A 60,948-nucleotide genomic window follows, 5' to 3' on the forward strand; every position below is an offset into this window, starting at 1 on the left:
TCAAGTTCTTTAGACCTGGGAATCCGAGGCCTTACCCCCAAAACTCCTTGCATTGCCTCTATCAGAGGGGAATCCATATAGTAAATCAAATCCGTTAGCCCATCTGTAATGATCCAACCATAGCCCTCACTCAACATTCCTTTATTTTTACTTGCTCGTGACTTTGGCATTGATCTTACCCATTGTTACTGCTAGTGTTGAAAGAGTATTTTCGTCAATGACTATACTGAATCAATGATTGCAAAAACAAATGAATGATCAGTTGGTGAACAATAGTTTGGTGGTGTACATATATAGAAAGATGTTTTTCATCGGATTGACAACAATACAATCATACAAAACTTTCAAAAGATGAAAATCGGTTGGGATCAATGGTAAGAACTCATAGGAAGATTCTATAATTTTTGTGCTTAGAATATCTAACAATTTATGTCTTTGTTATATTGGACTGTGAGAAGTTTTTTCAAAGTTATGCTTGAGCGGTGACCCCTCTACATGAAATTTCTCAATCCGCCACTGCTTGTATAGCTCTATAAGTACAAAATCATCAGTTGCAGAGAGAGGATTAGACTTCTATAGGCAATTCGAACATCGATATCTTGAAAAGCAATGTACAAATATGGCACGAGTCCATAGAATGTGCCACCATGGATGTCGCTTGTAGAGCATGATGGAATGTTACAATCCTAATATTCCACGTTAACTAAATATGGGCTTGGTCCGGTATATATTAAGTTATAAATTCTTGGACACCTTCTTCTTGTAAGCCGGTTTTTAAGGGTGAGTTATACCCGTATCAAGTGGCATCAGAGTTGTCAATCCTTCGCTTCAACAAAGCTTGAGTATGGACAAATGGCGTCGCTTGTTGGTGTTAGTGTCCGTATCCGTGCTACACAGATGCTTAGCTTACAGTTTCACAAGCAATACCAATATCATGCTTTAAAAAAATCAAAAATGCTACAGGGACCGATTGTGGGGGGACCGAATTCGGACCGACGGCCGCCGGCGGGCCGTCTCCGGCCACCGGACGGCCGATCCGAGCCGTCCAAAAATTTTAAAAAAAAAAACCGAGGGGCCCTACGCGGGAATCAACGTCATCCGAGGTGTGTAGGGTGCTTGATCGGAGCACCCCTTTTCGTGTGTATATGTATATATATACATATACACACGAAAAGGGGTGCTCCGATCAAGCACCCTACACACCTCGGATGACGTTGATTCCCGCGTAGGGCCCCTCGGTTTGTTTTTTTAAAATTTTTGGACGGCTCGGATCGGCCGTCCGGTGGCCGGAGACGGCCCGCCGGCGGCCGTCGGTCCGAATTCGGTCCCCCCAATCGGTCCCTGTAGCAACACTCAAACTAAAAAAATTAAAGCCCATAAATTAAAAGGATAACGGCAGCAATTGCGGAAAGATTTGTAAGACCCAGGCTTATATGATTTCCGTCGACGAGTGGTGCACATGGCTGACCGTGGATTTCCTATTCCCCAACCCTCTCTCTCTCTCTCTCTCTCTCTCATTTCGTCCCACATGGCTGGCGTCATCCTCCCTACCAAAATCTCCCCCGCTAAGAATCAGAATCCTATGCTTCTAATTTTTGGCGATTTCCCAAAGATTCTTTGTCAGGAAATCACCTAGTGGTTCTCTCTCTCTCTCTCTCATTTTTTGAAGATTTTCCAACATGATTTTACCAAATTAACTCCGCACAAAGGACAAAAAAGCATGAAACTAAGAAGGAAAAAAAAGGACATAGAGAGAAATGGTGAAAAGCCGGAAAACCCATTAAAGTAAATTTTAAAAAGCGTGCTGTAGTGCATGAATTGTACCCGTGGGCCACCACCCAAACGTTGTGTAACGACCAAAATGCCCCTTCCTCCTTTGGGGAGGCAAGCATGGAGAAGGGGGCATTTTCGGGAGAACCCCGCCCAAAAAAATGGTCATTGCTTACATGTCAAAACAAAGACCAATCCTCATTTAGGCAGACAAGCATGGATTATTGGATCACCACTGTTTGACTAAGCACTTTAAAAGTTCTATAGAAAAACGTGAAATCACAATGTGGGCCCAACTGAATGCCATTTCAGTTATTGGTGATTTTAAACTAGAAGTTGAGTCAATATGTCAACTCATTTTGCTTGTTTCACTCTGCTTGAAGAATCAAAGGCAGAGATCACATATAACTGAATGCCCTTCCTGTTATATGTGATTTAAACTACAAGTCGAGTCAATTATTCATTAAGTCAACTCATTTTGCTTTGTTTATCTTAGTCTGTTAGCATAATAGTATCTTTCTTTAGCGCGTCTAAAGATTAAAATGAAGCAGATTTTTCTGGTAAGTGCGGCAATGTTCTCCCCAAGATGAATCAAACTGATAGCAAAACAAATCACAGCAATCAGGCCACATTTGCATCAGTTAAGGGAAAAAAAGGATACAAAAATCAGGCAACATTTGCTCCACAAACAGCAGCATAGCACAACAATATCATGAAGCCTTTCTAGTTTTCACAAAACAATCAACTATTAACTACCCATATCATTTTGACGTAATTTTTCTACCGCGTGTACATTGCCATACTGGTGGTGTTTTCGCCGACTACTTCTTCGAATAAAGTGGTAAAAAAATAGTATAATGTTAAGCAAACCAACTCCCACTAAACCCAAAGCCCCATTTTAGATTGGGCATGCAACCACCTCCAGAACCCAATACATGCACTAACAAGAGAGGTCAAATGCTGAAGACAATTCAAGCTAATAGCACAGCAATCAGGCTACATTTTCACCACAAACACCCCGGAGCTCACAAGAATCACTTGAAATTGCTTGAAAAATGAAAACCCATCAAATGTACACTAATAGATGAGGCTAGCTAGGCTCTCAACACCTCACATTTCAAACTCAAGATGTTACGATCAGCAATAGGAAATCCAGCGACAAGAATGACTAAAAAGAATTGAATTAAAAAACTTCCAACCATTTGGCTATCAATGGCGATTCATTCTATTTATGAATAATTTCTTCACACGTACGTACTTGAAGCTTTATGAATAATATTTATATATCTAGCATAATAGCATGAAAAACAAATCACCAACTTTCTAAGTAAATCTATCCCAAGCATATCAAAGGAAATCCAAAATCAACCTGCCTTAGTTAGGCAATGAATTGGAAGTAACATTTTTAATTACTCGCGTGATTTCCATGCTATTTCCTTGTAGCTGCTCTTGTTTGTCCAATGTCAACTCCCAATAGCATAGTATATGTTAGCCACAAAATGAACGGTTAGGGGAAGGGCGGGAAAAACAGAGTGAAAAGTGTAAGGCATTAGCAACAACAATATTATAGAATCCTCCCGAAAAAAACCCAACAATATTGAGGAACTTGTTACTATTTAATTCGTCAATGGGGAGGATTTACTTAGCAATTTCTCTTCTTTCTAAGAAGGAAAGAAGTAACAAGTTGTATAAGTAGAGTATACGTATATAAGTTGTACAAGTTGTCAATGACGACCCTGATGGCGACTTCTATGGTTTTGGAAAATTAAGAGGATTTAAGATTTTTATAAGTAATGGAGTATATGTATATGGATGAAGGGCGGGCCTGTCGCAACGGTAAAGTTGCTCCATTGTGACCTGGAAGTCAGGTGTTCGATTTGTGAAAAAAATGTCTCTGCTTGCCCTGCGTATATCAACCCTTGCCCAAACCCCGTAATGGCAGGAGTCTTGTGCACTAGTTTTTCCCCTAACTATAAGTATATGGATATTCTGTGGCTGTGCATAATTGGCAATCAAATTTGACCAATTAATGTGTTTGTCTAGAGAGACTTTTCTTGTGGGTACGTAGCAGTCACTAATTGTAGATGAGAATATATAGTGATTCATTCAGTGAACATTAATTAATATGACGCGGCATGCATTTTTACGCATGGGACCGGTTTACCACGGTTTTAGGGTCAGCTTTTCTATATATAAGTTTAACCAAGCCATGACTTCTGTTGCGTCTTTCAATACCCATCTCTAAATAGAATTATTGCCCTCGTCAATCTTGTAGTGTGATTGAAAAAATGGAAGATTGAATCGAGCACCTACACATATCGGATTGAGCTGATTTTTCGTAGAACCCGGATTAGGTTCGTGTTCCCGTCGGTTTACTCCCATTCCCGAAACGCTTCTGATCACAATAGAAAAGTATGCAGCGCTTGTCTCTATAATATGGAGTAGTAATGATTGTTGTTGCTTGTCATTTTGTGGATGACATGTATGCTATTTGGAGTTGACATTGGACAAAGTAGTACAAGAGAAGCTACAAGGAAATAGCATGAGTTGATTTAATACTATAAATTGACTCAACTTGCATGTAGTTGAAAACACCAATAACTGAAATGGCATTCAGTTGGGCCCAAAAATCTAGAACTTTTTAAGTGCATAGTTAAACTGTGGTGATCCAATAATCCATACACTAAAAGAACCGTTGAGCCCCTTTTAGTAGGTAAGCCATCGTCCATATTTTGGCATGCCAAAGACGAGTTTGCCCCTTTTCATGGATATCCTGTTTGTCATTACATGCTTGGTAGATGGGTTGTTGAGTAGTTATGCCGTGTTTTTTGATTACCATTTTGACCATATCAGACTTTTGATGTTTTCCGTTTGTGTTCTATGAATGTGTTTGAGTTTTGTCCGGATGTGTATGGGCTTTTTAGGTAGAAAACAATTGTGTAGCATGAGCACAATTAATAGAAAGGAATTAGAATCACAATCACAATCACAATCACAATCATCCGATAATAAATTGAACATGTGAGATAATAAATTGAACATGTGAGAACCCAATTGTGCAGTGTGAACACAAATAATTCTGACCACATGCACGGGAAGAGAGAAAGAGAGAGAGCGCACACAAAGTACGGAAGGAATTAAGGAAAATTAGAATCAGAATAAATCCTTATCAGTATCTGGATTTTGTGAGGCAGGTGAGACAGAGAGAGAGAGAGAGAGAAGAGTAGGTGGGGAGAAGAGGGAATGCACGTGAGTTGTCAGCTGGTATTTTAATTGTGTTCAAACTACACAAATGTATTCTCAATTAGCACAAAACGACGTGTGAGCATGTCGCACCTTTACGTATCTAGTCAAAGCTCGAATGATTACAGTATACTAGAACAGTTCAGCTTGTCCCGCAGCCTCATCTATTAGTGTACTTTGGGTGGGTTTTCATTTTTCAAGCAAGTTCAGCTGATTCTTGTGAGCTCTGGTGGTGTTTGTGGTGAAAATGATGCCGGATTGCTGCGCTATTAGCTTGAAATATCTTCAGAATTTGATCTCTCTCGTTAATGCATGTATTGGGTTCTGGAGGTTGTAGCACGATCTGAAATATTGGGGCTTTGGGTGTAGTGGGAGTTGGTTTGCTTCACATTACGCAAGTTTTGACTTTCTCGTTGCTGAATTTTATGTGACAATGATCTGCTTAGTTCATAGCTGATTGTTTTAAAAAGACTAGAAGGGCTTCATGATATTGTTGGGCTTTCAGTTTTCATGCAATTTCAGCTGATTCTTGTGTGCTATGTTGTTGTTTGTGGTGCAAATGTTGCCTGAATATTGCTGTTATTGTTTTGCTATCAGTTTGTCAAACACGATAGGAGGAAATTAACTCTTAAAAAGTATAAGTATTCAACTTGGGGAGAACATTGCCACCCTTATCAAAAGAATTGCTTTATTTTAATCAGAATTCGGGTTGGTGTTGTACAGTGAGGTGCATAGTACCTTGCTGCGCATTTCCGAGCCATCGGATCGTGCATTCGACGGCTTGGATCTCATCTCGGCAACCAACGATCGAGAGCCATTCATTGCCGAGATGAGATCCGAGCCGTTGGATGCACGATTCGATGGCTCAGAGGTGCGCAACACCGTGCTGTGCACACCACCATCTCCCAATTGACTAAGACAAACAAGCAAAATGAGTTGACTTAATATATATTGACTCAACTTGTTATGCACAAATAAAAAGGAGGTGAGACAACAAATCATTCCTCACACGAGCAAAAGCTAAATATTGTAAAATCTCTCTCTCTCTCTCTCTCTCTCTCTCTCTCTCTCTCCTAGCCATGCGAGAGCGTCGAAGATATTGTTCTCAGCTTCTTGTGTTACTAGTAGTTCTACTCTTCATTATAAGCTTTTATGTTGTGCCAATATCTGGTAAAAAGGGCAGTGGTTTAATAGAAGTTGATGTCGGGGTGATTCTTGATGCTGATAATATTGTTGGAAAGGTTAGCCAGACTTGCATATATATGGCCCTTGAAGATTTCTATGCATTAAATCAAAATCACGGAACAAGAAGGATTGTACTTCACAAAAGGGATTCTAAGGGTGATGTTGTGGAGGCAGCATCTGCTGGTACGTTAATTAATTATTTACTTTGTTCCGATACTTCTGCACTTAAACATATTTTTGGTTATAATTCCGCACTTCCCATTGATTTCACATTTTGGGAAAGTCTACAATACACACCTCTTAAAAGAGTGTACCATATGCACCTATTTTATGATTTATTCATAACATTTTAGCGTATTTCATAACTTTTCAGCAATACGATTCATAACATTTCATTATGATTCATAACATTTTGGTGTATCTCGTAACCTTTATACGATTCGTAACTTTTTAGCAATACGATTTGTAACATTTTCTCTATAATTGATAACATTTTGTCAAAAGTCGTTTCCCAATTATTTGATAAGGGCACAAAATGGCATCATATATCAAGGATAAATGACATTTATTTACTACGTACTAGTTTGAGTTGTAGAATATATATGATGGAGCAGTCAGGCATCCTGTGTATTCTGATGCACCAAAGTTTATGGAGGTTGAAAGTTCGTAAGAGATATTAAACCCCTTGAAGAAAGAGTTTAATTAGGCCGCACTTGGTATGAGAGAATAACATGAGTTGAAATATATGGATTGAAATGAAATGTCAAAACCCACAAGGGCCTTAAAAGTGTTCATACTTTATTACTTTTAGTTTTACCGAGGATCACTAGAACATGCTGCCAAAATAAAATGATTTAACCGAGCTATTCAATGTCGACTTGTTGGCTGGAAATCAAGTTTGAACACACGTAATGTGAGCTCAGCGCGATAAGCTACAGGAGTTCACTTCAATTACTTCAACTCGAGTGAAACTGAAGGGAAGTATTTCGAGACCAACTCAAATACCCAAATTTAAGTAGATAAGCTCCTTAAGTTTTTAAATCAAATATATTTCAGATTTAAAAAGGCTTGAAAGGGAAAAAAACAAAAAAACCTAAGAAGTTATATTTTGGTATGGATGTGAATTTCAGAAGATTTCACAATCGAGGTATATGATCCAGGCTAAATTTCATTCTAATCCCCTCAACGACTCAAATTTTCTTTAAATTGTTCTCAGTCTATCAATTAACCTATTGAGTCCTTAAACTTCCAAATTGATGATTTGATATATTATATCCACTCGTCTACTAGACAAAAGCCACTGTTCTTTTTAAAATATACTATAAAAGAAATTGTTGTTCCCAATAATAAACAACTATTCTTTGGGTTGTTTTTTCTTTAAGTTTTGAGAAGTTTTTCAGTGCCGGGTGGGTATATTCCACCCGGTGCCCGCTGATGCATCCAAGTCGTCCAAAAGTTTTTCAGTGCTAGGTGAGTATATTCCACCCGGCGTCCGCTCATGCATCCAAATCGATCAAAAGTGTTTTGGACAGTTTGAATTTTTAAAAAAAAATTCCAAGGAAGAGTTTAATTTTTCCCGGGTAAATTTTTTTTTAAAATTTAGACCATCCAAAATACTTTTGGACGGCCTGAATGTGTCAAGCAGGCACCACATGGTACTCACCCGGCACTGAAAAGTTTCTGGTTTTGAGGAAGAATATTCTTGCCTGACACTTAAAACTCTCACAAACAGGCGGCCCCTTGGGAGGGTTCCCGTACCTCTCTCTCACTCTGTCTCTCTGCCCACACCTATTACGAACACATACAGTATAATTCCCAACTACACCATTAATTGGATTAATGCATATATCAGATCAGGCTTTCATTTGTATTAATGCATTGAGTGACTGCACATGCATATATATAGCTTCCTTCTTCTCATTGTTAAATGTTAAGCTTTTGTATACATGCAATTGCTGGCCAACGTCCATCATGCAAACAAAAATCCAATTTGCATTGGAGCTTGGGTTATAAAACTAAAACCTTGCCTTGAGGATTCAAGAATAAATATTAAACCTGCAGATCATGAGTGAGGTGATAAGGAAGAATTACTCTCCCGTACTGATCATATGAAAGTTGTGAATACTGTGGTTGGCTATATATCTTCTTGTTCTTTTTTTATGCTTCCTTGCATGTGACTATTTATCGATCATCTATATAATATGCAGCGGTTTTTAAATTTTCTATATTTTGGACCCTCGGATTTATACATATTTTTTCTGTGACTGAGATTTACGGATAGGACAAGAAATATATTTGGAAAGAATGAATATTTGGAAGAAGGATGAAAGAAAAACTAAAATTGATGTGTCATAATCTTATTCTGATTCCTTATTTTTGAATTTTCCTTACATCAGTCAAAAACAAATTACCGTGATAAGGTTGTCTCTCTCTTCCTCACACGTTAATTCCAAAACGGATTCCAATTTTGAATCCAAAACTGCTTTCTCTCTCACACACATTTAGCGCTCTCTCTCTCTCTCTCTCTCTCTCTCTCTCTCTCTCTCTCTCTCTCTCTCTCTCTCTCTATATATATATATATATATATATATATGGGGGCCATGTCATTTTTTTAAATGTGTTCAAATTGCTAATTGTTTAGTTGGTTGAGTGATTGAGGGGACAAAATAGATTAATTATATATTTGGTTATTTGATTCATTACAATATGTTGGTTGCAGGAAGTGTATTGATTTTGTTGCATCATGATTCTAAGTCATAGTTTCATCTTCGCCTTCATCAGGTTGAAAATTGAAATGTGTCTGTGTTTTCGCATTGGAGTTAATTTTAATTTTCTATAGTACATAACACAAGGCTGTAAGGCCCATCCATACTTAACAAAAGACAAGTTGTTGGAATGATTGATTACTTTGATCCAATGGTTTAGGCTCATTCTCATTCTTTCAGTAAAATGCTCACATTTTTTGCACATATTACACAATTGCCGTGTAGGTTTATTTACTCCTAACGATAGTACATTAATGTCTCTGTGATTTTTGAGAGAGAGAAAGAGAGAGAGGAATACTAAAACTTTCCAGATTATGTGCTAATTTGAAGAATATAGACTATTTTATGAACTTGATTAGATGGACCATGTTTGAAGCTTATTCTTAGAATGAAAATTTTCGAGAAATAGATTTTGTTGGGAGAAGGGAAAAAAAAAATTTAATTCACGGTTTTTAATTTGTAACGCTCCTCTAGCATGGGGTGGGACCATACGCATATCCGGGACTCACCTCCTGTGAGATGGCGTTAAAAACAACAGTTGTATCAAAAAAAACTTTAGAAAAGTGGGATTTAATACTTCATTTAGACTATGTTTAGAAAGCATTGCGCCGTGCTTTAGCCACGGACAATTACTAGTAGATAGATGTCCTACATCCTTATTTTTGTTTAATAGTCGCCCCCCTTCACTTTTCTCTTCATTTACACTGGTGATGACAACATGCAAATATACTTATATGCAAAAATCTCAGTCTTATATGCAAAAAAAAATCGTAAATCTCATCTTGAGATTAGCCATCTGACAGTCAATTTGGTTTAATCTATTTTCGTACTTTTCCTCTTATCATGGAAATCACAAGTTCAATGACGATTGACCATTTTCTTTCTGCTAGTCGTCGATCACTAACTATGCTGTGAAATGCTGCCTGCGAGGTTAAGTTTATAGGAGTTTAATCAACTATAGGGATTTCACCTCTATTGAACTTCTATTTGCAGCCATAGACTTGCTCAAAAATGTCCAAGTACAGGCAATACTAGGTCCACAAACATCCTCAGAAGCAGAATTTGTGATTGACATTGGGAACAAAATGCAAGTTCCTATCATTTCTCAAGCGATGAGTCCTTCTCTCTCACCCGCGGAAAACCCGTACTTCATTCGAGGGGCACAGAGTAGCTCTTCTCAGGTTGAATCCCTTACTGCTATAGTTCAGTCCTTCGGTTGGAGGGAGGTAGTGTTGATTTATGAAGACACCAACTATGGGAGGGGCTTAGAGCCCTTTTTAAGTGATTCTTTCCAAGGGATCAGTACTCAAGTCAGGCATCGTAGTGTTTTGTCTCTTTCAGCTATAGATGATCATATCCTTCAAGAACTCTACAAGCTCATGACAATGCAAACCAGGGTTTTCGTGGTGCATATGTTACCATTTCTCGCTTCTCATTTTTTCACAAAAGTGAAACAAGCTAAAATGATGAACACGGGATATGTCTGGATCATTACGGATGGGCTTACATCTCTCTTGGATTCTATGGATCCTGTAGTTATAAATTCTATGCAAGGGGTGATAGGTGTGAAACCTTATGTTCCAAAGTCTAGTCAGCTTGAAAACTTCAAAGTAAGATGGAGGAAGATATTTCGTCAAGAGAATCCAGACGTGGATAGATTTGAAATGAATGTGTTTGGGCTATGGGCATATGATAGCGTCACAGCGTTAGCAATGGCAATAGAGAGATCTGGTATTGGTGTATCAGAGTTCAAGAAACCAGTTGCTAAAGAGAACTTAACAGATTTAGCAGCAATTGGAATCTCAGAAATGGGACCAAGGCTCCTTCAATCACTCCAGAACATTGAATTCAATGGCTTGAGTGGTAAATTCCACCTACTTAATGGACAATTACAACCCTCATCCTTTCAAATAGTCAATGTAATTGGAAAAGGGGACAGGAAAATTGGATTTTGGACTCGAAAATATGGCATATCAAAAAATCTGAGCTTGCCAGTAGTAAGAGTTACTCAACCAACAAAGATGATCTTGGAGCTATCATATGGCCTGGTGAATCAAATGTTGTGCCTAAAGGTTGGGAGATGCCAATAGGTGAAGCAAAGTTGAGGGTTGGGGTTCCTGTCAAAAGTGGCTTTAGTGAATTTGTCTCAGTGGAAAGGGATTCTCAAACTAATGCTGTGATTGGCACTGGTTTCTGCATAGATGTGTTCATAGAAGTCATGGACCATTATTTGCCATATGCTGTCCCCTATGAGTTTCTTCCTTTCGAAACTCTTGATGGTGAGAGCGCTGGAAGTTACGATGATCTTGTGTATCAGGTCTTTCTTGGGGTAATCAAATTTGCATCTTTAATTTGAGATGTTTTAATTTTTGTTTTCTCTTTGTTAAGTAGCTAAAGTTTTGTCATTTGTGTCCATCTCCAGAATTACGATGTTGTTGTGGGTGATATAACCATTCTATCAAACAGATCTAGGTTTGTTGATTTTACATTGCCATACATGGCATCCAGTTTGGCAATGGTCGTTCCATTCGAAGATGACAGGACTAATGCATGGATTTTCATGAAACCCCTAAAAATGGATTTGTGGGTAACAACGGTGTTTTTCTTCATCTTGACTGGATTCGTAGTTTGGGTTGTTGAGCATGGTGTAAACAAAGAATTCCAAGGCCCACCTGGCAAGCAAGTTGGAATGATATTTTGGTTCTCCTTCTCCACACTTGTTTTCGCCCAGAGTAAGTCCATGATCACTATCTCCCGCCATATTAAAAGTACATAAATAGCTAGAATGTCAAATTTGTTAGTCCCAAGAGGCCGATGTGGCCCTACATATAAAACCCCTTTCAACTGGCCCGATTCATTCTTTGTATCAATTTATGGTTGATACATAACCCAGTTCGCAGTTGATAAGGCTAAATTCGGCTGCCTTTTTTTGTAGTTGTTGATTGAAAATTTCCATCCAATTCCTGATACATGTAGTGCTATACTTCCCTTACCTTTTTAATTCAATTGATAATGATTTGTGTCTTGATACCCCTATTTAAATATGCTCCATTGCAAACAGATAATCAGGAGGATGTTTAGTTTCATATGTCTTCTCTCTTTTGAGTTTTCTCTCTAAAGTCTGAATCTTCTCAAAGTTTGATGAAAACAACATGCATATTCTCATTTAAGATGCTTAATGCATTATTGAGTGGCACTGTAAACATCAATCATAGTATTTGTTGACAAAATTTTCTCACACAAAAAGGAACTTGATTTTTTGTTTGATTTGCAGAGGAGAATTTGATCACCAACTTATCTAGATTTGTTGTAATTGTGTGGGTTTTCGTGGTGCTGGTACTCACATCGAGTTATACTGCGAGCTTAACATCAATGTTGACAGTGCAAAAGCTAAAGCCTTCTGTCTCAGATATAAGAGACCTCATACAGAGTAAGGAGTATGTTGGCTACCAGCAGGGTTCTTTTGTTCCGGATCTACTGAAGAATCAGAAATTTGATTCCTCCAAGTTAAAGGAATACAGCACGTTTGAACAGTATGACAAAGCCCTTTCCTCTGGAAGTACGAATGGAGGAGTTGCTGCGATCATCGATGAGCTCCCTTACATAAACCTCTTCCTTGCCAATCCAACATATTGTGCTAAGTACACCATGGTAGCATTGGTAGGACCTATCTACAATACTGCAGGCTTCGGATTTGTGACTCTCTCTCTCTCTCTCTCTCTCTCTCTCTCTCTCTCTCTCTCTGTGTGTGTTTGTCTGTCTGTGTGTGTATTGACTAGGGAAGCATCAAAAAAAAGTTCACATCATTTGGATTTTGAAAAGGATTCAAAAAAAAGATTAAAAGCAGTTCGGATTTTTGTATGAATGAAAGCAGCACAAAAGTCCACACCATTTGGATTTCGGTATAAAAGTTCTATTTAAATAGCATTATCCATGCAATATTTTAAAATAGCCGGGCAGCCAGCTCTATATATCCTCTAAAACATGTTAGGTGTGGATCTATTTGCAAGCATTCCCAAAGGAATCTCCCCTAGTACCTGACGTATCAAGAGCAATCTTAAATGTATCTGAGCAAGATGTAATGACGAGAATCGATGAAGAATGGTTGGGGGGAGGAGCTACTTGTGCGGAGCAAGATGGTGCCACGGTCACCTCCAACAGCCTAACGCTCGACAGTTTTAAGGGTCTTTTCATAGTTGCCACGGTAGCTCCCCTTTCTGCTCTCATGTTATTCCTGTCGATCTTTCTATACGAAAACTGGGACACCTTTGCCTCTAAGGACTTGACAATCAGGGAAAAACGTATAGCAATGGCTAAATCTTTCCATGGAGAAAAAGCAAATTCATCTGATGCATCCAAGAGAAAACACCCCACAGGCAAAGGTATGGCAGTGCCTGCAACAGCAACGGCTGACTGTCCACAAAGTCCAGCAACAAGTGATTCTCAGATTGCAGAATGTATTTTCTCGCACGATGAAGGGCTTTCTACAACAGAAACCAGTACCCCACTTCACGAAATTATACAAATTGTAGAAAGTAATGAAGAAAGATGATTTGATTGCAAGAAACGTGACCATCCTAATTTGTTTTTCTTGTACAAGTAGAGCAAGATGTATGGACTGTAGATATCCAGTTAGTTGGGAGGTATTTACACATCTAATTTCATGATATCATGCACCACCAAATACTTTCTTTTATATATGTCCTCACGTTTGAACAATTTCTTTTAATTCTTTTGAACGAGCTGACAAACCATCCATTTTAAACTTGAAATGGACGGGTAGATGCGTGGGAAAAGACATTCAATATAACGAAATGCTAGACTTTTCCATACGCAATGCTTTTTAGATGCATTTCCTGCGTATTGACTTCAATGCAACATGTGATGCTGGATGAAGAGAACGAACTTGGATTCGGGAGCAAAGGATTAAATGGATGTATTCAACACTGCACACGCTCAAACGCTATTGCAACCGGAGTCGTTGAAGAATATAACCAATTTGGAGTATCGAAAAGAATTCCTAATCTTATGACAATACAAACACCAAGAGATAGAGAATGGTAGAATCACGTATTCAATGAAATAAGGAAGAAAAATAGAAGCTACTATGAATACAAGGACTGCTTGTGTATCCATTGAGGGACGGTATGTGTGTATTTTACACAAGGGGAAACAGTCGTGCATTACAATCTCCCATGAGAATTACTCATGGATGCAAAGAATTACTCCTGGTCGCACATAATTACTCTTGGCTGCAAATAATTACTCTTGGCCTCAAATAATTGTTGCGGCCAAGAGTAATTTTGTGCGACCACGTGTAATTTTTTGATGCCAAAGAGTAATTCTGAGCGGCCAAGAGTAATTCATTATGGCTAAGAGTAATTCTGTATGGCTAGGAGTAATTCTTTGTGACTATGAGTAATTCTTCGCTGCCAAGAGTATTTTTTCCAGCCATGAGTAATTAATTATTCGAGGCCAGGAGTAATTCTTTGTAGGGTTTTTTTTGGAGTTTTTTGGGTATACAGAGTTTCAAACTCTACTCCTTACTTGGTTATATCTAATCTTGGAACTATTTTGCTTTTCTATTTTTCTAGGTTAGTTAAAGAAATGAGTACGATAGGGGTGTTGCTAGCTTTTGAGTGAGTGAACACTCATAAAATTGAATTCGAGTTGGAATCCTGTATGATTATACATTCTTAATATCTTTGATACTATCCCTGAATGCAACTAACGGAATTACACAAATTTGATAACATTTGTTGTGTTAGACTATTTTATGAACTTAGTTAGATAACAATTGATAACATGTTTGAAGCTTATTCTTAAAATAAAAATTTCCAAGAAGTAGATTTTGTTGGAAGAAAGAAAATTTTTCTAATTCACAGTTATTAATTTGTAACACTCCTCTCGCATGAGATGAGACCATACGCATATCCGGGACTCACCTCATGTGAGATGTCGTTAAAAAACAACCGCTGTATTAAAAAAAAAAAATCGGAAAAGTGGGGTTTTATACTACATTTAAACTATGTTATATATTATTTCCATACCTTAATATTACTCACGGACGTTTCAATTACCCAAATTTTCATAATAAAATCGTGTATATATACAGAAAATCCAGCAACAAGAATGACTAAAAAGAATTGAATACAGAAACTTGCAACCATTTGGCTATCATTAATGGTGATTCATTTTATTTATGAATAATTTCTTCACACGTACGTACTTGAAGTTTTATGAATAACTAGTGCATGCCCGTGCCAGAAAAACGAAAGCGTGGGGTCACGGCTACATGGACTTCCTTTGGTCAAGATTTGTGGAAATTCTTGCTAATCCGAAAGCGTGTTTGACTGACTGACTAAAGCGTGTTTGACTGACTGACTACTGGAATTTTTATCTCTAGATAGAAACTCTTCATAATTAATACTCCATCCGACCCTTTCAAACTTGACTCTGTGGTTTCATAATTAACACTTCCAAATTAATTCCGACCGTTTATTGGGTAGACGCCTATGAAATGAACTTCTGTGTGAAATTATTTTAATCAAACATTGATCGATAGAACAGTGAACTTTTCATATATTTTTGGATAACAAATTTGATTTTACAATTGAATCATACATTCAACGAAATAGAACAGTATTCATCTGCATGTCTATCCAAGTCCAATAAAAGCTAATTCTTTTTTTTTTTTAAATTACTACAACAAATATAAAATAAACTACTCGAAAGAATGCTTTAGAACTCACAAAATTGAGTTTGGAGGAACTTTGAGAGATAGGGTAAGGAAGTAAATGCTAAAATCAATGTCTTCATCTTCGACCCCACAGAATTTATGAGTAAGTTTCCCAAAACGAGCTAAAGGGGCTTAGCCCTCCAAAAATAAAGATTTCGACACAAATTATTCTCTTCACATACATCAATTTTTGGGGCTAAAGGTGTTAAGGAAATGAATCTCACATTGCATAGAAGTGGAAAGGGTGATCACTTAATAATATCTGGAACCTCTCCACTCATTGCCAATTGATTTTGAGATGGATATAAAGTTTTCACATGGTATAAGAACGGGGCCCCATTCCACCCCACATTTTAAAATTTTACAATCCACACCCCACGCAAGAACGGAACTAGGATTTTACCCTAGCAGTGGCGAAATGTATACTAAAAAAATTTAAAAAAATGTATTTCAATATTAATAGTCATCAGCTCCAGAAAAAATTAAAAGAACATAACAAAAACTAAACTAAATTATGTTTGTCATTTACACATGGAGTACAAAAGAAGACTAATTTTAATTTTGGGCAACGATAATGGCATAATAATTAAATTTCTTTAATTTTTTTAGGTTAAGTTGTTTTAGTGTTAGAGTGTGGAATATTTTTTTCTTAATTACACATCATCATTTATATTATTTCACTTTGGCCCATTGAATTTATTTTTGGAATACTTTTTTGGATCTCCTTTCATGAAAAAAAAATATAAGATTTATGACTAGTATATAATAAAAAATAAGGAAAAAAACCTAGCAGTGACGAGACTACATAAGTTGGGGATAAAAAAAAAATTGTCACATATAATAATTGCATTTTTTAAAATTCTTGTCATGGCGGTCGCCGCCATTAGACCTCCGTTGTTCCATCCTTGGTTAGCATGTCAGCTGGCGCAAGTCATTATAGGTCATACATTATAATGATGCAATATTATAGTGTATGGCCATTTATTATAAATTCTCTCACCAAAAGTGCAATCAAAAACTCTTAACCAAAACTCTCTCTTAAATCAAGTCTCGCAAAATACTAATTTCCACAAAAAAAAAAAAACATTTACTGGCTTCTCCAATCCAAATGGACGAATCTTCAATCAATCAAACAAACAAATTAATGAAGTGTGGAGTCTTCCAATATTGGATTTGAGCAAAAAAATTCCACACACAATCCTTCTCAAATACGAGAATGACTATGTGTGGGGATAAGCTCATTCAATGTGTATTTGAGACATTTCGTTTGTTTATTTTAGCAAACTTTCAGTGAAGATTCCTGCAGTCAGCTTCAATAACAACGTATGAGGCCCTTGTTTGCCACCAGCTGATAAAGTGGGGACCTATTAATTCAGTGGGAAATGAATTTCATTCAGTCCTTTTTGATTCCCTCGTTCAACAATAAGTTGATAATATTCTCTCATTAGACACCAAACCATCATTCTCAATTAAATGAAACCAAAATGAGAGACCAAGACTATTTGAATAGTACACATACGTATTTGTCAGCAAGATAATTCCCAGGTCAAGAAATCCTCCCATAGTAACTTCTGATCTGGTTCTTAATTCTCGATCTTATGAATGTTATAGTTGGAATGGTCTCGAAAGACAATTTACGGAATCTATCTCCAACTAATTAATTAAAAGTGGCACGAGACACTGAGATATACGTGATTATAAAAAGTAAGGAATACAGCTATCTCCAAATAATGTTTTCTAATGAACCTGGCTATATTTGAATCAGATTGATCACTCTTAATCTTGGTTAGCTCATTAGTTTTGGGTGCATAGTCATAGTCGTAGATTTGATTGGGTTCAAGCAAAAGTAAACTAAATTAAGAATACAAGAATATCCACGTGGTTGTGTTCCCGAAGCACTGGAAAATCTCTATGTGAATATATATATATATATATATATATATATATATATATATCCTCGTACTCATTAATTTCCTTATGCAGGCTTGAAGACTCATCTTTCTGCATGACTCGATATCCAACCTAATAGAACGACTAATTTGGAGATAGATCTCATCCACTGTTTATTAGCGGGGATTCAATTAAAGTCGAGATAAAGTTCGTAAAGACTGATCATCAATACAAAAATACATTGCACTATTAATAGTTATTGGCTCCAAAAAAAATAAAATAACATAACAAAAACTAAACTAAATGATGTTTGTCATTTACACATGGAGTATGAAAAATGACTAATTTTAATTTTGGGCATTGATAATGGCATAATAATTAAATTTCCTTAATTTTTTAGGTTCAGTTGTTTTAGGGTTAGAGTGTGGAATTTTTTTTCTTAATTACACATCATCATTTATATTTTTTCACTTTGGCCCATTGAATTTAGTTTTGGAATACTTTTTTGAATCTCATTTCTTGAAAAAAAAAAATAGAAGATTTATGACCAGAATGTAATAAAAAAATAAGGAAACAAACCTAGCAGTGGCAAGACTATATAAGTTGGGGATAAAAAAAATTGTCACATATAATAATTGCATTTTCTAAAATTCTTGACGTGGCGGCCGCCGCCACTAGACCCCCCCTGGTTCCATCCTTGACCCCACGATAACAGACCAGCAAAAAGGCTGTGTTGGGGTTCCGAGCGCGCAAACTCACAAACTACACACACACAATCGAAGAACAAACCAAGGAAGAGAAAACAATCACAAACAGAGAGAAGAGAGACACAGAGATTTTTACGTGGTTCCGACTTGAGCGATGAACTCAATCGTATATCCACGAGGTGGTGGGGTGTTTCACTATGAATGTTTGAATGTTACAGTTGCAATAAAATGGGGGCTGCCCTTTTTGCTTTTATATCATAAGCATACAATGGACCGAAACCCTAAAAAGATTGACCCGCGCACATCTCGGTTCGCACTCAGTTTAAACAGATTTCATCCCAACAATTCTTCCACTTGAAAACTGTTTGCAGCAGCACCCCCAAATATCAACGGTCTTCTTTAGACACCACCAATCATAAACACACCAGCACCCAGTCTCCCACTCAAGCTTGGAGACCCACAGAAGCTGAACAAGCCTTCAGCTTCCCCACAATAACCACCTTCGTGAACATGTCTGCCGGATTTTCACTTGTGTGAATCTCCTCCAAAGTGAACTGTTCTTCCTCCAACAGAGAGCGAATAAAGTGATACTTTATGTCGATATGTTTAGTCCTCGAATGAAAGGCTTCATTCTTTGCCAGATGTATAGCACTCTGACTGTTGCTGAACAATCTGCATCTGTCTTACTCTTTACTCAACTCTTTCATGAAGCTCCTCAACCATACCTTCTCTTTGCACACCTCCGTGGCTGCAACATACTCTGCCTCTGTCGTGGAAATAGTCACTATTCTCTATAGCCGTGAGACCCAACTGACTGCTGCACTCCTCAAAGTAAACACATACCCAGTAGTGCTCTTCCTGCTATCAATGTCTCATGCTAAATCTGAATCCACAAAACCTTACAAACAAATATCAGAACCCCCATCACACAAAGCCAAATCCGTAGTACCTTTCAGATAACGCAAAATCCACTTGACTACTTCCCAATGCTCCTTGTTCAGATTTGCCATGAACTTGCTGACAACTCCCACTGCATGAGCAATGTCTAGCCTTGTATTAACCATGGCATACATCAAGCTGCCTACTGCCGTGGCATATGGAACACTTGCCATGTAGCTTTGTTCTTCATCAGTTACTGCATTCCTTTCACTCGAAAGCTTGAAGTGATTTGCCAAAGGTGTGCTAACTGGCTTAGCATTCTCCATGTTAAAACGTTTCAACACCTTTTTAACATACTCTTCCTGTGACAACTTCAACTTTCCCCTTGCTCTATCCTTACTAATTCGCATCCCAAGGATTTTCTTCGCAGAACCCAAATCCTTTATTGCAAATTCTTTTGACAATTGTGCCTTGAGATTCACAATCTCATCCATGCTTGAACTTGCAACAAGCATATCATCTACATACAACAAAAGTATGAGATACGGCATACCAAGTTTTTTAAAATAACAACAGTGATCCCCATGACACCTACTGAAACCCGTATTAGTCATAAAAGTATCAAACGTTTTATACCACTATCTCGGAGCCTGTTTCAACCCATACAGGCTCTTTTTAAGCTTGCACACTTGATTCTTCTTTCCTTCCACAACATATCCTTCTAGCTGATGCATATAGATGTCCTCCTCCAAGTCCTCATGAAGGAAAGCAGTTTTGACATCTAACTACTCTAAGTGCAAATTCTCAACAACCACAATATTAAGAACACATCTGATAGTACAAATCTTCACAATAGGTGAAAATTTTCAATGAAGTCGATACTTGGTTTCTGCTCAAAACCCTTTACTGCCAACCTTGCCTTGAACCGTTTGCTACCATCAGATTCTTCCTTAATCTTGTAAACCCACTTGTTGTGCAAAGCTCTCTTCTCCTTGGGTAACTGAACCAATTCCAAAGTCTGATTTGATGAGAGAGAATCCATCTCATCATCCATGGCGTGCTCCCACTCCTCTCTGGTCTCAACCTGCAATGCTTCTTTAAAACATTCTGGTTCACCATTATCTGTTAACAACAAATAATGTAAATATGGAGAATAATGTATTGGAGGTTTAGCAACACATGTCGAACTCCTGGGAGGGGGAGTCTGTGGATTTTCCTATGGAATTGATTCGGTATTAATATCCTGAGGCTGCAGGACTTTACCGTTTGGATCCCTTCAAACTCTACCAAGTCTGAATTTTTCTCAGCCTCATCGGGTTGACTGTTCCTGTTTCTATGCAAAGCAGATTCATTAAATACCACATCCACACTCCTGCGTGTTTTTTGATTTTCAAAATCATGCAGCCTATAACCATAGTTATCATTACCATAGCCTGTGAACACGCACTTACGAGACTTAGCATCAAGTTTACCCCTTTCTGCCAGTTCTATATGCATATAAGCAATGCAACCAAAAACTCGTAAATGGGATAAATTGACCTCTTTACCTGTCCAAGCCTCTTCTGGTAATCCACAATTCAAAGGAATTGAAGGTCCCCTATTGATGAAGTACACGGCCGTATCTACTACATAAGCCCAGAACTGCTTAGGCAACCCAGCATGTAACCTCATGCTTCTCGCACGCTCTAGGATCGTCCTATTCATACGTTCAGCAACTTCATTCTGCCTTGGCTTTCTTGAGACCGTTTTTATCCTACAAATCCCTTTTGCAGCGCAATGAGCCTCAAACTCATCACTACAATACTCACTACTGTTATCTGATTTCAGGCACTTCAATTTCTTTCCTGTTTCATTCTCAACTAGTGCTCTCCAATTCTTAAAGATACTAAACCCATCAGACTTATGTTTAAGAAAATAAACCCACAATTTTCTAGTAGGATCATCAATGAAAGTAACAAAATAATTAGCAGCACCATGAGAGGTTACCTTAGAAGGGCCCCACACATTCGGTGTGCACAAGCTCCAGCTTCTCTGTTTTCAGGGTCCTAGCTACCTTCGTAAAGCTGACTTTCCTCTATTTCTCGAGAACACAGTCCTCATAAAACTCCAAATCCAGTGATTTACAACCCGGTAATTTCCCTTTCGACAACATTACTTTCATCCCCTTTTCGCTCATGTGACCCAGCCTACGATGCCATGTAGTGCAATCAATCCCTTTTGTTGCCACCATGATATATGTACTTGTAGATACATAGAGGGTTCCATCTTTCTCACCACAAGCAAGAGTCAAGGCCCCCTTGCTCATCTTCCATGCATCTGAAAAAAATGATGTAACAACTCCACTCTCTGACAACTGACCCACTGAAATAAGATTCCAAGTTAGACTAGGCACATGTCTAACATTCTTCAATTTCAGAACTGTCCCATCTATCTGAGTAATCTGTACACCTCCTTTCCCAACTATGCTATAAGCTTCATCATCCCCCAAATACACTTTGCCAAAATTTTCTTGCACATAATTTTGTAACACATCCATGCGTGGAGTAGTATGGAATGAGGCTCCAGAGTCTACAATCCAAGACTCACTGCGAGAATCCAACGAACAAATCAAGCAATCATTATCAGACTCATCAGATACATAGGCAGTGTTTTTACCCCCTTGACTTTTCCCATTCTGCTGTTTTGCCGGTGCCTTACAATCTCACCTCTAGTGCCCCTTCTGACCACAATTGAAGCACTCCTCAGTCTTCGTATCTCCTCCTCGAGATTTATTACGGCCTCTGTTCTTTGAAGCCGCTCTGCCCTTGTTTTTGTTCTTATTATTTCCCCTATTCGCAGACCTGCCCCTGTCCTCTGTACTCAACGCTGAACCCGAAGCAGTATCCTCACCCGATACCCTCCTCCGAGCCTCTTCACCTAATATCAAACCAGCAACATCCTCTAGTTTTATCTTTTCAAACTCGGAAGAATTGCTTACTGCCATGACAAGTCCGTTCCAACTTTCTGGCAAACTTGATAGTAAAACAAGAGCTCTAATTTCATCATCGAAATTAATACCCACATATTGTAGCTGATTTGTGACTGTATTAAATTCGTTGAGATGTTCAGCAACATCAGAATTTTCAAGCATCTTTAGGTTAAACAACTTTTTCATAAGATATACCTTATTCACCGCTGAAGGCTTTTCGCACATCTTTTCTAGGGCTTTAAACAAATCTGCTGTAGTCTTTTCTTTGGCAATATTTGACGCGACCGACGGCGCGAGGGTTTATCGCACAGTTCCCAAAGCTTTGCTATCCAAAATATCACAATCTGCTTGTTTTATGCTTTATGGCTTAACGCCGCTGATTGGATGATATAGATCATTCTGATATATATAGAATATCCTCCATCTGCATCTTCTAGAAAGCATAGTTCGTACCATTGAACTTCTCGATCTTGACTTAATTTGTCTTCTGCCATTGTGTGAAACCCTAGATCTCCTAACCCAAAGCTCTGATACCAGTTGTTGGAGTTCCAAGCGCGCAAACCCACAAACTACACACACAATCGAAGAACAAACCAACGAAGAGAAAACAATCACAAACAAAGAGAAAAGAGACATAGAGATTTTTACGTGGTTCCGACTTGAGCGATGAACTCAATCGTACATCCACGGGGTGCTGGAGTCTTTCACTATGAATGTTTGAATGTTACAGTTACAATAAAATGGGGGGCTGCCCTTTTTGCTTTTATCTCATAAGCATACAATGAACCGAAACCCTAAAAAGGCTGACCCACGCACATCTCGGTTCGCGCTCAGTTTATACATATTTCATCCCAACAGGCTGCATGATGATAGGACCCAAAAGTGGCCACACGTGACGGACTTCAAATGCGGCTGCACGTGAGGGGAAATGTTAAGGAAATGAATCCCACATTGCTTGGGAGTGAAATGGATGATCACTTAATAATATCTGGGACCTCTCCACTCATTGCTAATTGATTTTGAGATGGATATAAAGTGGATCATTCTACTCACCCATGTAAACGACCAAATTATAAATAATAACCAGCTTATAACGTTAAATACAGGATAACATGGGTAATTGGTAAACAAAGAGAAGCATTGTTTTGAGAGAGAGAGAGAGAGAGAGAGAGAGCAAAGGCAACATGGAGCAAAAGCAGGCACAGAAGGCCGCAAGCAAAAATCTTCTCCATCGTGTCTCGAATAAATATACAAATAGCCTGTCCAGGATTTATAAGCCTATGCAAAATGAAAAATGGCTAATTGGCTATTGACTACCGTACTCTCTTTGTGATAGAAGATAAAGCAAATATATCACCGATTATATCGTAATCTCTTTCGGGCCTTGACCATCTATCATAACAATTTGAATTTTAGTGAATCTCGTAGAATAATAATTACTATATGAAAGGAATTTATCACAAAAAAGAGAAAAGAAATTATATGTACGGAAAGAACATTGTCATAATATCATGACTGAATGTGATTGTGATATGATTTGATTGCAATTAGGATGGATTTCATTCCATTTTACTGTGATGATTTCCTTCCATAGTTCAGCTCCCTTATATGTAAATAAATCTAATACAATATTATTTCTTCTCTCGTAATTCTCCCGACTGTGTAGTTTATCTCTTGTAATTCTCCCGATTCCAATTGATTGGGACATAAAGGCTCGGTTTGGGTTGGTTATTTTTGAAGGTAACATGTAATAATTTTATTTTAGATTTTGTTTCAACACTTAATCCTAGGACCTATGCTATGAACACCCATTAATCTAGGTAATTCACAATTGAATACCTTATACATTTGTTCAAAACAAGGTACACATTCTTAACGCCAAAAATTAGAAAAATAAAGAAAGATAAAGTATCTATTGGTATCGGTATCGTGCTTTGACTTCTCTCTAAACGACAATCAACTCTATATCTCCAAAAAGAAGAGCATATGTCCAAAATGATCCAAGCGGACCTATTCACCACATAATTTCCTACAAAAAATATTAGTGTATTTATTCGCGGTTAATCTTGCTTGACTCTAGATATCCAAAAAATTGTAATATGTTATGTATTTTTGGTCACATTATTCACACTAATATATGAATTTCTATATATATATATATATATATATATATATAGTCATTTTCAAACAAAAACTATCGAGAAAGGCTTCAGAACGTGATTTTAAGAGTACCCGCGAGGAATCAGCAAAAAAAATGACCGGGAAGGGCTTAATCGGAGCAGTTTTTATTTAAACCGTTCGATAAAAAACAAACAAAAAATGCTCGGATGAAGCCTTTTCGGTCATTATTTTTTACTGATTTCTCTCGGGTACCCTTAAAATCACGTCCTGAACACATTGAGCGGCTTGGATCATTGAAATTCTATCGGGAAAGGGAGGTTCTTATTTTATTAAGTTAAGGTGATCCTTAGGAGAAGGGGACTCTATACATATAGTTTTATATATATAAAAAAAAAATTGGTTAGTAGAATTAATGTAATTCTTGAGCACCCTGTTAAAATTTTCTGGAGTCACCACTGAGTCTATGGGTCTCACAGGTATTTGTTTGTGCAAGTATTTGTGGTGCTAGAATGATTGTTTTTTTTTTTTTTGTCTAACTTTATGGTGTCTTTTGGATTTTTTTCACTTAATTTTTATGACAGTCTTTCTGTATTTTTTATCGGTTTTTATGGAAAAAAATTTCACCTTTGATCTATATTTTTATACATTTTCTATTTTTCTCGTCGAGATGAAGCCGTGGCATAAAATTATATTCAAATCAAGTAAAAAAAATTTAAAAAAAAAAAAAACAACCTAACATTCTCATCTACAATTAGTACTACTAGCTAGCTATTCACTGCTACCCGGTAACGAGAAAAGTCTCGGGGGGAATCCTTCATCCTTGGGAATCAATTAAGCTAGAATTCATTAAGATTGTCGTTATATACAGAGATATTTGTAGTCGACGTACAAACTGATATTATCGGGACTTAGAAATTTGCTCTTTTTTAGGTACTAGATGGTATGAAACTTCTTAGTTGCTATACACTATCAATTTTGTGAGGTTAATCTACGTGGGTCTTTGCCTTAATCACTTTATGGTCTCTATTGAAGGATGTGAATTATCCTTCAAAATTAATAGGGATCCATGTGTATAAGTTTGTTCTACCACGTTGAGTTGTTTAAAAAAAAAAAAAAAGTGTCGACTATAATGTGAAATGAATATTATGTCTCAATAATCAAAATTTCATTTTATGCACACATTAAAAGGGCATGAAACAACGTTAACAATCATTCCTCTCTCCAAAAAGTTCTGACAAGAGCAAAAACTTAATAGTATTGTAATCTCTCTCTCTCTCTCTCTCTCTCTCTCTCTCTCTCTCTCTCTTGCAGACATGCAGGAGCATCGAAGATACTGTTCCCAGTTGTTTGTGTTACTAGTACTCTTCGTTATAAGCCTTTATGTTGTGCCAATATCGGGTAAAAATGGCAGTGGCTTAATAGAAGTTGATGTTGGGGTGATTCTTGATGCGGATGATCATATGGTTGGAAAGGTTAGCCAGACTTGCATATCTATGGCCCTTGAAGATTTCTATGCATTAAATCAAAATCACAGTACAACGAGGATTGTACTTCACAAAAGGGATTCCAAAGGTGACGTTGTGGAGGCAGCATCTGCTGGTACGTTAATTAATTAGGAGTATTTACTTTGTCCCGATACTTATGCCCTCAAACATTTTGTTTAGTAAACTGGAAATCAAAAATTAGACTAAGTGGATACCAGTTTGAAAAGGTTAAGGACACGATAGGTTTTAATCAATGGATTGATGACAAAATAGAAATAAATTGAATAATAAGTTGGATTGCATCAGGCTTTCAATTGTAACTGGTTTCAGCGACTACACATATACATAGCTTCCTTCTTCTCATGGTTAAATGTTAAGCTTTTATTCAATTGTTGGCCGTCGTCTATCATGCAAAGAAAATCCAATTTGCATTGGAGCTTGGGATTGTAAAACTAAAACCTTGCCTTGAGGATTCAAGAATAAATATTAAACCTGCAGATCAGGAGTGAGGTGATAAGGAAGAATTACTCTCCATACACTGATCTGAAAGTTGTGAATACTGTGGTTGGCTATGACTATTTATGCTCCCTTGCGTGTGACTATTTATCATAGATAGATGTTCTACATCCAAATATACTTATATTCAAAAATCTTAGTCTTTTTTTGAGAATTTCGTAAATCTCATGTTGAGATTAGCCATCTGACAATCACTTTGGTTTAATATTTTTTCGTACTTTTCCCCTGGTTGTGGTTGTGGTCATAATTTAGCGTATTCATCATAGGCCACTTCTACTATCTTACTCTTACCTAATCTGCCAAACAATAAAACATGGGGCATATATAGTATTAATTCACATCCATCTACTTTAATAATTTTAAGCAAATGAGAAAAAAAAATCTAGACAAAAGTAATCAATGGTTGAGTCAGGTTTCTCTTTCTCATCCAGGTGCCCACATGGTTCCTTTCCTCTTATCAGGGAAATCGCAAGTTCATAAACGATTTACCATTTTCTTTCTGCTAGTCGTCCGCTACCTACCTGATATGGTTTATATAGGAGTTTAATCAACTAAAGATATCTCACCTCTATTGAACTTTCATTTGCAGCCATAGACTTGTTGAAAAATGTCCAAGTACAGGCAATACTAGGTCCACAAATATCCTCACAAGCAGAATTTGTGATTGACATTGGGAACAAAACGCAAGTTCCTATCATTTCTCAAGCGATGAGTCCTTCTCTCTCACCCGCGGACAACACGTACTTCATTCGAGGGGCACAGAATGGCTCTTCTCAGGTTGAATCCCTTACCGCTATAGTTCAGGCCTTCGGTTGGAGGGAGGTAGTGTTGATTTATGAAGACACCAACTATGGGAGGGGCGTAGTGCCTTTTTTAACTAATTCTTTCCTAGGGATTAGTACTCGAGTCAGGTATCAGAGTGTTTTGTCTCTTTCAGCCTCAGATGATCATATCCTTCAAGAACTCTACAAGCTCATGACAATGCAAACCAGGGTTTTCGTGGTGAATATGTCACCATTTCTCGCTTCTCGCTTTTTCACAAAAGTAAAACAAGCTGAAATGCTGAACAAGGGATATGCCTGGATTATTACTGTTGCGCTTACATCTCTCTTGGATTATATGGATCCTACAGTTATAAATTCTATGCAAGGGGTGATAGGTGTGAAACCTTACGTTCCAAAAACCAGTCAGCTTGAAAACTTCAAAGTGAGATGGAGAAAAAGATTTCATCAAGAGAATCCAAACATGGATATATTTGAAATGAATGTGTTTGGGCTATGGGCATATGATAGCGCCACAGCGTTAGCAATGGCAGTAGGGAGATCTGGTATTGGTGTATCAAATTTCAAGAAACCAGTTGCTAAAGAGAACTTGACAAATTTTGCAGCAATTGGAATCTCAGAAATGGGATCAAGGCTCCTTCAATCTCTCAAGAACATTAAATTCAATGGCTTGAGTGGTAAATTCCATCTACTTAATGGACAGTTACAACAATCATCCTTTCAAATAGTCAATGTAATTGGAAAAGGGGATAGGGAAATTGGATTTTGGACACGAAAATATGGCATATCAAAAAATCTAAGCTTTTCCAGTAGTAAGAATTACTCGACCAACAAAGATGATCTTGGACCTATCATATGGCATGGTGAATCGAATGTTGTGCCTAAAGGTTGGGAGATGCCGACAGGTGAAGCAAAGTTGAGGGTTGGGCTTCCTGCCATAGGTGACACTGTGGAATTTGTCTCGGTGACAAGGGATCCTCAAACTAATGCTGTGATTGCCACTGGTTTCAGCATAGATGTATTCAAAGAAGTCATCGACCATTATTTGCCATATGCTGTCCCCTATGAGTTTCTTCCCTTCGAAACTCCTGATGGCAAGAGCGCTGGAAGTTATGATGATCTTGTGTATCAGATCTTTCTTGGGGTAATCAAATTTGCAAATTGAATTTGAAATGTTTTAATTTTTGTTCTCTCTTTTTTAAGTAGCTAAAGTTTTGTCATTTGTGTCCATCTCCAGAATTATGATGCTGTTGTGGGTGATGTAACCATTCTATCAAACAGATCTAGGTTTGTTGATTTTACATTGCCATACACGGAGTCCGGTGTGGCAATGATCGTTCCATTCAAAGATGATGACAGGAAGAATGCATGGATTTTCATGAAACCCCTAAAAATGGATTTGTGGTTCACAACGGGGTTTTTCTTCTTCTTCACTGGATTCGTGATTTGGGTTGTTGAGCATCGTGTAAACGAAGAATTCCGTGGCCCACTGGGCAAGCAAGTTGGAATGATATTTTGGTTCTCCTTCTCCACACTTGTTTTTGCCCACAGTAAGTCCATCATCAAAATCTCAAAAGTACATAAATAGCCATATTAAAAGTACATAAACAGCCAGAATATCAAATTTATGAGTCCCAAGATACCTATATGGCCCTGCATATAAAACCCCCTTCGACCGGCCCGATTCACAATTCGTATCGATAAAGATTTGTGTCCTAATACCACTATTTAAAACATGCGACATTGCGAACAGATAATCAGGAGGACGTTTAGTTTCATATGTCTTCTCTCTTTTTCAGTTCTCTTTCTAAAGTCTGAATCTTCTCAAAGTTTTATGAAAACAACATGCTTATTCTCGTTTAAAATGCTTAATGCATTATTGAGTAGCACTGCAAACATCATCATAGCATTTGTTAACAAAATTATCTCAATCACAGTTTTTTGTTTGATTCCCAGAGGAGAAGTTGATGAGCAACTTATCTAGATTTGTTGTAATCGTGTGGGTTTTCGTGGTTCTGGTACTCACATCGAGTTATACTGCGAGCTTAACATCAATGTTGACAGTGCAAAAACTAAAGCCTTCTATCACAGATGTAAGAGACCTCATACAGAGTAAGGAGTTTATTGGCTACCCGCATGGTTCTTTTGTCGAGGGGCTACTGAAGAATAAGGCATTTGATACCTCTAGGTTGAAGAAATATTTCACGTCGGAACAGTATGATGAAGCCCTTTCCAAAGGAAGGAAGAATGGAGGAGTTGCTGCGATTTTCGATGAGCTCCCTTACATAAAGCTCTTCCTTTCCAATCCCAAATACTGTGCTAAGTACACCATGGTAGGACCTATCTACAATACTGCAGGCATGGGATTTGTGAGTCTCTCTCTCTCTCTCTCTCTCTCTCTCTCTCTCTCTCTCTCTCTCTCTCTCCATGCAGGTTGACTAGGATACCCTGCGGAGTTTTGAAAACAATTCAAAACACAGAATGAAAGCCTTTTCTGTATTTTAACAATGGTGATGTTATAGTTTGGAATGAAAGCAGCATGGAAGTCCACCCCATTCGGATTTGTACATCAAAGTTCTATTTAAATAGCAATATGCATGCAATATCATATTATCAGGCTACCAGCTCTATATTATCCTCTCAAACATGTAATGTGTGGATCTACTTGCAGGCATTCCCAAAGGGATCTCCCCTAGTACTTGACGTATCAAGAGCAATCTTAAATGTAACAGGGCAAGATGTAATGACAAGAATGAGAGAAAAATGGTTGGGGGAAGGAGCCACTTGTGCGGAGCAAGATGGTGCCAAGGTCATCTCCGACAGTCTCACGCTCGATAGTTTCAAGGGTCTTTTCATAGTGGCCGGCGTAGCTTCATTTTCTGCTCTCATCTTATTCTTGTCAATCTTCCTATACGAGAATTGGGACACCTTAGCCTCTAATGACTTGTCAATCAGGGAAAAGCTTATAGCAATGGCTAAAACTTTCGATGAAGAAAAAGACAATTCATCTGATGCATCCAAGAGAAAACCCCCCACAGGCGAAGGTATGGCAGTGCCTGCAATAGCAACAACTGATTGTCCACAAAGTCCAGCAACAAATAATTCACAGCTTGCTGAAAGGATTTTCTCACACGATGAAGGGCTTTCTACAACAGAAACCAGTACCCCAATTCATGAAACTATAAAAATTGTAGAAAGTAGTGAAGAAAGATGATCATATGAATTGCTAGAAACGAGACCATCCTAGTTTGTTTTCTTGTACAACTTGAGCAAGATGTATAGACTATAGGTATCCAGTTAGTTGGGAGGTATTTACACGTCTAATCTCATGATATGGTGCACCACCAAATCCTTTCTTTTATATATACACCTTCATGTCGAACAATTCCTTATAATTCTTTCGAGTGAGCTGACAAAACCATCCATTGACATTCAATGTAACGAAATGCAAGACTTTCCCATATGCAATACATCCATTTTAAGCGTAGGAAAAGACTTTCCCATATGCGATGCTTTTTACATGCGTTTCCTGCGTGGTGACTTAAATGCAATTCGAGAGAGCTGACAAAACCATCCATTGACATTCAATGTAATGAAATGCAAGCCTTTCCCATACACAATACATCCATTTTAAGCGTAGGAAAAGACTTTCCCATATGCGATGCTTTTTACATGCGTTTCCTGCGTGGTGACTTAAATGCAATATGTGTGATGCTGGATGAAGAGAACAAACGTGGAATCGGGAGCAAAGGATTAAATGAATGTATCCAACACTGCACACGCTCAAACGCTCTTGCAATAGGAGTCGTCAAAGAATATAACCAATTTGGATTCAAGGCCTAGAGATGCTCAATCGACATTACACAAAGTAGAATGCTCTCACAACAGGAATATCAAAAAGAATTTCTAATCTTATGACAATACATTACTTTTAAGAGTTAATTTCCTCCTACAGTGTTTGACAAAAGCAGCAGGGACTTCCCTGAGATTTCTGAAACGAATCAAACTAATAGCAAAACAATAACAGCAATATTCAGGCAATATTTGCACCACAAACATCAACATAGAACACAAGAATCAGCTGAAATTGCATGAAAACTGCAAGCCCAACAATATCATGAAGCCCTTGTAGTTTTTTCACAAAAAAATCAACTACCCAGTTCATTCACATAAAATTCAGCAACTAGAAAATTAATCAAAACTTGAGTAATGTGAAGCAAAACAACTCGTACTAAACCCAAAGCCCCAATATTTCAGATCGTGCTACAACCTCCAAAACCCAATACATGAACTAACGAGAGAGATCAAATTCTGAAGATATTTCAAGCAAATAATTAACGCAGCAATCAGGCAACATTTTCACCACAAACACCACCAGAGCTCACAAGAATCAGTTGAGATTGCTTGAAAAATAAAAACCCACACACTAATAGATGAGGCTAGACTGTCAACACCTCACATTTCAAACTCAAGATGTTACAATCGACAACAGGAATTAATCCAGCGACAAGAATGACTGAAAAGAATTGAATAGAGAAACTTCCGACCATTTGGCTCTCAATGGTGATTCATTTTATTTATGAATAATTTCCTCACACGTACTTGAAGTTTTATGAATAATATATCAAGCATAATAGCATGAAAAACGAATAACTAACTTTCTAAGTAAATCCATCCCAAGCATATCAAAGGAAATCCAAAATCAACCTGCCTTAGGCAATGAATTCGAAGCAACGTTTTTATGATTTCCATGCTATTTCCTTGTGGCTTCTCTGGTTTGTCCAATGTCAACTCCCAATACCATACATGTCAGCCACAAAAAGCAGAGTGAAAAGTGTAAGGTATAAGCAACATGCAACAATATTATAGAATTCTCCCGGGGAAAAAACCCAACATTATTGAGGAACTTGTTACTATTTAATTCGTCAACGGCGAGCATTTACCTAGCAATTTCTATTATAGATGAGAAGTACTCACTCGTATATTTCTGTATTGAATTTCCTCGTTATGCATGGGGCCGGGTACTTCTTTGTAGCTTCCGACGTTCCTCTCCAATTTTCCAAGCTAAGTTAGAAAAAATTCACAATTAGTAATCCTTTTACAAATTGAGATTTCTGACATCTTCTCTGATATTCCTTTTCCCATGTTTTTATATGTTGACCGCTGTTGAAACTTGACAATAATATCTTACCAACCAAAAAAATAGGCAGATTAGTTGTTGACTAAAATGCACTAGGTAAAGCCTGACTTATAAGTTTCCACCAAAATGTGAGATGAATATTATGTCTCAATAATCAGAATTTCATTTTATGCACACATTAAAAGGACATGAAACAATGTTAACAATCATTCCTCTCTCCAAAAAGTTTTGACACGAGCAAAAACTTAATAGTATTGTAATATCTCTCTCTCTCTCTCTCTCTCTCTCTCTCTCTCTCTCTCTCTCTCTCTCTCTCTCTCTCTCTCTCTCTCTCTCTCTCTCTCTCCCCCCCCCCCCCCCCCCCCGGCATGCAGGAGTGTCAAAGATTCTGTTCCCAGCTGCTTGTGTTACTATTACTCTTCATTATAAGCTTTTATGCGGTGCCAATATCCGGTAAAAATGACAGTGGCTTACTAGAAGTTGATGTCGGGGTGATTCTTGATGCCCATAATATGGTTGGAAAGGTTAGCCAGACTTGTATATCTATGGCCCTTGAAGATTTCTATGCATTAAATCAAAATCATGGAACAAGAAGAATGATTGTACTTCACAAAAGGGATTCCAAGGGTGATGTTGTGGAGACAGCATCTGCCGGTACGTTAATTAATTATTTATTTTGTCCCAATACTTTTGCACTTAAACATATTTTTGGTCATAATTTTGCACTTACCATTGATTTCACATTTTTGTCGAAATTTGTTTCCCAATTATTTGATAATGGCACAAAATGGCATCATATATCAAGGATTAATGACATTTATTTACTATTGGCTCAAGTTGTAGAATATATATGATGGAGAACCAAATATATTTCAGATTAAAAAAGGCTTGAAAGGGGGGAAAATTAAACTAACAAGTTATATTTGGTATGGATGTGAATTTCTGAAGATTTCACAATCGAGGTAAATGATCCGTGCTAAATTTCATTCTAATCCCCTCAACTTTTATCTAATTTGTTCTCAGTCTATCAATTAAACTATTGAGTCCACTTTCTAAATTGATAATTTGGTATACCCTCTCAGTCTAATTTCGCATTGCCACTCTATCTACTACTAGTAGATAAAAGCCACTATTCTTTTTAAAATATATTATAAAAGAAATTGTTGCTCCCAATAATAATATGTACACAAATTGTTTATATGTATTTGCAGCATGAAATAAGATAGGATTGTCATACCCGGCCAGTTCGAGACGTCCCCTCCTTGCAAAAGTTTCATTATGTATTCCAGGGGTACAACTTCTCTCGTCACATCATTGGTCCAGACAGTGCAACTGTTATCACATACGTGTACAAAAAATATATCAGCAATAACTGTAGCCAAAATAGGGACTACAATTACAGCACCAGATCCTTATTCACAATGTACAAAGCAGCAGAGATCATGTCGAAAACAGCAGCAGAGATCATGTAATGCAATCTTTCCATATGAGGTTATATGAGTGTAGTATATTTACTTATTGGAGATCTGCGTCAGAACAGTCAACAATTTGCTGCAGTAGGTTCGCATTGGTAGTCAAGAGCAAGTGAATCAATGGTGCTTCACTAGGATTCCACTTTTGTTTCGATTTATTCTTTGCCCCCTTTTTCAAATCACCGTAGACATAATTGTCTAACCGCTTCTCCACTCTAGTGAAAGTTTTTTTCACTCTTTTAGTCAGCGACGATGATTCCACTTTTACTTTGGTTTTCCCCCTCTTCCCTTCCGGTGTGTCGCATTCTAGTATACTCGTGTATGCTTCAACAGTCGTATTGTCCACTTCTGCATCTGGCACCATTATGTGCTCTGGCCCACCCTCATCCTGGACAATTTCAAACCCTTCCCCCCCTCTTCTTCTTCTTCTTCTTTGTCCACATTTTCTATTTCTTGTTTCTCTCCCCCGGCATCCTCTTCTTTAGCCTTTGATTCCTTCTTGCCCACATCTTCACCTGTCTGCTTTCAAAAAAAAACACCACACTTTTAATTGTTAACTTATTACCTACATAGGATTATAAAATATCATGCATATAGAACCTAATATATTTGACTTATTAATGTCTTTAACCTACTATCATCATCTTCTTCTATCTCACAATTCATCAGCAGCTGGAATCTGCAGCCTACGCAGGCATGGGCAAGGCCAGTGTAAACCAAGACAACTTCTTGTCCAACCAATTCATCAGCAGCTCATGTTCCACATTTCGTTAGTCTTGGCCATTATCCAGATGGAAAACCCAAAAGGGTTTGTGCACAATGCCATGATCAGAGGTTTTGTGCATTGCTCTTCGTACCCATTTCGAGGTCTATTGCTGTACTGATTAGATAGCAAATATGTCCCACGAGTTATACATTTGCGTTGATAGTCAAAGGTTGTACTTTGATTTATGATTTAAAACTTGGCGAGGCTGTTCATGGGCATGTTTGGAAATTTGGGTTTCCGTCGAATTTATATGTTTAGACTGCTTTGTGACTGACTCAGAGAGAGAGAGATCGACGAACATAGTAGACTAGATTGTGAGATAAAATAAGAAGATGATACATACGTATACGTAAATGGCAAGTTGAAAGACATTAATAGCCTAAGACTAACTCAGTTAGAGAGAGATGTTAACTTTTTCGTCCATGATTTGGATGGGAGGGACGGATTGTCCTTAGTATGTAACGGTATGGTAGTTGAAGGGGCAAGAGCATTCAATTGGTAGTTGAAGGGGAATGTAAAAAATTTTGGGATAGTTTAAGGAACAAGTACATATTTTACCCAAAACTCAACACAAAATTTCAAGGGGAGTGATTTTGTTATTCTCCAAATTGTTAACTGGAGAGTGCCAAAATTAATATGGATTGATTTTGCCACTCTTCAAATTGTTAACTTTTGGGGAGTGGCAAAATCACTCTCCAGTTTCAAATACTACTTATGTCTCAGCCTCACACACATAAATTCTCACACACATAAACTGTGGTTGGCTATATATCTTGTTTTTTCTTTTTTTATGCTCCCTTGCGTGTGACTATTTATCATAGATAGATGTCATACATCGTTATTCGTACTGATGATGATCACATACATTCATGTGTACTTATATAGGGTTTCTTTTTTGAGAATTTCGTAAATCTCATGTTGAGATTAGCCATCTGGCAGACACTTAGGTTTAACCTATTTTCCTACTTATTCCCCTGGTTGTGGTTGTGGTTGTGATCATAATTTAGCGTATTCATAGCCCACTTCTACTGTCTTAGATACTCTTACCTGATGATCTGCCAAACAATAAAACATGCGGCATAGTATGAATATTGAAAGGAGGGCAAAGTCCACTTTGACCCTTGTGATTATCGTTATGTGCGGATACCCCCTTCATCGTTCAAAATTGACCACATAACCTACCTGTGGTTTTGAAAATGTGCGGATAGACCCCCTGCTGTCATGTTTTCCATCCATATTAACGGACACAACATTAAAAGACCGATATACCTTCATCATGTCCATTGAGTCTTCTTCTTTTTTAAATCTAACCCCATCATCCCTATACCAAAAATTGAATCCAAACCATCGATATTGTAAATTTTAAAGAGTACCACGTTTATGCCAAAATTCAAGTCAATCAAAAAAAGAAAAGCTCATGGTCAAATCGATTTTGTTGTGAAATTAAAATTTCAAATTTGAATTTACTAAAAAGTACTCCCTCCGTCCCACTTTGTTTCACCTATTTTCTTTTTGGGACGTCCCAAAAAATTATTTATATCTCACAATCTATAATATTTTGTATATTCAATATGTATCTTATTTTATAGATCTCAATTTATTTTTTTAAACAAAGGTTTCGAAATTATAAAAAATATTATAGATTGTGAGATATAAACAATTTTTGGGACATCCCAAAAAAGAAACATGCACAACAAAGTGGGACGGATGGAGTAGATCACGGGGTTATTGATGCCTAATAGAGATGATTTTTTACAGATATACTTTATTCTTTATTTAATACATTATGAACGACTCATATTACATTCTAGAAGCGTGTGAGATACACCTCTATTAGTATGGATGGAAAACATGACGGTAGGGGGTCTATCTGCACATTTTCAAAACCACAGGTAGGTTATGTGGTCAGTTTTGAACCATGAGATGGGTATCCGCACGTGGCGATAACCACAGGGGGTGAAAGTGGACTTTGCCCAATATTGAATTCACATTCATCTACTTTAATATTATTTAAGCAGTTGAGAAAAATGATTTAGACAAGAATACGGAATGGTTGAGTCAGGTTTCTCTTTCTCATCCAGGTGCCCATGGTTCCTTTCCTCTTATCATGGAAATCACAAGTTCAATGATGATTTACCATTTTCTTTCTGCTAGTCGTCGATCACTAATTATGCTGTGAAATGCTGCCTGCCTAATAAGGTTTATAGGAGTTTAATCAACTATAGGGATCTCACCTCTATTGAACTTCTATTTGCAGCCATAGACTTGCTGAAAAATGTCCAAGTACAGGCAATACTAGGTCCACAAACATCCTCAGAAGCAGAATTTGTGATTAACATTGGGAACAAAATGCAAGTTCCCATCATTAATTTCTCAAGCGATGAGTCCTTCTCTCTAACCCGCGGAAAACCCGTACTTCATTCGAGGGGCACAGAGTAGCTCTTCTCAGGTCGAATCCATTACTTCTATAGTTCAGGCCTTCGGTTGGAGGGAGGTAGTGTTGATTTATGAAGACACCAACTATGGGAGGGGCTTAGAGCCCTTTTTAACTGATTCTTTCCAGGGATCAGTACTCAAGTCAGGCATCAGAGTGTTTTTGTCTCTTTCAGCTATAGATGATCATATCCTTCAAGAACTCTACAAGCTCATGACAATGCAAACCAGGGTTTTCGTGGTGCATATGTTACCATTTCTTGCTTCTCGTTTTTTCACAAAAGTGAAACAAGCTGAAATGACGAACACGGGATATGCCTGGATCATTACAGATGGGCTTACATTTCTCTTGGATTATATGGATCTTATAGTTATAAATTCTACGCAAGGGGTGATAGGTGTGAAACCTTATGTTCCAAAGTTTAGTCAGCTTGAAAACTTCAAAGTGAGATGGAGAAAGAGATTTCGTCAAGAAAATCTAGACGTGGATAGATTTGAAATGAATGCGTTTAGGCTATGGGCATATGATAGCGTCACAGCGTTAGCAATGGCCATAGGGAGATCTGGTATTGGTGTATCAAAGTTCAAGAAACTTGTTGCTAAAGAGAACTAAACAGATTTAGCAGCAATTGGAATCTTAGAAATGGGACCAAGGCTCCTTCAATCACTCCAGAACATTGAATTCAATAGGTTGAGTGGTAAATTTCATCTATTTATTGGACAGTTACAACCCTCATCCTTTCAAATAGTCAATGTAATTGAGAAAGGGGACAGGAAAATTGGATTTTGGACTCGAAAATATGGCATATCAAAACATCTGAGCTTGCCAAGTAGTAAGAGTTACTCGACCAACAAAGATGATCTTGCAGCTATCATATGGCTTGGTGAATCAAATGTTGTGCCTAAAGGTTGGGAGATGCCGATCGATGAAGCAAAGTTGAGGGTTGGGGTTCCTGTCAAAAATGGCTTTAGTGAATTTGTCCCAATGGAAAGGAATTCTCAAACGAATGCTATGATTGCCACTGGTTTCTGCATAGATGTGTTCAAAGAAGTCATGGACCATTATTTGCCATATGCTGTCCCCTACAAGTTTCTTCCCTTTGAAACTCCTGATGGTGAATGCGTTGGAAGTTACAATGATTTTGTGTATCGGGTCTTTCTTGGGGTAATCAAATTTGCAACTTCAATTTGAGATGTTTTAATTTTTGTTTTCTCTTTGTTAAGTAGTAAAAGTTTTGTCATTTGTGTCCATCTCCAGAATTATGATGTTATTGTAGGTGATAGAACCTTTCTATCAAACAGATCTTGGTTTGTTGATTTTACATTGCCATACATGGGGTCCAGTGTGGCAATGGTCGTTCCATTCGAAGATGACAGGAAGAATTCATGGATTTTCATGAAACCCCTAAAAATGGATTTGCGAGTAACAACAGTGCTTTTCTTCATCTTGACTGTATTCGTGGTTTGGGTTGTCCAGCATAGTTTAAACAAAGAATTCCAAGGCCCACCTCACAAGCAAGTTGGAATGATATTTTGGTTCTCCTTCTCCACACTTGTTTTTGCCCAGAGTAAGTCCATGATCACCATCTCGTGCCATATTAAAAGTACAGAAACAGCTAGAATGTCAAATTTTTTAGTCCCATGATATCAATATGACCCTACATATGAAACCCCTTTCGACAGGCCCGGTTCATTCTTTGTATCGATTTTGGATCATACATAACCCAGTTCGCAGTTGATAAGGCTAAATTCGGCTGCCTTTTTTGCAGTGGTTAATTGAAAATTTCCATCCGATTCTTGATACACGTAGTGCAATACGTCCCTTACCCTTTTAATTCAATTGATAATGATTTGTGTCCTGATACCGCTATTTAAACATGCTCTATTGCAAACAGATAATCAGGAGGATGTTTAGTTTCATATGTCTTCTCTCTTTTGAGTTTTCTCTCTAAAGTCTGAATCTTCTCAAAGTTTGATGAAAACAACATGCTTATTCTCATTTAACATGCTTAATGCATTATTGAGTAGCACTGCAAACATCAATCATAGTATTTGTTGACAAAATTTTCTCACACAAAAAGGAACTTGATTTTTTGTTTGATTTGCAGAGGAGAATTTGATCACCAACTTATCTAGATTTGTTGTAATCGTGTGGGTTTTTGTGGTTTTGGTACTCACATCGAGTTATACTGCGAGCTTAACATCAATGTTGATAGTGCAAAAGCTAAAGCCTTCTGTCGCATATATAAGAGACCTCATATAGAGTAAGGAGTATGTTGGCTACCAGCAGGGTTCTTTTGTCCAGGATCTACTGAAGAATCAGAAATTTGATTCCTCCAAGTTAAAGGATTATAGCACGTTTGAACAGTATGACGAAGCCCTTTCCACTGGAAGTAAGAATGGAAGAGTTGCTGCGATCATCGATGAGCTCCCTTACATAAACCTCTTCCTTGCCAATCCAACATATTGTCCTAAGTACACCATGGTAGCATTGGTAGGACCTATCTACAATACTGCAGGCTTTGGATTCGTGAGTCTCTCTCTCTCTCTCTCTCTCTCTCTCTCTCTCTCTCTCTCTCTCTCTCTCTCTCTCTCTCTCTCTCTCTCTCTCTCTCTGTATTGACTAGGGCAGCATCAAATATACCCTGCGAAGTTTTGAAAAGGATTCAAAAAAATAAATAAAAGCGGTTTGGATTTATGTATGAATGAAAGCAGCATAAAAGTCCACACCATTTGGACTTCGGTATAAAAGTTCTATTTAAATAGCGTTATCCATGCAATATTTTAAAATAGCTAGGCTGCCAGCTCTACATCCTCTAAAACATGTTAGGTGTGGATCTACTTGCAGGCATTCCCAAAGGAATCTCCCCTAGTACCTGACGTATCAAGAGCAATCTTAAATGTATCTGAGCAAGATGTAATGACGAGAATCGATGAAGAATGGTTGGGGGGAGGAGTTACTTGTGCGGAGCAAAATGGTGCCACAGTCACCTCCAACAGCCTCACGCTCGACAGTTTTAAGGGTCTTTTCATAGTTGCCGCCTAGCTCCCCTTTCTGCTCTCATGTTATTCCTGTCAATCTTTCTATATGAGAACTGGGACACCTTAGCCTCTAAGGACTTGACAATCAGGGAAAAACGTATAGCAATAGCTAAATCTTTCCATGGAGAAAAAGCAAATTCATCTGATGCATCCAAGAGAAAACACCCCACAGGCGAAGGTATGGCAGTGCCTGCAGCAGCAACGGCTGATTGTCCACAAAGTCCAGCAACAAGTGATTCTCAGATTGCTGAATAGATTTTCTCGCACGATGAAGGGCTTTCTACAACAGAAACCAGTACCCCACTTCACGAAATTATAGAAATTGTAGAAAGTAATGAAGAAAGATGATCATATGAATTGCTGGAAACGTGACCATCCTAATTTGTTTTTCTTGTACAAGTTGAGCAAGATGTATGGACTGTAGATATCCAGTTAGTTGGGAGTATTTACACGTCTAATCTCATGATATGATGCACCACCAAATACTTTCTTTTATATATGTCCTCACGTTTGAACAATTTCTTTTAATTCTTTTGAACTAGCTGACAAACCATTCATTTTAAACTTGAAATGGACGGGTAGATGCGTGGGAAAAGACATTCAATATAACGAAATGCAAGATTTTCCCATACACAATGCTTTTTAGATGCATTTCCTGCGTATAGACTTCAATGCAACATGTAATGCTGGATGAAGAGAACGAACTTGGATTCGAGAGCAAAGGATCAAATGGATGTATTCAACACTGCACACGCACAAACGCTATTGCAACCTGAGTCGTCAAAGAATATAACCAATTTGGATCCAAAACCAAGAGATGCTCAATCTACATTACACACAGTAAAATGCTCTCACAACAGGAGTATCGAAAAGAATTCCTAATCTTATGACAATACAAACACCAAGAGATAGAGAATGGTAGAATCACGTATTCAATAAGGAAGAAAAATAGAAGCTACTATGAATACAAGGACTGCTTGTGTATCCATTGAGGGACGGTTGATGTGTCTATTTTACACAGGGGGAAACAGTCATGCGTTACAATCTCCTATGAGAATTACTTATAGCCGCAAAGAATTACTCCTAGCCGTACAGAATCACTCTTGGCCACAAATAATTACTCTTGGCCGCAATTATTTATTTACTCTCGGCCGCAAATAATTGCGGCCAAGAGTAATTCTAAGCGGCCAAGAATAATTCTGTGCGGCTAGAAGTAATTCTTTGCGGCCATGAGTAATTCTTCATGACCATGAGTATTTTTTTCAACCAAGAGTAATTATTCGCGGCCAGGAGTACTTCTTTATAGGTTTTTTATTGGAGCCTTTTGGGTATACAGGGTTTCAAACTGAAACTCTACTACTTGGTTATATCTAATCTTGGAACTATTTTGCTTTTCTAATTTTCTAGGTCAATTAAAGAAACAAGTGCGATAGGGGTGTCGCTAGCCTTTGAGTGAGTGGACGTTTAGAAAATTGGATTCGAGTTGGAATCCCGTATGATTATACATTCTTAATATCTCTGATGCTATCCCTAAATGTAATTAATGAAATTACACAAATTTGATAATATTTGTTGTGTTCGACTATTTTATGAACTTGGTAAGATAACATTTGATAACATGTTTGAAGTTTATTCTTAAAATGAACATTTTCAAGAAGTAGATTTTGTTGGGAGAAAGAAAAAAAATTTTAATTCACGGTTATTAATTTGTGACGCTCCTTTCGTATGAGGTGGGATCATATGCATATCCTGGACTCACCTCATGTGAGATGGCATTAAAAACAACCGTTGTATCCAAAAAAAATTCTGAAAAGTGGGGTTTCATACTTCATTTAGACTATGTTGTATATATTATTTCCATACCGTAATATCACCCACAGACGTTTCAATTACCCAAATTTTCAGAATAAAATCGTGTATGTATACAGAAAATCCAGCAACAAGAATGACTAAAAAGAATTGAATAGAGAAACTTCCAACCATTTGGCTATCATTAATGGTTATTCATTTTATTTATGAATAATTTCTTTTCACACGTACGTACTTGAAGTTTTATGAATAATATATATATCACGCAGCATAATAGCATGAAAAACGAATAACTCATTAACTTTCTAAGTATATATAAATCCATCCCAAGCAAATGGTACTTTTATATATAGCTTATTCATCCAAAGCAAGTTATATTTTTTAGGAAATCCGAACACAACCTGCCTTAATTAGTTAATTAGGCAATGAATTCAAAGCAACATTTTTAATTACTCGCATGATTTCCACCCTGGCATCTAGTGGTTAATTACATGCACAACAATGCTTTTGCAGAGAAAGTGAGGGAGGAAATTCAATTGGAGAATTTTAACTTATCATTCTTTTTCTGTTGCAATCCATAATTTATTTCCTTCATATCCAAACAGTGTTGTCATTGACTAGAGCCAGAACTTAATCCATAACTTCTCCTCCGGTGGACGGAGCAGGAGCAGGGGCAGGGGCAGGGGCAGGGCCAGGAGATTCCGCATCACAAAGAGTTTTTGAGATCATTTGGCATCGGCACATGTTAGTGCTAGGTATATACGTAGCAAACAAGAGTCTGGCGTTGCGATCACTATCTTCAACTACAGTCCAGCAATCATCAAAACAAGTCATCGTATCTTCACTACACGCCTGCCCCCACACGCATTCGAACTCCGTGTCACATTCTTGTTCACCACCTGCACATATACATTACCCGTGTAAACGACCAATTATAAACAATAACCAGCTTAAAACGTTAATACAGGATAACATGGGTAATTGGTAATTAAACAGAGAGAAGCATTATTGAGAGAGAGAGAGAGAGAGAGAGAGAGAGAGAGAGAGAGAGAGAGAGAGAGAGAGAGAGAGAGACCAAAGGCAACATGGAGCAAAAGCAGGCACCGAAGGCCGCAAGCAAAAATCTTCTTCATCGTATCTCCAATGTTTCAATTGTAGTAGACAGAGGGAATAAATATACAAATAGCCTGTCCAGGATTTATAAGCCAATGCAAAATGGCTAATTAATTGGCGATTGACTACACTCTCTTTGTTTGTTAGATAAAGCAAATATATCACCGATTATATCGGAACCTCTTACGGGCCTTGACCATCTATCATAACAATTTGAAGTTAGTGAATCTCGTAGAATAATTATTTATTAGTATATGAAAGGAATTTATCACCAAAAAAAAGAAACGAAATTATATGTAAGGAAAGAACATTGTCATAATATATCATGATTGATTGTGATTGTGATTTGATTTGATTGCAATTAGGAGGGATTTCATTCCATTTCACTATGATGATTTCCTTCCATAGTTCAGCTCCCTCATGTGTAAATAAATCTAATCTCTATTATAAAACAAAAAGGTGTGGAGACAAGTTGTTGTAACGGCTCAGATTTGTTTAATCCAATGGCTGAGATGCATGTTTTCACATTTTATGAAAGTATCTACATTTGCCCATCATATTACATAAATGTCATCTTTTCTCTAAGAGGAAAAAAGAATCGGAATTCAAATTTCATACCTCTCTCTCTCTCTCTCTCTCTCTCTCTCTCTCTCTCTCTCTCTCTCTCTCTCTCTCTCTCTCTCTCTCTCTCTCTCTCTCTCTCTCTCTCTCTATATATATATATATATATATATATATATATATATATATATATGTGTGTGTGTGTGTGTGTGTGTGTGTGTGTGTGTGTGAAAACAAAGAAGGGAGGAAAGCAATTCTCCTTGCTTCCTTTCTACGAGACATTTCCTCCCTTACGGGTTGACTATCTTCGGGGAAGGGGTTCTCCCCCTTGGACTGCCAAGCATTGGAACCGTCCACCGTCCACTCCTCCTCAACAATCAAACCCCTCGGGAGAAATCAAATCGAAAGAGGTATTTTTTGTTGCCCATCATGTGTTTGTTAAAATGCTCTCTTCTATTTTGTATACACTTCCTCCAAAATCTAGAGAGGTATTTTCTGTTCTCTTCTGTTTTGTAGAGCTGTAGAGACTTAGTGGGGTTTTTTTTTCCCGTTTTGAACAGCATTCTGCATAATTTCGTGAGTTGCTAATTTCTCACTACACTGTTTGCGTATTCACTTACTTCATATCAATAAAAAAAATCTTCGCCGTTCAAAAGAAAAGAGGTTAATTTTCAGCAATTTGTAGCTACCTAAAAATTGAAATAATGTTTTGAGCCACTATCAAGATTCAAAAGGTATTTCATTTCCAATCTGGGTGAGTAGTGTCATAGGCACAGGCAAGCACTAGTACAATAATATTTCTTCTCTCGTAATTCTCCTGACTGTGTAGTTTATCTCTCATAATTCTCCCGACCCCAATTGATTGGGACTAAAGGCTCAGTTTGGGTTGGTTATTTTTGAATATAACATGTAGTAATTTTATTTTAGATTTTGTTTCAACACTTAATCCTACGACCTATGCTATGAACACCCATTAATCTAGGTAATTCACAATTGAACACCTTATACATTAGTTCAAAATGAGGTACACACTCTTAACGCCAAAAATAAGAAAAATAAAGAAAGATAAAGTATCTATTAATTGGTATTGGTATCGTGCTTTGACTTCTCTCTGAACGACAATCAACTCTATATCTGTAAAAAGAAGAGCATATGTCCAAAATGATCCAAGCGAACCTATTCACCACATAATTTCCTACAAAAAATATTAGTGTATTTATTCGCGGTTAATCTCACTTGACTCAAGATATCCAAAAAAATTATAACATGTTATGTATTTTTGGTCGCATTAATTATTCACACTAATATATGAATTTCTGTATATATATATACACACACACACACAATTGGTTAGTAGAGTTAATGTAATTCTTGAACACCCCTGGAGCCACCACTGAGTCTATGGGTCTCATAGGTATTTGTTTGTGCAAGTATTAGTGGTGCTAGAATGATTGTTAATTTTTTTGTCTAACTTTATGGCGTCTTTTTGATTTTTTTTCACTTAATTTTTAAGACAATCTTTTTGTATTTTTTACCGGCTTTTATGAAAAAAATTCAATTCTATATTTTTATACATTTTCTATTTTTCTTGTCGAGATGAAGACGTGGCACAAAAATTGTAACACTCCGTTCCACATCGGAAGTCTATATGGATGATCTTGGGCATAAAACAAACCTTGTGGGCTATTACTAGTACCTTGTGCTTAAGCTTTTGGGTCATGTGGTATGGCTCGTTGATCAAAATCAAGGTATTGGGCCAGTGGTCTGCTTGGGGCGTTAGAGGTGGTATCAGAGCCATCTATGTACACGACCATGTGGGCCTTGGAGTTTAGTTTGATTGTATTGGTGATTATAGTGCTCAACCTCTCGCGAGGGCGCGAGGCTATACAGTTGGGGAGATTGTAACACGTGGGTTATTACTAGTACCTTGTGCTTAAGCGTTTGGGCCATGTGGTGTGGCTTGTTGATCAAAATCAAAGTATTGGGCCAGTGGTCTGCTTGGGACGTTACAAAAATTATACTCAAATCAAGTAAAAATTATAAATAAATAAAAAAACCAACCAAAAATTCACTACAATAGCTAGCTCAAAAGTAACTTAACACTTTGAGAGATTATCAAGTGCTTTTAGAGCATATGTTGAAATGTTCATGTACAAAGTACAATAAATGCAATGGCTTAGAACAATACAAATGCATGGCTAAGCATAGAAAGAACAATTGACATGTAGACCTGCTGCAAAAGCAACGGTTTTTTGTATGTATATGTAGACCTGCAATAATCAGTGAAGCTACATAAGAGTACCATAGTTGTAATACAAATAAGATGTGCCAAAACAATCAATCCCTTGTATTTGAAAACCTGAAACTGATTTTTAATTCAATAACCTCTTGATATGTCTCTACTATCATCACAACGAAAATAATAAAACACTTCTCGACTGCAAATTCATTCAATGAGCACGCGGAAATGTGCGAAGCATGGACATTACACTAGGAGTACTAAAAAAAGGTCTCCTGTTCCCCTTGGAATGATATACCCTAAACTATCCAATGTCAACTCCCAATAGCATGTGATGCTCTTTATTTTAGCTGGGTTTGTATGATACTCTTTAAACTTGCACTTTTTATGCAGGTTCCGTTGTGGTAGTTTGAATGAATTTCCGTTTGAACCAAAAAAAAAAATTCCCAATAGCATATATGTCAGCCACAAATTGACGGTTAGAGGAATTAAAAGGGTTTAAAAAAACAAAGAATGACAAGTGCAAGGTATAACCGTATAAGCAACAATAATATAGAATTCACTCAACCAAAGGGTTGACCAAGTGTTTTTGGCCTGTGACTTGGGTGTTTGTTCCATTCTAAGGTTTTATGTTCGATTCTTCTTGTCAATAATTCTTGGAGCCACCTCACGTGAAACTGTTGTAGGGATTAGTACTCCGAGGTGCGCGCAAACAAGTTCGGGATACCCTACATTACAAAAGAAAAAAGAATTCACCCGAAAAAAACCCAACAATATCGAACCTCTTGGTGATCTCTAGCTATTGAGGAGTAGTATTTCATTCGTCAACGGCAAGCATTTACCAAGCAATTTCTCTTCTTAATTTCAAGAGACAAAGCACCGTAGACTTTTCTATTGTGATCAGAAGTCTTCTATATTTGATTTTCCGCTTGACAAAAAAAAAAAAAAAATTAGAAGTCTTCTATATTTCTGTTTTTGAATTTCCTCTTTAATTATGTGCATGGGATGGGATGGGGTGGGGGAACTTCTTTGTAGCTTCCGACGGTCCTCTCCAATTTTCCAAGTTAGACAAAATACGGGGCGGTTCCGAAGACTCTTAAAAAAACCTCTAAAAGAACCCCAGTTCCCGATCGAAGTTTGATGATCTGAGCCACTCAATGTAATCAGAATGTGATTTTAAGGGTACTGGTTAAAAATCAGCAAAAAAATTACTGGGAAGGGCTTCATCCGAACAATTTTTTTATTGAACTTTATTGAATGGTTCAATAAAAACTGCTCAAATCAAGCCCTTCCTAGCTCTTTTTTTTTGCCAATTTCTCATTGGCACCCTTGAAATCACGTTTTGAACACATTGATCGGCTCGGATCATCAAAATTTGATCGGGAACTACGAGATTAAGATTTAGGAGGCTTCCTAATTTTACATGTTTCGGAATAATTGGACTAGGCGATCACAACATCTGGAAGAAACGATTTTCCAACTCGAGATTTAAGTTATGATGATACGTTTGATGAGATGAGAAAAACTTTATTACGGCTGTTTCCATGAATAGTATTTACGGAGGTGTATCGTGGCCTTCTGTTTTGAATTTGGACGATCCGTGATCGTTCAGCTTCGCAAATGACTTATTCATGGCTCCTCCCATGAATAAGCCAATCTCTTGATAAGATATGGCATAAAAAGGCGTAAAAGAGTACAGTGATAAAAACTAGATTAAGGCTCAATAAATAAGTGCAACCAGTAGAGGTGGATTTAATTGAGTTGCCCTCCCTTGTACTCATTGAAATTCTTCAAATTGAGTGACCATATCAAGAAAGAACTAGTTAAGTTGTAACGTCCCGTTCCATCTTTGTACAATATTGTTCGCTTTGGACGCCCAAAGCCCATAGACTTCCCAGTAGGTCCTCCATCCCTGGACTACTCCAGGATGAGCACGCTCAACTGTGAAGTTCCTATGCATTTTGGCCCGCCCTCACGGCTTTAAAAGGCCTTGTACAAGTAGGAAATATCTTTACTTATAAACCATGACTTGCCCCCTCCCGTTCGGACGGAGCCTGCCATCCTGCAGTACCGCCGGCCACCGAAAAGCGGGATGTCACATAAGTTCATTAAAAACTGGCATAGTACTAATAAAGGCACTTAATTTGATTCAAATAACGAAAAATAATACCATTTTATATGATCTGATGGGACACTTTTTGTAAAGAAACAAATTGGGCGCTTTTAATTAATCCCTCCGTCCCTAAATAATTGTCCGGCACGCAAAACTATTCTTTACAAAACATACATATTTTCTATTACAAAATTTAATTTTTTTTTTACAATCTAATAGAACTCATTGCTATCTATTGATTTGTGAAAAAAAATTAATTTTTTTAACCAAACAAATGCATCTTTTTGAAGGCCTAGTTTTGCGCGCCGGACATTTATTTAGGGACGGAGGGAGTAACTTGTTATGAAAAAGCTTGAGACAAGAATAGTCAGGTGATTTATTCAGATATATATTAATTTGTTTCAAATGTGTGGTTAGCATATGAAAGAAATTTAAAATTTTGAGAAATCTCAACAACTCATGTCCTTAAAATTGGCAGGAAAATCGATCACTTGAAGGGCCATAGCCATTGGCCCAAAGTCATAGGATTGAGATCGAAGAGCATCATGTGGCACATTTTGATTTGCTCTCATTAAAATACTATTTTTATATTTAGTCGTGATAAATCAAACTTTTAATCAGGAAACATGAGGTATGTACCAACTACTGATAGCTATGGATACAGATCATTTTCACCAAATTAACAAACCTACATGCATATGGTATGTTGTGTGGCCATGGTTGGTTAACTAAAATCGGCTGACAAATATTAATGTTGTGCTATGGTGATCTCAACAACATTTATATTTTGCTGTTAATTTCTTACCATTTTTGTTCGTGACAATGAAACGTGCATGCATGATCGATTGATCGATCGATACTCAAAATATAATTACCGGCTGTAGCGATGTGGACTGAAAGTCTTCTTTTTAACGAACTAAAACTAGCATGGTAAGTTTCTGAATATTCTTACTCTAACGTGAACGAGGGAAGAGTAAAACACAGCATATCGATCCCTTGATGTCATTCATAAACTGGAAAGGAGAGTGAGAAGGTAGAAAAGGAAGACTACCGAGAAGAAGCTTCTAGTGGAGATTGGGGTTAAAGCCAACAAATTGAATCATAGAAACAAGTATACTCCCGCTTTTCCCTTATCTTCCGATGACATCCGAAATAGGAACTCAATTTTCTTTAAAAATGCTCGTAAGATTTTGGGATATAGGACCCAGGCTGGGCTTTTGTATTAAAGGGGGGAGAAGCTAGCTATTGTTTAAAGAAATATGTTGAAATGAAGGAGAAAGAATTTGCGGTAAGAATCAATGCTCTTGATGACTTGGAGGAAGTTAACTTTTCGCGGAGGATGATGATGAATTCAAGGATGAGCCTCTTTTTCTCTAGAATTTTAATTCCGTCGTTTTGCTGTGTCGGTTTTGTTCTCTTGATTTTCAGATTTGTTCTCTCCATTTGTTTTTTAAGGCTTTGGGTTTTCTTTTGGCATTAGTTTCTTTTGGTGTTAGCTATTGTTTCGGTTGTTTTCGGCTTTCGTTTTCATTTGTGGTCCTTTTAAATCTTTGTAATCATTTCTAAATATTAATAAAATATTTTTTTGCCTATCAAAAAAAGTTTTTGAATCTCAAGTACATAAACAATCACACTACCAAGAAACCAAGTTTGTCAAGTGTGTCTTCTCATCCTCCTCCCTCAGTGGAGGAAGGATTAGTTCGAGCCCCGCGAGGAGCGAGAATGGGGTTCAGGGCTATGAATAGCTTTTAAACCCCCTCTAAACTAACCCACTAACTCACTAAATCGGATTGACATGGACAATAATTTAGAGATGGGTATTGAAAGACACAACAGTCATGGCCGGCTTGGTTATATATAGATAGAAGATAGCTGACCCTAAAACCGTGGTAGACCGGTCCCATATGCACAAAAATGACGCGTCATATTAATGTTCACTGAATCCACTATACATTCTAATCTACAATTTTAGTACTAGCAGCTAGCTATTGACTGCTACCCGGCAACGAGAAAAGTCTCTCTAGACAAAGCACATTAATTGGCCTGTCAAATTGGATTGCCAATGTATTCACAACCACAGAATATCCATATACATATACTCTGCTCAGATGACTAATCTTAATCCAAAACCATACAAGTACTACTCTCCATCAACGTTGTCACCAGTGGCGATTCCAGGATTTTGGAACCTTCGGGGTCATTTAAAAATGGAACTAGGATTTTATCCTAACAGTGACAAAATATATTTGAAAAAAATAAAAATATGCGTTACAATTTAATGTCATCGACTCTAGAAAAAATTAAAATAACATAATAAAGTGAGGTATCTTAGATTGTGTCCAATACTCTTTCATATCGTTAAAAGCATCAATGATAGAATAATTAGAATCAACGTAAGCGGTGAACCATCTCTCAATACGAGTATATCACAGGACCACTATTGTGGCATTGGAGTCGTATGCACACAAGTTAACTTGTTTTAGGTTTTGTTTTCTTTCTTTTTTGTTTTACTATCATATAGAGTGCTTTGCAAAAAAAAAATTTGTGGAGTGTTTTTTTCCTTAACTGGACCTCATTTTTTATATTATCTCACTTTGGCCCATTAAATTTAGTTTGGGTTATTTACCTAGACACCCCTCCACGTTTATCCGTTTTTCACGGACACCCCCTCCACGAATTCTCACTACAGCGAGATCCCCATATTAAAGTTTTTTTATTCCGTACACCCCTTCCGATAGAGTTCCGTCAAGTTCTGTTAATTTTTTTATTAAAATTATTTCAAAAGTAATAAAATGTTCCAAGATTACCCTCAACCATGTTTCCTGCCTTCCCTCAATCCTTCCTTCCTTCCTCCCAACACCGACCACCACCGATCACAGACCACCACCGACCACCGCAACCCTCCTCCCCCCGCGACCACCCCTCCCTACCCCCAATTCCTCCTTCCTCGGCGTCCTCGTCGACCACCACACCCGCTGCCTCCTCGCTGTCCTCCGCTCCCTCTCCCTCGCCACCTTCGACCCCCGCTCCTCCCCCTCCTCTTCCTAAAACCATTAGAACCGTTAACACCACTAGTAAAAATAATCCCAAACAACTAAAAGACATTCATATTAACACTCAATTTGTTAACAATCCAACCCAATTACCCAAACTCTCACCTGATAAACCCTTCTTGTTGCGCTTCACAACAGCCACATCACGATTTGAGAACTCGAGCATTGGGGTTTCGGCCACAATTGAGATAGCGTGAAGATGGGGACGATCGCCTACTTCGGAGTTGGATCGTCGTCGATGAAGAGAACCGTGGGGTTCGAAAAGTGTTCGATTCTTTGCCGTTTCGATTGGGGCGAGAATGGGGTTGAGACGGAATTGTTTGGTGGTACCGTCATTTGCCACTTCGGATGGGTTGGGACGGCATCGTATGGCGGTTCGTCGTCGCCGTCGGAGAGGATGTCTACGGTGATGGGCTGAGACATTTGTGTGTGTGTGTGTGAGAGAGAGAGAGAGAGAGGGATGGCGTGATGGTGGTGAATGGCATGATTCTGGTGTTCGGTGGTGGTGTTCAGCCGTGGTAAATGTCAGTGACGGTGGTGAATAGCATGTAGAAGACAGTAATGGAATAAGGGTAAAACCGTCTTTTTGTTCATTTCTTTAACTGCATTAGGTCCCTCAAACAAAAACTTTAATAAGGGGGTTTGGCCGTAGCGAAAATTCGCAGAAGGGGTGTCCGTGAAAAATGGGTAAACGTTGAGAGGTGTCTCTGTAAATAACCCATTTAATTTTGGAAAACTTTTTTGTGTGTTCTCTGTTGAATTTTTTTAGAGAATTAAGAACTAATATATAGCAAAAAAATAATGAAAAAAATATAGTGCTGGCGGATGTATATAAGTTGGAGAAAAATTATTATTTTTACGTATAATAATTGCATTTTATAAAAAATTTGTCGTAACGGCTGCCACTAACTAAACCCCTTCTAGTTTTATCGTTGCATTTAATTCAACGTTCTCAATCAATCGAAGTTCAAAGTTCAAACAAACCTAGGTGGGGATCTTTCATCCTTAGGAATCAATTAAGCTAGAATTCATTAAGATTGCCGTTATATGTATGAGAAAGACTTGTTTCCGGCTATACTGTAAACAAGTGTTTACAGCACTCAATGATCGTCCAAAAATTTGTTCTGGACGGTTCGGATTTTAATGAAATTTTTTTAGGACCCTAGAAAAGTTTCATTAAAATTCAGACTGTCCAAAATATTTTTGGACGGCTATGATTGGTTGGACAGCCGGAAAGAAGACAATCTCTATATGTGTATATGTAGACATCATGATGCATGATATATACAGAGATATTCGTAGTCGACAAATTGATAGGAATTGTCTTGGTCAAAAACCGACCCAAGAAGAAATTCTTGAAAGCAATTGTACTGGTTCTACTATACTACACGGCAACATCCCATCCCCGTAGATTGATGCCAAAGGTCAATGATTTAATACTTACTATTCCTTACTAACAACTATATAAATATTATCGGGACTTTCATAGATTTGCTCTTTTTTAGGTACTATATAGTATGAAACTTTTTTATATAGTATGAAATTTTTTAGGTGCTATACACTATCAGTTTTGTGAGGTTAATTTACGTGGGTCTTCGCCCTGTTCACTTTATGGTCTTTAATGGTCGAAAGATGTGATTTATCCTTCAAAATTAATAGGGATCGATGCATGCGTATAAGTTTGTTCTAACATTTTGAGTTATAAATAATAATAATAACCCTATGGGTAGGCAGATTGTTGACTAAAATCCCCTAGGTAAAGCCTGACTAAGTCTAAGTCCACCAAAATGTGAAATGAATATTATGTCTCAATAATCAATCATTTTATGCACACAATAAAAGGGGATGAAACAACGTTAACAATCATTCCTCTCTCCAAAAAGTTCTGACAAGAGCAAAAACTTAATAATATTTGTAATCTCTCTCTCTCTCTCTCTCTCTCTCAGGCATGGAGGAGCATCGAAGATACTGTTCCCAGCTGTTTGTGTTACTAGTACTCTTCATTATAAGCCTTTATGTTGTGCCAATGTCGGGTAAAAATGACAGTGGCTTAATAGAAGTTGATGTTGGGGTGATTCTTGATGCGGATCATATGGTTGGAAAGGTTAGCCAGACTTGCATATCTATGGCCCTTGAAGATTTCTATGCATTAAATCAAAATCACAGTACAACGAGAATTGTACTTCACAAAAGGGATTCCAAGGGTGACGTTGTGGAGGCAGCATCTGCTGGTACGTTAATTAATTAGGAGTATTTACTTTGTCTCGATACTTCTGCCCTTAAACATCTTGTTTAATAAGCTGGAAATCAAAAATTAGACTAAGTGGATATCAATTTGAAAAGTTTAAGGCCACGATAGGTTTTAATCAATGGATTAATGACAAAATAGAAATAAATTGAATAATAGGTTGGATTAATGCCTCAGATCAGGCTTTCACACACACACACAGCTTCCTTCTTCGATCTCATTGTTAAATGTTAAGCTTTTATGCAATTGTTGGCCATCGTCCATCATGCAAATTAAGAAAATCCAATTTGCATTGGAGCTTGGGATTGTAAAACTAAAACCTTGCCTTGAGGATCCAAGAATAAATATTAAACCTGCAGATCATGATTGAGGTGATAAGGAAGAATTACTCTCCACTGATCATCTGAAAGTTGTGAATACTGTGGTTGGCTAGCTATTTATCTTCTTGTTCTTTTTTATGCTCCCTTGCGTGTGAGTACTATTTATCATAGATAGATGTCATACATTCTTATTTTTGTTTAATATTCGACCCCCTTCACTGTTCTCTTCATTTACGTACACTGCTGATGACGACATGCAAAAATACTTATATGCAAAAATCTGTGTCTTTTTTTTGAGAATTTCGTAAATCTCATGTTGAGATTAGCCATTTGATAGTCACTTTGGTTTAATCTTTTTCCGTACTTTTCCCCTGGTTGTGGTTGTGTCTATTCATCATAGGCCACTTCTACTGTCTTACTCTTACCTGATCTGCCTAACCAACAAACAAGCGGCATATATAGTATTAATTCACATTCGTCTACTTTAATATTTTTAAGCAGTTGAGAAAAAAAAATAATACAAGAATAATCAATGGTTGAGTCAGGTTTCTCTTTCTCATCCAGGTGCCCATGCTTCCTTTCCTCTTATCATGGAAATCGCAAGTTCAAAAATGATTTACCATTTTCTTTCTGCTAGTCGTCGGCTACCTGCCTAATATGGTTTATAGGAGTTTAATCAACTATAGGGATCTCACCTCTATTGAACTTCCATTTGCAGCCATAGACTTGTTGAAAAATGTCCAAGTACAGGCAATACTAGGTCCACAAAGATCCTCACAAGCAGAATTTGTGATTGACATTGGGAACAAAATGCAAGTTCCTATCATTTCTCAAGCGACGAGTCCTTCTCTCTCACTCGCAGACAACCCGTACTTCATTCGAGGGGCACAGAAAAGCTCTTCTCAGGTTGAATCCCTTACCGCTATAGTTCAAGCCTTCGGTTGGAGGGAGGTAGTGTTGATTTATGAAGACACCGACTATGGGAGGGGTGTAGTGCCTTTTTTAACTGATTCTTTCCAAGGGATCAATACACAAATCAGGCGTCGGAGTGTTTTTTCTCTTTCAGCCTCAGATGACTATATCCTTCAAGAACTCTACAAGCTCATGACAATGCAAACCAGGGTTTTCGTGGTGCATATGTTACCATTTCTCGCTTCTCGCTTTTTCACAAAAGTGAAACAAGCTGAAATGATGAACACGGGGTATGTCTGGATTATTACAGATGGGCTTACATCTCTCTTGGATTATATGGATCCTACAGTTATAAATTCTATGCAAGGGGTGATAGGTGTGAAACCTTATGTTCCAAAATCCAGTCAGCTTGAAAACTTCAAAGTGAGATGGAAAAAGAGATTTCGTCAAGAGAATCCAGACGTGGATATATTTGAAATGAATGTTTTTGGGCTATGGGCATATGATAGCGCCACAGCATTAGCAATGGCAGTAGGGAGATCTGGTATTGGTGTATCAAAGTTCAAGAAACCAATTGCTAAAGAGAACTTAACAGATTTAGCAGCAATAGGAATCTCAGAAATGGGACCAAGGCTCCTTCAATCACTCCAGAACATTGAATTCTATGGCTTGAGTGGTAAATTCCATCTACTTAATGGACAGTTACAACCATCATCCTTTCAAATAGTCAATGTAATTGGAAAAGGAGATAGGGAAATTGGATTTTGGACTCGAAAATATGGCATATCAAAAAATCTGAGCTTTTCCAGTAGTAAGAGTTACTCAACCAACAAAGATGATCTTGGAGCTATCATATGGCCTGGTGAATCAAATGTTGTGCCTAAAGGTTGGGAGATGCCGACAGGTGAAGCAAAGTTGAGGGTTGGGGTTCCTGTCAAAGGTGGCTTTATGGAATTTGTCTCGGTGGAAAGGGATTCTCAAACTAATGCTGTGATTGCCAATGGTTTCTGCATAGATGTGTTCAAAGAAGTCATGGACCATTATTTGCCATATGCTGTCTCCTACGAGTTTCTTCCCTTCGAAACTCCTGATGGTGAGAGCGCTGGAAGTTACGATGATCTTGTGTATCAGATCTTTCTTGGGGTAATCAAATTTGCAACTTGAATTTGAGATGTTTTAATTTTTGTTTTTTCTTTGTTAAATAGCTAAAGTTTTGTGTCCATCTCCAGAATTACGATGCTGTCGTGGGTGATATAACCATTGTATCAAACAGATCTGGGTTTGTTGATTTTACATTGCCATACACAGAGTCTGGTGTAGCAATGGTCGTTCCATTCGAAGATGATGATAGGAAGAATGCATGGATTTTCATGAAACCCCTAAATTCGGATTTGTGGTTAACAACGGGGGTTTTCTTTGTCTTCACTGGATTCGTGGTTTGGGCTTTTGAGCATCGTGTAAACGAAGAATTCCGAGGCCCACCGAGCAAGCAAGTTGGAATGATATTTTGGTTCTCCTTCTCCACACTTGTTTTTGCCCACAGTAAGTCCATCTCCCACCATATTAAAAGTAAAACTGCTAGAATATCAACTTTTAGAGTCCCGAGATACGAATATGGCCCTACATATACCTTTTGACCGGCCCGGTTCAAAATTCATATCAATTTATGGCTGATAAATAACCTGGGTCACAGTTGATAAGGCGAAATTCAACTGCCTTTTTGTAGTTTTGATTGAAAATTTCCATCCAACTCTTGATACACGTAGTGTTATACTTCCCTTACCATTTTAATTCAACTGATAAAGATTTGTGTCCTGATACCACTATTAAAACATGCTCCATTGAGAACAGATAAGGATGTTTAGTTTCATATGTCTTCTCTTTTTTGAGTTCTCTCTCTGAATTCTGAATCTTCTCAAAGTTTCACAAAGTTTGATGAAAACAACATGCTTATTCTCATTTAATGCATTATTGAGTAGCACTGCAAACATCATCATAGTATTTGTTGACAAAATTTCCTCATGCAAAATAGAACTTGGTTTTTTGTTTGATTCGCAGAGGAGAAGTTGATCAGCAACTTATCTAGATTTGTTGTAATCGTGTGGGTTTTCGTGGTGTTGGTACTCACATCGAGTTATACTGCAAGCTTAACATCAATGTTGACAGTGCAAAAGCTAAAGCCTTCTGTTACAGATATAAGAGACCTTATACAAAGTAAAGAGTATGTTGGCTACCAGCAGGGTTCTTTTGTCGAGGGGCTACTGAAGAATAAGGCATTTGATACCTCCAAGTTTAAGAATTATAGCACGTTTGAACAGTATGATGAAGCCCTTTCCAAAGGTAGTAAGAATGGAGGAGTTGCTGCGATTATTGACGAGCTCCCTTATATAAGGCTCTTCCTTTCCAATCACAAATACTGTGCTAAGTACACCATGGTAGGACCTATCTACAAGACTGCAGGCTTTGGATTTGTGAGTCTCTCTCTCTCTCTCTCTCTCTCTGTGTGTGTGCGTGTGCGCACGTGCATGTTGACTTGGGCAGCATCAAATATACCCTGCGGAGTTTTGAAAATGATTCAAAATACAAAATAAAAACCGTTTCCATTCGGATTTGTAGAAGTTCTATTTAAATAGCGTTATGCATGCGATATTTTCTTAGTACCAGGCCACTAGCTCTATTTATCCTCTAAAACATGTTAGGTATGGATCTACTTGCAGGCATTCCCAAAGGGATCTCCCCTAGTACCTGACGTATCGAGAGCAGTCTTAAATGTAACAGAGCAAAATGTAATGACAAGAATTGAAGAAGAATGGTTGGGGAAAAGAGCTACGTGTGCGGAGCAAGATGGTGCTAGGGTCACCTCCGACAGTCTCACGCTCGATAGTTTCAAGGGTCTTTTCATAGTGGCCGCCGTAGCTTCATTTTCTGCTCTCATCTTATTCCTGTCAATCTTCCTATACGAGAACTGGGACACCTTAGCCTCTAATGACTCGTCAATTAGGGAAAAGCTTATAGCAATGGCTAAAACTTTCGATGAAGAAAAAGACAATTCATCGGATGCATCCAAGAGAAAACCCCCCACAGGCGAAGGTATGGCAATGCCTGCCGGAGCAACAGCTAATTGTCCACAAAGTCCAGCAAGTGATTCTCAGCTTGCTGAGTGGATTTTCTTGCACAATGAAGGGCTTTCTACAACAGAAACCAGTACCCCAATTCATGAAACTATAGAAATTGTAGAAAGTAATGAAGAAAGATGATCATATGAATTGTTAGAATTTGTTTTCTTGTACAACTCGGGCAAGATGTATATAGAGTCCAGTTAGTTGGTACTTTTATATATAGCTATTCATCCAAAGCAAGTTATATTTTTTACGAGGGAAAGTCTTCAATACACACCCCTTTAAGATGTGTACCATATGCATCTATTGTGTGGTTCATATTGTGACATCTCATAAAAAATTACTTGTAAGACCGGTCATTCATAACATTTTATTTCGTATCGTAACTTTTATACTAAAAATTCGTAACTTTTTAGCAATAGATTCGTAACATTTTGGGATTCATAACATTTTGGTGTATTTTAATAAGGGTGCATATGATACACACCCAAATAAGAGGTGTGTATTGTAGCACTTCCTTTTTAGGAAATCCAAACACAACCTGCGCGCCTTAATTAGTTAATTAGGCAATGAATTCAAAGCAACATTTTTAATTACTCGTATGATTTCACCCTGGCATCTACGGAAGTTAATTACACGCACAACAATGCTTTTGCAGAGAACGTGAGGGAGGAAATTCAATTGGAGAATTTTAACTACCTAATCATTCTTTTTTCTGTTGCAATCCATATAATTAATTAATTTCCTTCATATCCAAACAGTGTTGTCATTGACATGAGCCTGAAATTAATCCATTACTTCTCCTCCCGTGGATGGAGCAGGAGCAGGAGCAGGAGCAGGGGCAGGAGATTCTGCATCACAGATCATATAGCATCGGCACATGTTAGTGCCAGGTATATACCCCGCAAACAAGAGTTGGGCGTTGTGATCACTATCTTCAACTACGTACAGTCCAGCAATCATCAAAACAGGTCATCGCATCTTCACTACACGCCGGCCCATACACTCATTCAAACCCCATGTCACATTCTTGTTCACCACCTGCACATATATATTACCCTTGTAAACGACCAATTATAAACAATAACCAGCCTATAACGTTAAATACAGGATAACATGGGTAATTGGTAAACAAAGAGAAGAATTGTTTTGAGAGAGAGAGAGAGAGAGAGAGAGAGAGAGAGAGAGAGAGAGCAAAGGCAACATGGAGCAAAAGCAGGCACGGAAGGCCGCAAGCAAAAATCTTCTCCATCGCGTCTCCAAATTTTCAGATGCCCATGTTTCAATTGTAGTAGACAGAGGGAATTAATATACAAATAGCCTGTCCAGGATTTATAAGCCAATGCAAAAAGGCTAATTGGCTATTGACTACACTCTCTTTGTGTGTTAGATAAAGCAAATATATCACCGATTATATCGTAATCTCTTATGGGCCTTGACCATCTATCATAACAATTTGAAGTTAGTGAATCTCGTAGAATAATTACTAGTATATGAAAGGAATTTATCACCAAAAAAAACAAGAAAATAAATTATATGTAAGGAAAGAACATTGTCATAATATCAAGACTGATTATGATTTGATTTGATTTGATTGCAATTAGGATGGATTTCATTCCATTTTACTATGATGATTTTCTTCCATACTTCAGAAGCCTCATGTGTAAATAAATCTAATACAATAATAGTTCTTCTCTCGTAATTCTCCCGACCCTAATTGATTGAGACATAAAGGCTCGGTTTGGGTTGGTTATTTTTGTATATAACATGTAGTAATTTTATTTTAGATTTTGTTTATACACTTAATCCTAGGACCTATGCTATGAATACCCATTAATCTAGGTAATTCACAATTGAACACCTTGTTTGTTATACATAAGTTCAAAACAAGGTACACACACTTAACGCCAAAAATTAGAAAAATAAAGAAAGATAAAGTATCTATTGGTATCGGTATTATGCTTTGACTTCTCTCTGAACGACAATCAATTCTATATCTCCAAAAAGAAGATCATATGTCCAAAATGATCCAAGCGAACCTATTCACCGCATAATTTCCTACAAAAAAAAATATTAGAATATTAATTCGCGGTTAATCTTGCTTGACTAAAGATATCCAGAAAAATTGTAACATGTTACGTATTTTTGTATTTTTGGTCGCATTATTCACACTAATATATGAATTTCTATATATGTATACAATTGGTTAGTAGAAATTCTTGAACACCCTGTTAAAATTTTTTGGAGCCGCCACTTTCTGTGGGTCTCAGGTATTTGTTTGTGCAAATATTTGTGGTGCTAGAATGATTGTTAATTTTTTTGTCTAACTTTTTGGCATCTTTTTGATTTTTTTTCACTTAATTTTTACTACAGTCTTTCTGTATTTTTTACCGGTTTTTATGAAAAAAATTCAACTTTGATCTATATTTTTATACATTTTCTATTTTTCTAGTCAAGATGAAGACGTGGCATAAAAATTATATTCAAATCAAGTAAAAAAAAATTTTTTAAAAACAACCACCTAGACGCTACAATAGCTAGCTCAAAAGTAGCTTAACACTTTGAGAGGTTATCAAGTGGTTTTAGATCAATAATCCACACCATCAAAATACTAAAAAAAGGTCTCCAGTTCCCCTTGGAATGATATAGTACTATTTCCTTGTTTGTCCAATGTCAACTCCCAATAGCATCTGATACTCTTTATTTTAACTGGGTTTGTGACACTCTTTTTTAAACTTGCACTTTTGACGATGCAGGTTCCGTTGTGGTAGCTTGAATGAATTTTCGTTTGACAAAAAATTAAAAAAAAACTCCCAATAGCATATATGTCAGCCACAAATTGACGGTTAGAGGAATTAAAAGGGTTTAGAAAAACAAAGAATGAAATGTGCAAGGTATAGCCGTATAAGCAACAACGATATAGAATTCACTCAACCAAAGGGTTGACTAAGTATTCTTGGCCTGAGACTTGGGTGTTTATTCCATTCTAAAGTCTCGTGTTCGATTTTTCTTGCCAACAACTCTTGGAGCCACTTCACTCCATGCGTAAGCGTGTAAAACTGCTCTAGGGATTAGTACTCCAAGGTGCGAGCAAGCAAGTTCGAGATACCCTACATTACAACAGAAAAAAGAATTCACTCAAAAAAAAAAACCCTAACAGTATTAATTGAACCTCTTGGTGATCTAGCTATTGAGGAGTAGTATTTCATTCGTCAACGGCAAGCATTTACCTAGCAATTTCTCTTCTTAATTTCTAGAGACAAAGCACCGTAGACTTTTCTATTGTGATCAGAAGTCTTCTATATTTCTGTTTTGAATTTCCTCTTTATTAATTAAACTTGATAATATATAATTTGACCAGGCGCGCGTCCTAATTTTACATGTTTTGGAATAATTGGACTAGGCGATCACAATATCTGGAACTAAAACGATTTTCAACTCGAGATTTAAGTTATGATCATACATTTGATGGGATGAGAAAAACTTTATTACGGCTGTTTCCATGAATAGTATTTACGGAGGTGTATCATAGCCGTCCATTTTGAATTTGGCTGGTCTG

General features: G+C 37.5%; 5 protein-coding genes and 1 pseudogene across 6 annotated transcripts; 5 read left to right on the plus strand and 1 right to left on the minus strand.

The window, feature by feature from the left end:
• The first annotated feature begins 6,054 nt into the window (after positions 1-6,054).
• On the plus strand, positions 6,055-13,630 carry LOC131335585 (glutamate receptor 2.7-like; annotated as a pseudogene).
• An 11,778-nt stretch (positions 13,631-25,408) lies between these two features.
• Positions 25,409-30,512, plus strand: LOC131335580 (glutamate receptor 2.7-like). Its single transcript, XM_058371010.1, has 5 exons — positions 25,409-25,866; positions 26,857-28,193; positions 28,287-28,599; positions 29,006-29,418; positions 29,721-30,512. Exons 1-5 carry the CDS (start codon positions 25,581-25,583, stop codon positions 30,261-30,263), a joined length of 2,892 nt encoding a protein of 963 aa, XP_058226993.1. The 5' UTR covers positions 25,409-25,580; the 3' UTR covers positions 30,264-30,512.
• Positions 25,660-38,636, plus strand: LOC131298803 (glutamate receptor 2.2-like). Its single transcript, XM_058324270.1, has 5 exons — positions 25,660-25,739; positions 32,714-32,843; positions 36,685-38,025; positions 38,119-38,313; positions 38,544-38,636. Exons 3-5 carry the CDS (start codon positions 37,504-37,506, stop codon positions 38,634-38,636), a joined length of 810 nt encoding a protein of 269 aa, XP_058180253.1. The 5' UTR covers positions 25,660-25,739; positions 32,714-32,843; positions 36,685-37,503.
• LOC131335584 (glutamate receptor 2.7-like) lies at positions 38,623-40,289 on the plus strand. Its single transcript, XM_058371014.1, has 2 exons — positions 38,623-39,390; positions 39,709-40,289. Exons 1-2 carry the CDS (start codon positions 39,343-39,345, stop codon positions 39,904-39,906), a joined length of 246 nt encoding a protein of 81 aa, XP_058226997.1. The 5' UTR covers positions 38,623-39,342; the 3' UTR covers positions 39,907-40,289.
• A 1,902-nt stretch (positions 40,290-42,191) lies between these two features.
• On the minus strand, positions 42,192-42,876 carry LOC131335583 (uncharacterized). Its single transcript, XM_058371013.1, has 2 exons — positions 42,787-42,876; positions 42,192-42,610 (listed from the first exon to the last, which is right to left on the minus strand). Exons 1-2 carry the CDS (start codon positions 42,842-42,844, stop codon positions 42,342-42,344), a joined length of 327 nt encoding a protein of 108 aa, XP_058226996.1. The 5' UTR covers positions 42,845-42,876; the 3' UTR covers positions 42,192-42,341.
• A 9,751-nt stretch (positions 42,877-52,627) lies between these two features.
• Positions 52,628-57,545, plus strand: LOC131335577 (glutamate receptor 2.7-like). Of its 2 annotated transcripts, none has more exons than XM_058371004.1 (5): positions 52,628-53,021; positions 54,077-55,413; positions 55,500-55,812; positions 56,329-56,741; positions 56,970-57,545. In XM_058371004.1, exons 1-5 carry the CDS (start codon positions 52,739-52,741, stop codon positions 57,525-57,527), a joined length of 2,904 nt encoding a protein of 967 aa, XP_058226987.1. In that variant the 5' UTR covers positions 52,628-52,738; the 3' UTR covers positions 57,528-57,545. The 2 variants fall into 2 exon arrangements, with proteins under 2 accessions (XP_058226987.1, XP_058226988.1); XM_058371005.1 differs by having other exon boundaries at positions 52,635-53,021; positions 56,988-57,545.
• The last annotated feature ends 3,403 nt before the right edge of the window (positions 57,546-60,948 follow it).

The sequence above is a fragment of the Rhododendron vialii genome, chromosome 8a (assembly GCF_030253575.1).
Source record: "Rhododendron vialii isolate Sample 1 chromosome 8a, ASM3025357v1".
Taxonomy (NCBI): Eukaryota; Viridiplantae; Streptophyta; class Magnoliopsida; order Ericales; family Ericaceae; genus Rhododendron; species Rhododendron vialii.

What these genes read in the sequence shown, in the direction of transcription:
- LOC131335584 (XM_058371014.1), top strand. Translation starts at nt 39,343, where the DNA reads ATGGTAGCATTGGTAGGACCTATCTACAATACTGCAGGCTTTGGATTC. An exon ending in ATACTGCAGGCTTTGGATTC is followed by an intron (nt 39,391 to 39,708) that starts GTGAGTCTCTCT and finishes ATCTACTTGCAG; the next exon opens with GCATTCCCAAAGGAATCTCC.
- LOC131335580 (XM_058371010.1), top strand. Translation starts at nt 25,581, where the DNA reads ATGCAGGAGCATCGAAGATACTGTTCCCAGTTGTTTGTGTTACTAGTA. An exon ending in CACACTTGTTTTTGCCCACA is followed by an intron (nt 28,600 to 29,005) that starts GTAAGTCCATCA and finishes TTTGATTCCCAG; the next exon opens with AGGAGAAGTTGATGAGCAAC. An exon ending in ATACTGCAGGCATGGGATTT is followed by an intron (nt 29,419 to 29,720) that starts GTGAGTCTCTCT and finishes ATCTACTTGCAG; the next exon opens with GCATTCCCAAAGGGATCTCC.
- LOC131335583 (XM_058371013.1), bottom strand. Translation starts at nt 42,844, where the DNA reads ATGAAGAAGATTTTTGCTTGCGGCCTTCGGTGCCTGCTTTTGCTCCAT. An exon ending in TTTGCTCCATGTTGCCTTTG is followed by an intron (nt 42,611 to 42,786) that starts GTCTCTCTCTCT and finishes GTATATGTGCAG; the next exon opens with GTGGTGAACAAGAATGTGAC.
- LOC131335577 (XM_058371004.1), top strand. Translation starts at nt 52,739, where the DNA reads ATGGAGGAGCATCGAAGATACTGTTCCCAGCTGTTTGTGTTACTAGTA. An exon ending in TGTGGAGGCAGCATCTGCTG is followed by an intron (nt 53,022 to 54,076) that starts GTACGTTAATTA and finishes TTCCATTTGCAG; the next exon opens with CCATAGACTTGTTGAAAAAT. An exon ending in AGACTGCAGGCTTTGGATTT is followed by an intron (nt 56,742 to 56,969) that starts GTGAGTCTCTCT and finishes AAAACATGTTAG; the next exon opens with GTATGGATCTACTTGCAGGC.
- LOC131298803 (XM_058324270.1), top strand. Translation starts at nt 37,504, where the DNA reads ATGGGACCAAGGCTCCTTCAATCACTCCAGAACATTGAATTCAATAGG. An exon ending in TGTATCGGGTCTTTCTTGGG is followed by an intron (nt 38,026 to 38,118) that starts GTAATCAAATTT and finishes GTCCATCTCCAG; the next exon opens with AATTATGATGTTATTGTAGG. An exon ending in TGCTTTTCTTCATCTTGACT is followed by an intron (nt 38,314 to 38,543) that starts GTATTCGTGGTT and finishes CCCTTTCGACAG; the next exon opens with GCCCGGTTCATTCTTTGTAT.